A 71518-nucleotide genomic window follows, 5' to 3' on the forward strand; every position below is an offset into this window, starting at 1 on the left:
CACGCCATGCTGTGGTAGGCGTCCCACATATGAAGTAGAGGAAGATGGGCATGGATGTTAGCTCAGGGCCAGTCTTCCTCAGCGAAAAGAGGAGGATTGGCAGCTGTTAGCTCAGAGCTAATCTTCCTCAAAAAAAAAAAAAAAAAAAAAAATGGTAGCAGTAGAAGCCAAGATAAACAGACAAAGAATTGTTGTATAGGGAACATGATGGAATGTGGAATGAGTGATGCTACTTAGCTGCAATCAAATGTCAGAGGTCAGAGGAAAGAGACTTCATGAACTTCTTGTGGTCCAAGAATGATGGCAGAAGGACAGAAAGGGAAAATCCAGGTGACGTGTCAGGTCATGTTGAAAGCCTTCACACCGGTTAGTTCTTCCTATCCTCTATGTAATAAAGGTATTATTTTTCTCAATTTGACAGATGAGGAAGTGGATTCTCTGGGAGGTGATGTAATATGTTCAAGGTCACATAGCTAGTAAATGGCATGGCTAGAATCAGAATCTATATTTATCTCTCGAGCCTGAGCCCTTAACCACTATGCTTTCTCTTACATGCTGTCTATTGTGTGATCTTGCTTTTTGGTTGTGTAGGAGTCACAGAGGCGGAGATAAGTGGAAAAGGCAAAGATGAAAGGGTATAAGAAGATAACACATAAGCAAAAGCACTGAGGTATATCCAAGGAAAAGGAAGCAGACCTGCTTGATCAGGGCTAAAGATTCATTCGTTTTGGGAAGGAGCCTGTTGTTCACATAACTTTTATGACTATACAGACCATATAAATGTCTGTTTCTGCTATTATAATGGGAGATATTAAAGACAGGGATTGTATCTTAGCTATTGCTGTAACCGAGAGCCCAGCACAGTGTTTAGATTGTAGTTCCAGCACACAGGTTGGAAAAATAGGGAGTACTCACATTGCATAGATCTCTGGATGGGGCAATTAAGGTAGTCCACAGTGCAAATATCCTAAGCAAAATAATAGGTACTCAGGGCTGGCAGGTGGCCCAGTGGTTTAGTTTTCTTGCTCTGCTTGAGTGGCCTGGGATTCACCAGCCCGGATCCCGGGTGTGGACCTACACACCGCTTATCAAGCCATGCTGTGGCAGGCGTCCCACATATAAAGTAGAGGAAGATGGGCACGGATGTTAGCTCAGGGCCAATCTTCCTTAGCAAAAAGAGGAGGATTGGCAGCGGATGTTAGCTCAGGGTTAATCTTCCTCAAAAAATAAAAAAACAATAGGTACTCAAATCCAACAGTGTATTTAAAAGATAATATCATGATGCCTAGGAGTTATCCCAGGAGTACAAGGATGGCCCGATAACAGAAAATGTATCAATATAATTCATCACATTAATGGAGCAAAGGGTAAAAATCACGATTTTTTTTTTACACTTAATAGAGAAACTTGATACAATAGCATTAAGATCAGGACTAAGTTGTGGATGCTCATTATTACCACTGGACTAGTGTTCCTAGAGTACTGGAGAGTCTGTCCAATTCTAGACAAGAAAAAGGTGGGAGAGGTATGTACTCTTTCTGCTTGGCACGCTTGCCAATGATTTCACAGTCTGTATGAAAAACACAACATAATCAGCAGGCAAACCATCAGAACTATAAAAGACTTATTAATCAAGTTTGTAGGAATAGAAGCCATCTTACAAAAATCAGTAGTGTTCTTCTATAATCACCTTAAAAATGTAGTAAAAAATATAACACCATCTACAATAGCAACTGAAATATAATCTATAGCAAGAATCAGCAAACTTTTTCTGTAAAGGGCCTGACAGTAAATAGTTTCAGCTTCGCAGGCCACGTAGCCTCTGTTGAAGCCACTGAACTTCGTCACTGTAGTACAAAAGCAGCCATAGACAATATTTCGATGAATGAATGTGGATGTTCCAGTAGAACAGACAGCAGGCTGATGTGCATGGGTGTAATTTGCGGACTCCTGGCCTATAGAATTTGGCCTAAAAGCAATGCCTAAGAAGTTTATCAAGAAAAAATTTAAACTCTTTACAGGGACATAAGAAAACCTGAATAAAGGTCATAATTGGGATAACCCCAGTAGTGTAAAGATTGTATTCACTTTTTTAACAAATATTCAGAGTGACTACCATAGGCCAGGTATTGTTTTGGGTGCTGGGGATACGACAGAGAACAAAACAAAGCAGCTGTCCTCATGAATCTTACATTCTAGTAGAGAGGCAGTGAATAAATAACCTAAAGTCAGATAGTAATAAATCCACGAAAAAGATTAAATAAGGTAAAGAGAATGATGGAAAGTGAGTGTGTTACTTCATTTGGGATGGTCAGGGAAGGCCTCTCTGACATTTTAGCAGAGACCTCCAAGAGTGAAGGAAGGCTGCCACACTGAATTCTGGGGAGGGAGTTCCATGCAAAGATATCAGGTCTCCCCCAAATTAATCTATACCTATTCAATGAAATTCCAATAAAAATTCCATTAGTAATGTTGAGAAACTAAAACTTACTCCAAAGTGAATATGAAAGACTAAAGGTCTATGAAAGCTAAGTCTGTTTTGAGGGGGAAATAAAAGTGGGGATACCTGCCCTGCTGGTAGAACTGGCTCTACCACAAGACACAGTAATAAAGATACTGTGTCGCTGCCACTGAAACAAGGAAAAAAACCAGTGAGATAGAATGGAGAGCTCAAAGATAAAGGATGTACGTGGGAACCTCGTGATAAAGGTGGCATCACAAAGCACTGGAAAGATCGTTTTTCAGATGGTGATAGAAAAACAAATTCACCATATGGAGAAAAAAGCTGGATTTTTACTGGAGACTGTTAAAGGTGGACTCCAGATGGATTAAAGACCTAAATGTGAAAGTTAAAACTATAAGACCAATATTAGAAAATTTAGGAAAATCTATGTCACCTAGGGGTAAAGAGTTCCTAATCAAGACTCCAAATCATAAGGTCAAAATTTAAGACACCTGCTTAATTAATGACATCACAGACAAAGTTAAGAGGAAGGTGACATACCAGGAGAAGGTATTTGAAATTTTTAAAACAAACAATGAATCATGTCTAGAATATACACATAATTCTTAAAAACTAATACAACAGGAAATCAAGTAGAAAAAATAGGCAAAGGATATAAGTGGATACTGGGAGAAGGTATTTGCAGTGTTTAAAACAAACAAAGGATTAATGTCTAGAATATATGAAGAATTCCTACAAATCAACAAGACAAGAAATCAAATAGAAAAATAGGCGAAGGATATAGAGGCCTTAGTTTCATATATTAAGACATCTATACAACTTCTTATACAAAAAAGCACATTAGAAAAAGGCTCAAGGGGCCAGCCCTGCGGCCAAGTGGTTATGTTCTCGCACTCCGCTGCAGGCGGCCCAGTGTTTCGTTGGTTGGAATCCTGGGCGCGGACATGGCACTACTCACCAAACCACGCTGAGGCAGCGTCCCACATACCACAACTAGAAGGACCCACAACGAAGAATATACAACTATGTACTGGTGGGCTTTGGGGAGAAAAAGGAAACAAATAAAATCTTAAAAAAAAAAAAAAAAAAAGAAATGAGGGGGTCGGCCGGGTGGTGTAGTGGTTAAGTTCACATGCTCTGCTTCCTTGGCCCATGGTTCACGGGTTCAGATCCTGGGCACGGACCTACACGCAGCTCACCAAGCCACAGGGTGGTGGCATCCCATGTACAAAATAGAGGAAGACTGGCACAGATGTTAGCTCAGGGACAATCTTCCTCAAGAGAAAAGAGGAAAATTGGCAACAGATGTTAGCTGAAGGCCAATCTTCCTCACCAAACCCCCCCCCACAAAACTCTACAACTATTAAAATGATCAATGTTTATCCCACTAACAACTGCTATTTTTTAAAAATCCATTAAAAGTCAAACGATAAATGGGAAAAATTATATAAAAGCGGATCAATGAAGAAATTCACATAAAAATGTCAATATATAAAAAACTTAAACCTCACTATTTTTTTTGAGATTGGCACCTGAGCTAACAACTGTTGCCAATCTTTTTTTTCCTGCTTTTTCTCCCCAAATACCCCCAGCACATAGTTGTAGATCCTTCTAGTTGTGGCATGTGGGACATTGCCTCAGCATGGCTTGATAAGTGGTGCCATGTCTGCACCCAGGATCTGAACCAGGATCCCCTGCGCCGCCGAAGGAGAGCACACAAACTTACCCACTCAGCCAGGGGGCCGGCCCCCGCAATGAATATTTTGTAAATGAAAATTAAAACGTCACCATTTATCATCAAATGGGAAAAAAAATGTTTTCATCATACCTAGTTTTGGCAACAATGTTGGAAATCTCATTTACAGCTGGTGGGAGTGAAAACTGGGACATTTCTGGAAGGCATTTGGCAATGCATGGCGGAAGTCTTAAAACAGTGCACACTCTTTGACTCAGCAGTTCCCTAGAATTTATCCTAAAGAATAATCATAGATGTCAACAAAGATTTAATTAAAAGCACTAGCATTACAGATCGTCTATAAAAGCAAAAAGTTGGGATCAAATTAAAAATCTAAAAGCAGGGGTATCAATTAAGTTATGGAAAATCCATATGATGGGATACAAATAGCAATTATAATTACCAATATTTAAATAACAGGTCTGCTGATTAGTAGCTGAAAAGCCTAGAGAAAGCTAATTAATCTCTCTGGACCTCAGTTTCCCTATTTATGAAAGGGGTCTGTTGTGAAGATTAAATTAATTGACATGCCTAAAGCACTTAGGATAGCCCTGACACATAATAAGAACTCAATAAATGGGTTTTTTTGTTTGTTTTCGTTTTTTTACTGAAGGACACTGTAGGCTAATGTCTTGGAAAGATGTTAATGATAACAAAAAAGGAGTTTACAAACCAGTATATACAGAATATTTTTATAAAATAAATATAGCTCATTAATATATAAATTTACAAAACTAACAACTAGAAGGATATATACCAAAATAGAAATAGTAGGGGCTGGCCCTGTGGCCCAGTGGTTAAGTTCGAGCGCTCCACTTCCATGGCCCAGGGTTTCGCCAGTTCAGATCCTGGTTGCGGACCTAGCACCACTCATCAAGCCATGCTGAGACGGCGTCCCCCATGCCACAACTAGAAGGACTCACAACTAAAACATACAACTATGTACTAGGGGGCTTTGGGGAGAAGGAAAAAAATAAAAATAAAAAAATAAATAAAATCTTAAAAGAAGAATAGCACACAGATACAAGAGAAAAAGGTTATGAACAAAGTTTAAAAAAAACAAAACAAAAACAAAATAGAAATAGTACATCTCTTTGAATAATAGGATTACAGAGTTTTTTTATTTTTGTATTTAAAAATTTTTCAATAACAGATGTGCTACTTTGATGTAAGATAAAAACTATCATCTTTATCAAAATTAAAACTAAAAACTCATTTTTTTGCTCCAACTGGTAGTGAATTCACCCCAAATTAGCAGGTAATACAGAATCAGTTACAGACATTTCTCTTCATAGCCTTTATTACCACACAATACAAGCTCCCAGTCTCTATTTCACAAACCTTATACGCAAACGGCTAAACAATTAAGAGATTTTTCTTTCCAAAAACTAATTTATTCCAGTTTCCCCTCTTAATGCACAGGGATCAGACACATTCTCCATGTTATCCCGAGCCTTTAATTTAGAAAGGCTGTCACAAAAGTGAACCTGCCACATGAGTAAAACAGCGCAAGGAACCAACCAAGTTCTCACTGTCCTCCTTCCTGAGGGAAGAATGCCTGGCTGGCAGTGGTGAAATGGGGCATTTATAACATCTTACTTTTTGTAACAAGTGAGGACAGGCCCCAATGGTGGACAGACTGTCTTAGTCACATAAGCCTTTTGGGGTCTATTTTCTCTAGGTGAACCAGAGGTTTCAGCTGCTCGGCAAAGTTCCTCATGTCATCAGAGACCATGTCCTGCCCAGCTGGTGCAACAACACTTAGTTCCACAAGATAGGAGAGTGACAAGGCTTCAGTGCTCTCTGTGTTCCCTGGCACCAGGATGCGGAAGATCTTGTACACCATAATCTTCATGATGCCCTTCCGGAACAAGTGTCCCTTGGCGACAAACTCATGGTCCATGCGGAAGCCCATTTCCATCAGGAAGTCTGTGAGGTTCTCAGATGTTGCAATGTCCACACAGTTTCGCACCAGGGCATGACGATTCTTGTCTCCCATTTCTGGCTGTCCCAGGTAGCGCAAATGCCAGGGTGCCCCTGCCCTATCCATAGAGCGCCGGGCCCTCAGAACAAATGGACTGGCCTGCTGGCCCTTAAGGAGGAACACCATCTCATGGTCAAGGAAGGTCTCAGGTTCCATGTTGTCACACAAACCACGAAGGCGGTGGATAAGGCTTTCCAAGCTGTGATCTAAAACACTTCCTGAAGAACGAAAAAGCACTATTGAGTCTCATCTTTCACTTTGGGTAATGGAATTAGTAAAAGATAGAAAAAACTTAAACGAAAAACCAAAACATTTTAGTGCAGTGTTTTATAAAGCCTAATGTGTGAGATTTTAGAGGGGTCATCCTGCCAGGGTACTGAATAACATTATGAGAAAATTAATCCCTTTTCAATGTTTTGCATTGCCTTATTTGGTACTACGAAGTCTTTAGGCCTTCTCTAACAATGCCAATCTCCAGCAGGCTTTGGGCTCAGAGCCTTTAACAGGCCACAGTATCTATCTAGAATAATAATACTGTTTTATTGTCATTTATTTTAAAAATTATCTCCTAGGGCCAGCCCTGGTGGCCTAGTGATTAAGTTCAGCATGCTCCGCTTTGGTGGCTCGGGTTTGGTTTCCAGGCGCAGACCTACGCCACTCGTCAGTGGCCATGCTGTGGCAGTGGCTCAAATGCGAAAAAAAAAAAGAGGAAGATTTGCAACAGATGTTAGTTTAGGGTGAATCTTCCTCAACAAAAAAGAGGAAGATTGGCAACAGATGTTAGCTCAGGGCGAATCTTCCTCAGGAAAAAAAAATTATCTTCTATTTCCAGCAAACAAAAGTTTTCCATTTATAAAGGAAATATAACATTTCATTTTTTTTTTTTTTTGAGGAAGATTAGCCCTGAGCTAACATCTACTGCCAATCCTCCTCTTTTTGCTGAGGAAGATTAGCCCTGAGCTAACATCTGTGCCCATCTTACTCTACTTTATATGTGGGACGCCTGCCACAGCATGGCTTGATAAGCGGTGCATAGGTCCGTGCCTGGGATACAAACCAGCAAACCCGAGGCTGCCACAGCAGAGTGCGCAAACTTCACCACTGGACCTCCATGCCAGCCCCATAACATTTCATTTTTATGTAATATATTTAAGTAAAAGAGAATGAACTGCTTCATAGAAATATACTAATATTTCATAGAAATATACTAATCTTTGTTCTCACCTTATTCAACCTCCCGGCAGCATTTGACATTATTATAGATTATGCCCACTTTGAAATCTATTCTTCCTTTGGCCTCTCGGACACAACTCTCAGTTCTTCACCTAACTCGCTGACCAGTCCTTTTATGTCTTCTTTGCTGGTTCTTGCTCATCTTCTCTAAATAGTGGAACACCCTAGGACTCAGTCCTGGTCCTCTTCTCTATCAACCATCTCTTCCTCTCTAGGTGACCTAATTCAGTCCTATGGCTTTAATATCATTTATGCCCTGAGGACTCCCACATTTATATCTCATGAACCACAGATGCATACATCCAACTGTCTACTCAACTTCTCCACTTGGATGCCTAACAGACATCTTCATCTTAACGTGTTCGGTTTCAAACTGTTGATTTTTCTGCCACAATCTTATTCCTCCTGCAGTCTTCCCCATCACAGTAAACGACAACTCTCTGCTTCCAGTTTCCCACACCAAAAACTATGGAATCATCCTCGACTCCCTTCTTTCTCTCACATCCTACATACAATCCATATTTTTAAAATATATGCAGAATCCAACCACTTCTCACTCCCTCAATCGCTTCCAACGAGTCCAAGTTTCCTTCATTTCAATACCTGCTTCTACCCTTGCCTTCCTCTCTTCTCCACGCAACAGCCAAGTGGTCTTTTCAGAATATAAGGCAGATAATGACACTCCTCTGCTTGGAATCCTCCAATGGCTTCCCATGTCATTCAGGCCCCAAACTGTCTACAAGGCTCCAAATATTGTGATCTCTGCTACCCATCCAACATCATTTCCTTCCACTATCCCTCTAGATCACTCTCTTCAGCCACAGTGATCTTCTTGCTATTTCCAGAAAATGTCAATTATCTGACAAGTTATTTCTCTTCAGAGCCCCTTCCCTCAGTCCCCTCTCTCAGATATCTACATGTCTCACCCTATCGCCTTCTTCAGATCTTTGCTCAAGTGTCACTTTATCATAGAGGTCTTGTCTGATCACCCTAAATAAAATAGCGTATCTCCGTCCAATCTCTTTCCACTTTCCTGCTTTATTATTCTTTAGCATTATCACCTTGATTTTTTAGTCATCTTTCAATATATCAATTATGTATTGATTTTTTTTGTCATCTTTTTTCCTCCACTGCTAGGAACATATTCAAATATTTATTGAATAAATCTGTTAAAGTAAATAAGAGTATATCATTGTCACTATGGCAAAAATTGATAGTGGGACTTAAATGACTAAATTTTTGGTAAGGGGTAGCACTGCAGGAAAAGCAACAGCTCAGGTCCCAGTAATCACAGGATAGAAGATCAGGGGAGCGAGGAACAGCTCACTATTGTATCCTGCGTTCAGGGCAGTGGCAGACATGTGTTTATTCATTCCTCAAACACTTGAGGAGCTTTGTAAGTGTTGGTTCATTCAACATATATTTACTGCGTGCTGTGCCAGGCACTCTGCTACAAAGCAGGGGGCCCTGCTCTCATGGAGATTACAGTTTAGTAGAGGAAACAAAAATAAATAAGTAAAGAGACAGAAATACAAGACAATAAAAGGGAGATGGGACAGAAAGCAATTGGTGGGGGTGGAGAAGAGGAGGCCTCTTGGAGGGGTTGTAGGAGTCACAGAAGGTCTCTTGAGAGGGATGACAACTAAGCTGAGACCTGAAGGAGGAAAACCAGAGAGTTATGTGAAGAGCTGGAAAAAAGTGCTGAGGCAGAGAGATCATCAAGTGCAAAAGCACGGAGGCAGGAAAAGGGCCTGGGGAATTCAAGGAAATGAAAGGCTATCAGTGTGGCTGAAGGGTAGTGAGCACAATGGAAGATGGGAACGCAAGGAGGATTTGACATGGGCCAAAGCATGCAGGCCTTGTATAGTCTGTGGTAAAGGTTATATTTTATTCTAAGGTCATCGGGCAGCTATTAGCTCCACACTTTATTCTCCAAGCAACGGGGAAAGACAGGACTGGATTTACATTTTTAAAAAGATCATTCCAGAAAAACTGGTATGGACTCTTCAATAAGACATGGTCATGGGGAGAGGAAAAAAAGCAGAGACGAGGGGAGACTGGTCCAATTTAAAACAGACTTCAGGAAAAAAAAAAAGAGACTTAAGAGATACAATTATCAAATGTAACATATGAAGCTTGATTGGATCCTAGTTACAAAGCATTTTTGCAACAACTGGGAGGAAACTTTTGAATATGGACTAGATATTAGATGATATTAAAAATGTAAGGGCCGGCCCCATGGCCAACTGGTTAAGTTCGCATGCTCCGCTTCAGGGCCCAGGGTTTCACCGGTTCGGATCCTGGGCGCGGACATGGCACCGCTCATCAGGCCATGCTGAGGCAGCGTCCCACATGCCACAACTAGAAGGACCCACAACTAGAATACACAACTATGTACTGGGGGACTTTGGGGATAAGAAGGAAAAAAAAAAGTGCTATTGGGGCCGGTCTGGTGGTATAGTGGTTAAGTTCGTGTGCTCTGTTTCGTCGGCCGGGGGTTTGCAAGTTCAGATCATAGGCACAGACCTAGCACCGCTCTTCAAGCTGTGGCAGCATCCCACATGAAATAGACGAAGATCGGCACAGATGTTAGCTCAGCGACAATCTTCCTCAAGCAAAAAGAGAAAGACTGGCAATAGATGTTAGCTCAGGGCCAATCTTCCTCACAGACACACACACACACAAAGTATTATTCATTTTTTTAGATAATAATGAAGCATTGGGGTTATGAAGGAAAATATCCTTTTTTTAAGAGATGTATCCTGAAGTGTTTAGGGATAAAATGTTCTGAGGTCTGAAATTTTCTTCAAAACAACAAAAGAAAAAAGATGAAGCAGATATGGCAAAATGATAGAAATTGGTAAGTCTAGATGATGGATATGGAGTGTTCACTATATTAGTCTCTATTTTAAGTTTAAATTTTTTAATAATAAAACAATTTTTTAAAAAGATGACTAGCTGTTGTGTGAGAAGAGACAGATGATCAAAAATGGAAGCAATGTCATGAGTAACAGATTAGTAAAGTAATTCAGGCAAGGGATGATAAACCAAGGTGTGGTACTGCAGGTGGAGAAAAGACGTTGAAAATATATTTTGGGAGTAAAATGAATGGTACTTAGAGAGGGACTGGATCTGGGAGTAAAGTAAAAAATGGAGTCTGACTCCTGAATGCTTGGCTCAAGCAACTGGTGAATGACAGTGGCACTTTCATTTCATTTCATTTCATTCTGAGATGGGAAAGACGAGGACAGGCAGCTTGAGGAGTGAAAATTAATAACCCTATTTTGTTCATACTGAGTTCCTGAATGAATAATCTGAATTAAAGTCTAAACTCTTCCACTAAACATTATATGACCTTTTGAAAATCATTGTCCTCTCTGGGTTTCGAGTTTTTTCATCTAGGCAAGTTACTTTACCTCTTCCTGATCTATACGTTGGAGCTAATAATAATATCACAGAATTACCACATGATCCAGTAACTCACTTTTGGGTATATGTCCAAAAGAGTCCAAGGCGGGATCTTGAAGAGATATTTGCACACCCATGTTCACTGTAGCACTATTCCCAATAACCAAGAGGTAGAATCAACCCACTGCCCACTGACAGATGAATACATAACGAAAATGTGGTATGCACATACAACGGAATGTTATTCAGCCTTTCAAAAGGGGAGCCTGCTACATGCTACAATATGGATGAACCTTGAGGACATTATGCTAAGTGATATAAGCCAGCCATAAAAAGACAAATACTGTACGATTCCACTCACATAAGGTATCTAAAATAGTCAAAATCAGAAACAGAAAGTGGCAAAGTGGTTGCCAAGGGCTGGGGGGAGGGGTTGGGGGTATTCGTGTTTAATGGTTAAGTTGTTGTCTGTTGGGTGCTAGAAGCTATGCAGGCTGCCTTTGTATAACTGCCTCTCATCTCCACAGAAGCTGAATAGAAAAGACGAAAAACAGGTAATCCAAGCCCCTTGGTTCACTTACCCTGAAGCAGGTACTCCATCATGTTAATGGTGCCCCCGGTGACAGGCATCATGGTGACTGGAGGTGCCTCCATGGTGTCTGATTAAGTTGAAGACAGTACAACTGGATTCAGAGTCCTCAGTCAAGTAAAGCAGAGGATCTACCTGAAGAAGAGTTACACTTGTTAATACAACAAAGTGAAGAGACATCAGATGTGCTTGTGTCATTGGCCTTAACATCAAAAGATTTACTCATCCATTCAAAACTTTCTGTGTAACTGCTATATGGCCAGTTTCAGGAACTGATCATACCGAAATATACAAAGGAGAACTGGTCATGGAGTTACAGCATAACCTGCTAATCTCAAGGTCTGAAACTTCTAAAAGTTCTCTTGAAAAAAGTGCAATCTTGAGAAAGTCATCAAATCTCTCACTATCTTCCATATAAGATGGGGTCAACGATATTTAACTCCCACGGCTTTGTGGCTCAGGTGACACAATCGACATGCAATAACATTCAGAGGAACTGAAAGGTGACTGAAGGGACTTTGTCTACCCTTCAAATTTATCGATGAGGATATCGAGACTCGGGGAGGGGCCCAAGGACACACAGCAAGTCGGTGGCAGAGCTTGGACCAGACTAAAAGCTAGGCGTTCCGCCTCTCTGAAAATGCCTTTTAAAGCGAGCTAGACGGAAGCGCCAAATTCTTTTAAGATGTTTTAGGTCTTCCTAAGCCAGGATCGAGGACACGTGCCCACCACTTACATGAGAAACACACCTCCGCGCGCGCTCTAGTCTCTTCTCGCAAAATGGAGAATTATATCCACCCAAGCACCTCGGAGCTTTTGAGCTTCAATAAGCTCCCAGTCCTAAAATTAATGCCCCCTGGGAAACACAAGCACACCGCCTTCTCCTCTTCCCACTTCCGGCAAGAAGCCGACGTCGCGCAAACTTCTACACCGCCGCCCCGCAACGTAAGGGTGCCGAGAGGGCATGAAATCGCCCTCTTTGGCGCTGGCAACCAGAAGCGCGTGCGCAAGAGGCGTTGCCGCAGTGTGCAGGAGGGCGGCTTCGTTTGCAGCGTCTTTCTGCGAGCAACGGGGCCGACAGACGCTTGACGTCATGGGCCGTACTCCAGGAAAACATTTTATTTTTTTTCAAGTTCGACGACCTGGAGATGTTTTTTTTTTTTTAGGAAATCTCTTGGGCTGGCAGGGGAAAAGAGAGCCTGGGAATGGGAACTGCAGAAAAAAAAGAGGAGAGACTGTTAGAAAAGACTTCTTTTTTTGGGTCCCTGAGGGTTAAAAGGAAAGACCCTTTAGTGCTTAGCATAATATTCTGAACAGTTACGGAACTCAGTAATACACTTAATATTTGTCCACTTTACTGAGTATATTTTACTCCAATTAAAAAATATAGGGAGACAAGTGAATACAACAAATATTTGTTAAACTCTCTTCTTGTGTCAGGCATATAAGGTGCAGACTAAGTGGGAACAAGAGTGAGGTGAATGAGGCACTCTCCTGGAGCGAAAAATATGGCGACATAAAAAAATCTCAGTGACTGAAATGAGTAATATTTTAATGCAATATTTTACAAATTTAGTGCAAAAAATCCTTCATCAACAAAATATTAAATTTTAAAATTTGATTCCCACAGCAGCCCTATGAGCCACGTACACTTGTTACTGTAGTTTTACAGATGGGGAAATTTAGGCAATGAGATGTTAAATAATATTCAAGGGAGTGGAGAGGCTGGGATACCAATCTAAGCGGCTGACTTCAGCACCCACCCTCTTAATTATACTGTGTTTTCAAGTTATAGTTTCCCTGCTATAACCTACACTGCCTCCCGTTCTTCTTTTTTTTTAATTGAACATTTCTTGAAAGTCTTTGTGTTCTAGACATTCTGTAAGCTGTTGACTTGATTCTGTTTGTGCCCTCAGAAGAGTTTATAGGCAAGTTGTGGGAATCAGAGAGTAAATTAAGGAGATAGTACCCTGTGATTTGATTCAATAGGATAATGAGATATAAACTGCTCAACTGCTCGGGAAGTGAGCAGGATACTTATCCATCATGGGGGCATCAGAGGAGTCCTGGAAAAAGTTATTAATGCCACAAATAACTTGAAGGATCAGCAGATGTTAGCCAGATAAAGAAGGAAGGAAAGGGAATCCCAGGTATTGAGAACAGCATGTACAAAAGGACATTGAGTTTCGTAGAATTAGGATATAGAATCTGAGGTTAGGAAGGGTAAGAAATGAGTACAGAGAAGGGATAAGACCCAGATCCTGCAGGACTTTGTGTGCCAGACCCAAGAACAGATGTGCACTTTAAAAAGAGCACTGGTGGGGCCAGCCCTGTGGCTGAGAGGTTACGTTTGTGTGCTCTGCTTCAGTAGCCTGGGGTTCACTGGTTTGGATCCTGGGTGCAGACCACACACTGCTCATCAGGCCTTGCTGTAGCAGTGTCCCACACAGAAGAACTAGAATGACTTATAACTAGGATGTACAACTATGTACTGGGGCTTTGGGGAGAAAAAAAAAAAAGGGGAAGATTGGCAACAGATGTTAGCTAAGGGTCGGTCTTCCTCACCACAAAAAAAAGCACTGGTAGGGCTGGCCTGGTGGTATAGTGATTAGGTTCGCACACTTGGCTTTGGCAGCCCAGGGTTTGCAGGTTTGGATCCCAGTGCAGACCTCCAAGCTGCTCATCAAACCATGCTGTGGTGGAGTCCCATATACACAATAGAAGAAGATGGGAATAAGGAAGATGGGCACAGATGTTAGCTCAGGGCCAATCTTCCTCACAAAATAAATAAATAAATAAATACAAAGAGCACTGGTTACAATGTGGAGAAAAGCTTGGGGAAGGAGGGCCTGGAGAAAGAAGACCAGTTAGGAGCTTTGGCATGACTCCAGCTGAGAGAGAATTTTTGGAGAAAAAACAGATTTAAAAAATATTAAAGAGAATGCTTTGATGATTAGCCAGAGGTAAAGACAGAGAGAGGGAGTCACGATTGTCTAGATTTTTACCTTAGGTGACCATGGTAGTGCGTTTTTCCGAGCTAGGAAATACAAAGCAGTGTGGGGGAAGCAGGAAAGATGAGTTCATGTGTACTAAATATATTGAGCATGAGGTGTTTATGAAACACCCAAGTGACGGTGCCGAGCCAGGGTTCAGGGGAGAGAGAGCTAGGCTGGAGGTAGAAATTTCAGAGTCAGAGCCTCCTAGATGGTAGCTGAAAGCATGAGAGTAAATAAGATCACCCTGAAAGAGTGTATAGCATGGGAAGAGAAGATGGCTAAGGACTGGAGTTTGCACAGGACTCTGACAGTTATTAGAGCTGCATATACCCCGGGGCTTAGGATGTGTCTCCTGATCAGCCTGGTGATTCACAATTTTGGGCAGAGTGACAAGCTTTTAGTGCTGTAATGATTGGAGGAGGTTGTCAAATTGCTGGGCTTCTCTTTTCCTATACAGACACTAACTTCAGAATGGAAAGTCCAGTGAATTATCGGTCTTTTGAGGTACCATATTATTTACCCAAATTTTAGCTGGCATTTTGAAGTAAGATTAAATTTTTTTAAAAAAAGGAAGACAGGAAATGAGTGAACAATATGGTAAAACTTGGACAAGGCCTAGGAGTTATAGGGGTGGGTTTCTCTGATAAGGATGGGAGGCCTGGAGCTTAGAATGGGGCTCACTTCTGTCCTCTGCCACTACCCAGCTGTGCAACCTTGGGCAATTCACTTCCCCTCTCTCAGCCTCAGCTTCCTTTTTTGTAAAATAGAGATAAAAACAGTACTTTCTAAAACAGAGGTTGCAAAAATAAAATGAGCTGTTTATGAAACACTTAGCATAGTGCCTGGCTTATTGTAAGCAATCAATACACGGTAGGTATTATTATTATATTTTAAATCTCTCATTTGAGCAAGCACATTCGGTCTTACTGAATATATTTTATGCATGTCTCATCTCCTTGGATAGACTGTAAACATCTGGAAGGGAAGAATCATGTATTTTCTTTATGTATAGATGTGTCTTAGTCAGCTCGAGCTGCCAGAACAAAATACCATAAACTGGGTGGCTTATAAACCACAGAAGTTTCTTTTTCACAGTGCTGGAGGCTGGCAGTCTGGGATCAGGGTGCTGGTGTGGTTGGGTTCTGCTGAGAGCCGTCTTTTGAGCTGCAGATTGCCGATTTCTTGTATCCTCACACAGTGAAGAGCAGAGCAAAGCAAACTCTCTCAGGATTCTTATAAGAACACTGATCCATTCATGAGGGCACCTCCCTCGTGACCTCATCTAATCCTAATCACTTCCCAAAGGCCCTGCCTCCTACTGGCATCACACTGGGGAGCAGGGTTTCAGCATATGAATTTCGGGGCGGGGCAGGGGGGGGACACCAACATTCGGTCCATAACAATGTGCTTTACGTGTAGTGGGTGTTCAGAAATTTTGTTGAACGCATTGCAATAGCTACCAATTATTGGACAGTTGCTACATACCAACAACTTTACACTGTATGTGTGTAAATATGCCAAATACTGCTAAAAGGTAGATATTACCATCTCCACTTTACAGAGGAAGAAAAAGAGGCTCAGAGAGGTAAAGTGACTTGCCCAAAGCCAAATGGCCAGCAAATGGCAGAAGCAGATTCGAATTCAGTTCCTTCTGACACCACACCTGTCTTTTTGCCATATTTCCTTCTGAATTCCTGGACTCTTTCTCTGCGGTGAATTTCCCAAATTATTACAATTAGTGGTAGCAAAGGAGGAGAAAAGTTCATACGTTGATGCTTCCCAGACAGTCACTAGATTGGGCTCAAAGAAGTAGGACCAGTTCTTGGCCAGTTTTCATCAGAACAGAAGACCATAAGCATGGACTGCAAATCACACGTACCTACACACAATTCCCTCTTCAGCTTTCTAGAATGACCTGGTGGGAATTAAGATGGATCTTCCCCCCGTTATATGCAATGCTAGGCTCTCAACCTTAGTGTTACGAGCTAGTATTTCCCCAGGAATGAGCTGACGTTTATTGGCTGCTTCCTATATGCATAGCCCTGTGGAAAAGGTATAACCATTGCATTTCAGCTGACTTATCTCCAGCGTTGTCATCAGTTCGGGGCTTGCATCTACTCAGAGTAAAAGCCAAAGTCCTCATTATGCCTACATGATCTGCCCTCATCACCTCTTACCTCTCTGACCATATTCCAACCATCACCATCTGTGTCTGCCCCCATCCCATCTGCTCAGCTCCAGCCACACTGTTCTCATTGCCCTTACTTGAACATGTCAAGGATGCTCCTATCTTAAGTCTCTTGTAATTGTTGTACAGTCTACCCGGAACTCTCCTTTTCTGTTGCACTGCAGGCTTCACCTCCTTGCTTCCTTCTGATCTCTGCTTAAACCTTTGTTAGAGAGGTCTTCACTGACCGCTTCTTTCAAACTGCCATCCCCCACCTGCCCTGCCCACCCCCACCCCCCACCCCCTGCTGTATTTTTCTTCCTAGCACATTTGACTAGGTGACACCCTGCCTATTTACCGATTTGTTTATCTCCTCCCTCCTCCCAAAAAAATCATAAGCTCCATGAGAGCAGGGACTTTGTTTTATTCACTACAGTACCCCCAGCCCTTGGAATGATGCCTGACAGTGCAGACACTTGCTGAATATTGTTTTTGTTGAGAGAATGATTGGTAGAGAACAGAGGTTAGCAGAAGGGTGATTAAGTGATTTTCTTGGTCTCCTATATTTAGTCATCCTATGTCCCTAAAGTCCTTAAATTCCAAGCTGAGGACACTGAAACTTTTCTCTAGGTATGTGCAGCCCAATATGGCAGCCATGAGCTACATGTTGTTATTAACCACTTGAAATGTGGGCTAGGTCAAATTGAGATATGCTATAAGTGTAAGACACATGCTGGATTTTGAGGACATACTTCAAAAAAAGAATATGAAATATCTCCGTAATTTTTTATATTGATTACATGTTGAAATGATATTTTGGGTATTTGGAGTTTAATAAAATATTATTAAGTTCAATTTCACCTGTTTCTTGTTACTTTTTTTCATTGTCACTACTAGAATATTTAAAATTACGTATGTGGCTCACATTTTTTTTTTTTTTTGAGGAAGATTAGCCCTGAGCTAACATCTACTGCCAATCCTCCTCTTTTTGCTGAGGAAGACCTGCCCTAAGCCAACATCTGTGCCCATCTTCCTCTACTTTATATGTGGGACACCTACCACAGCATGGCCCATCGAGCCATGCCATGTCTGCACCCCGGATCTGAACTGGCGAACCCCAGGCCGCCGAATCGGACCGTGTGAATTTAACTGCTGTGTCACTGGGCTGGCCCCCTCACATTGTATTTCTATTGGACAGCACTGCTGTAGGATCTAGATTGGAAGGTGGTGCTTTAGAGCCAGACAGATCGAGGTTTGAATCCCGGCCACTGCTTATGTGGCCCTAGGCAAGTTATTTAACTTAGGCCTTCGGCAGTGCCTGGCGCATGCTGTATGTTGTAGGTATGCATGAATCAGAGTTATTATTAGGAGAAGGGTTTAGGAAGTGGGGAATGTTTAATTTGGAAAAGTCTTGAGAAGGGTGGAACATAACATGTACCTGCAAGTCTATAAAATTATGACAAAGCCAGCAAGGAGAGAGAGGAAGAGGAGGGCAGTATCTTACATCTGTTGAGAATCAGGTGCCAGATACTTTACACATATGTATCTCATTTAAATCTCACAACAATGGGTACTTTAATCCACTTAATAGACGAGAGAACAAAAGTTAAGTTACTTGCTAATAATTGGTAGAGTCGAGATTTCCGTATCTGTCTGCCTCCAGAGACTTTGCTTACTGTCTTAAGTCACGCTGTTTCCTAAGGAAAATTTGAGTTATTTTGTGTAGTTCCAGGGGACAGGACTAGAAATGCTGCGTGGAAATTACAGGGAGACAGGTTTCAGCTTCATATAAGGGACTGCTGATCGCAGTGACAGAGATGGAAAGGACTGCCTGGATGAGAAGAAAACTCTCTTCCAGTGAAAATATTGAAGCAGAGATTATGGTAGGAAGGATTCTTGCCTGGAGTGGAAGATTGAGCTATGATGTTGCCTTGATTCCTAGACGCTATCTCCTTTAAGTCAGAGCATTTACTTAATAAGAGTTTCGGGCAGTTGAGAAACACCTCCACGTACATGCACATGTGTATTATAAGACAAAGCTTGATAAAAATGGACACAAAGTACATCTTAGAGTTGAAAAACTATGGTCATTGAAGCTTATGATTTCATAATTTGTCAAGAAAGCTAGCCTTAGTAATTCTTCACCTTTGGATTTTTTTTCCTGTTGTGAAAACAACAGCATCATTGTTAATAATGACCACCAACAGCAAACACCCGATGACAAATGATAAATGAGACGATTCTTGCTCTTAAGGAGTTTGGTTTACTGACAGACAGGTAAAACACCCCAGGTTATTTTGGGCCTTGTAGTCTTCATTGGCTGCTGACTCAAGAGTTCACCTCCCTACCCCACCCCTTGTAGACAGGCAGCACCAGCCACTTCACCCTCTTAATCTCAAGACAGGGGCCTGAGAAAGTCTGCTGCAGAAGGGTAATTGGCCTATTGGTTTGCCTCTTTCTACTTAGCCCCGCTAACCCAACCCCAGCCTCTGGTTGACCAGGTGTACCTCGAGGGGACAGGCTATAATAGTTAATGTATTACACATATCCATAAAAGATTAAAGATTAGCTCTGTTTTAGCTGAACTGTAACTGTCTGTTTGGGTTTCTTCCCTCCTGGGTCTGTCTGGGGAAGTCAGTGTTGTTTTCAATCTGATGATAATTAACCCACTGGGTCTCGAATTTCCTAGATGGAGGCCCTTTGACAGCTCCTCTTTAGTGCATGCTTACTGGGTACTGTACCAAGCCCTGGAGTAAGCACTTTCTGCGAATCTGGATCACTCATTTAATCCTCATCCCAGCCTTCTGATGCAGGTGGTGTTCTTCCAGTCTCAGAGCTGCAAGAATCATGTGTCTGCCATATAGTATCTTTGGAAGTAAAAGGGTTTGTTTCTTGTTCCCTAAGATTTCATCATCATTAACCCCTTCCTTGGCTCAGAGGATCATATGCCATCATCTACACTATCAATTCAAACATTTCCTGAGAGAGCCTCTGTGTACAGCCCAGAGGAGATAAAGAAGCCCAAGGAGACCGCATGGAGAAGCAGAAGGGTGCGGGTTAACATAACACACTAGTGCTTAGAGTTTAAGATGGGCCCTGGAGTCAGGCTGTTTGAGTTAAAATTCGATCACTGTCTGGCCGTGTAAGCTTGGGCAAGTTACTTTGCCTGTGAACTTCATGTCCTCATCTCTCCAGTGAGAATGCTAGTACTTTCCTCTAAGGTTGTTATGAGGATTAACTGATGCACTTGGCGCATAATGAGTATGAATAAAAATTTTGACTATTCCCAATATTATTTGGGATTTGAACTCTATTAAACATGGGTTAAAAACAAACAAACATGGTTCACATCTGGACTTGGCTACATACTGGTGTGTGGCCTTGAGCTAGTCACTTAATTTCTCTGAATCTGCTTCTTAATCTGTAAATGAGGGAGATTATCTACTTGACAGGACTGCTGTGAAGAGTATAGATGACACATACAAAGTGCTTAGCATGTGATGAGTGTTTTCAGACGCTGCCTTCAAGTAGGTTGGTTGAGAAGGCAGGACATAAACATTAAAAACAGAACTAAGGAAAAGAAAACTTTAAGGAGAACTGGCATGTCCTTATAGACATAGCAAGGCAAACTGTGGCATATAATTGAGTCAACACTTATTGTGTGCCTGCTGTAGGCCAGACATTGTTCTGGGCTCTTGGAATATAAGAATAAGCAAGACAACCTAAATCTCTCCCCTGACAGAGCCTACATTTTAGTAATAAAATATTATGTGCCATTAAAAATGGTTACAAAGGGGCCGCCCAGTGGTGCAGCGGTTAAGTGCGCACGTTCTGCTTTGGCGGCCCGGGGTTCGCCGGTTCGGATCCCGGGTGCGGACGTGGCACCACTTGGCAAGCCATGCTGTGGTAGGCATCCCGCAAAGAAAGTAGAGGAAGATGGGCACGATGTTAGCTCAGGGCCAGTCTTCCTCAGCAAAAAGAGGAGGGTTGGCAGCAGTTAGCTCAGGGCTAATCTTCCTCAAAAAAAAAAAAAGGTTACAAAAGAAGTAGTGTGAGAAATACTTATAATATCAACTAAGAAAGCTAGTTAGAAAGTCATATGTGCAATATGATTCTAACTATATAGTCTCCAAAACATCTGTGCACAGAGGAAAAAACTAAAACTTTTTAATGCTAGCAATAACTTTTTGGTTAATGAGACTGGAGATTATTTTTCCTCCACTTGTGTCTGTTTTCTAAATTTTTGATGAGTGTGTGTTACTTAAAGAGAAAAAAAGAAAAACTTAAACAAACCAAATGTCCATCAACAAGTAAATGGACAAAAAAACTGTGATATGTACAATGGAATACTACTCATCAATAAAAAAGAACAAACTACTAATATATGCCACAAGATAGATGAATCTAAAAATATTCTAGGTGAAAGAAGCCAGACACAAAAGAATACATAATGCATGATTCCGTTTATATGATATTCTAGAACAGACAAAACTAATCTCACTTGAAAGAAATCAAATTTCTGCTTGGCTGGAGTGAGGAATGAGAAGGATTGATTGCAAAGAGATACAGGGGAACTTTTGGGAAAACAGAAATATTCTAAATCTCGATTGTGGCAATAGTTACTCAGGTGTATCTATTTGTCAAAACTCATCAAGCTGTACATTTAAATGGCTGCATTTTAATTGTATGTAAATGTATGTTGATAAAATTGATTAAAATAATGCAAAATACTTTATAAGTTTTTTCTGGTTACAAGAACATTATATGCTCATTGGAAGAAATTCTAATGTTTTACAAAAAATTCTAATATTTAGGAAAAATTGCTTTCTCCATTTTGAAACATTGGAAAGTCACTGCAATTCTAAGCACAGGATTTGATACACGATAAATATTGATAAATCAAAAAACAGAGTCAGAGAGAGAATTAACCCCGTTAGGAAGCAGAGAAGAGTGAATAGATTGGAGCACCCGCAAGAACTACAGAAATCTAGGAGAAACCCTGCTGGAGGATGAAGCTGTCAGGGGTGACAGGACAGGTGTATGGCCTCTGTGAGACTCCAGCAGGTGGGAAAAAAGTGAAAATGGAGGTCAGGATAGGTGAACTGACAAGGAGTTGTGTTTGGCTTTTCTGCTTGCTTTTCTTTTCCTTGGAGAAAGAGTGAGAATGTGGCAATGACAAAAATCATAATGGCAGAGAAAAACCAAGAATAAACGAAGGTGAAAGCGGGCACAGGGTCCTCAGTAATGACCAAGTCAAACAGGGAGCTAATTCCCGACGTTGTTGTCCTTCCTGCTTGGCCAAGGTATTGTTGACTGATCCTACTTGCTTTTCTTTAGTGAATAGAATTAGATCAGTTGGCAATTATGTACCAAGAACCCATGGAAATTCCCACCTTGGCGTTATTTGTGGGTGCAAAAATGGTTGAAGACTCAGGTCCTGGCTCCCACTCCAGTGGGAAAAAGAGTGCTAGTAATAACTCCTGATAGTTCACATGTGCACAGCAATCTACAGTTCACCAAGTGCTTTTCATTGGTTTCAGTCCATTCTCCCACCATCAGGAATGAGAGATAAGAGGAGAGAGGACAGGCAGTGCGGCAAAGGACAAAGAAGCAGGCACACCTCACCCAGGCTGAGATGCCAACTCCACATCCTATAAGCTGGATGACCTCAAGCAGTGACATCCGCTCCTATGGCCATTATGAAGATAAAAGGAAATGTCTATGACACACGTAGCGCAGTGCTATGTGCTGTGACTGGGTTGCAGCTATAATGGTCATCCCCATTTTATGGATGTGGACACGGCTCAATGGAAGTCATGAAAAAGTTGTAAATAAGAGCTGAGACTTTTTGACAAATCTCCAAGTTGGACGAATTCTTCATCACTGTTGTCCGTTCTTCCCCCAGAAGAGGCAAGAACGGGCTGTGCAGGAAATAGAAACCATGACTAAGGGAAAGACCTTCTCACATGAAATCAGAGGATCATAGACTTAAAAGTGAGCTTTTTGATTTATTAGTCCAGGTCCTTCTCCTCTACCCCACAGAACAGATGACGAAACCAAGACCCAAGGAGCAGAAGAGACTTTCCCAAATGACTCAGAATAGAATGGCAAGCGCTGAACAGTGGCCAGACTTTTCTCTTGCTATTCCTTTCTGAACCCAAACCCTTAAGTCATACAGACTCGGGGTCGATTCTTGACCCTGCCCTAACTAGCTGTGTGATATAACATCTCTGATGCTCAGTATCTGCATTTGTAATATGAAATAATAGCTCTACCTCACTGGTTTGCTGTAAATATTAAATTATATAGTGCATGTAAAGTGCACAATCATTTAAATAGGTATACATTTCCCATTTTACAGATGAGGAACTGAGGCTTGTTGAAACTTCACTTGGTTCAGGATTGTACCTAAGGTCAAAGAAAGAGCCTAGAAGAAATTGAAGAAACCTCTGGGTGAGAACTGGGTGGGTACGAGGTGAGCCAAGCTCTCCTTGCACCTGTCACTGGGAGCCACCTTTCTGTCCGGGAGCTCAAGAAGACACTAGCCACGCAGAGTGACCTTCCTTGCCTCTGCCACCTTAATGCACAAACAGGTTGTGAAACAACATAGGCAGTGACTCAGCCTGGGGGCCTGTTCTGCTGGTCAGAGCAGGCAGGCTGGGGCTGTTTGATTGAGGCTTGAAAGGACATTGTGTCTTACAAACACATTGCTTGTCAAAGCCCTGACGGAGGTGCCAAGCACAGTCTGTAAACTCTGGTCCCTGAGGCATCATGGATGACTAAACTGGGGTGCCTAAGTTGTATACAACATCTCCTGATTGTTATTCTGGTCTAACAACCATCCAGGGCCAATGTCAGGAAGAGAGGGAATGTCTTAGAGGCTGGGAAGCTCCTATTTCTCAAGAGGCAACTTGATGTGGCAACCAGGGCCTGCGCTTCTGGAGTCCACATTATGCAGACTTTAGTTCAGATCCTGGCTCTGCTGCTTATTGTCCTTGTGACCTGGGGCAGGTGGCTTACCCTTGCTAGGGTTCAATTTCCTTATTCTATAAAACGCCCACTTTGCAAAATTGTCTTTTAGAGATAAAAGATGTAAATTTCCTGGAACATAGAAAACTCTCCATAAATTATTATTAGGATGCTGTGCCAAAGTCTGCCTCTTCCTCCCTTCCAAACCAGAATCGCCCCTCCTGAGCTAAGGGTTTATCACTCAGCCAGAAATGGTGAAAAGCAACCAGTACCACTGTCACAGCCACGTGCCCCAGGCCCGTTGTATCATTGCTATTCTACTGATTACTGGATTCATTTCCTAATATTAGAAGAGAAAAAGATATTTTTAATCAAGGGTGTGGTAGGCCAAAAATTGGTCCCCAAAGATGTCCAGTTCCTAATCTCTGGAACCTATGAATGTTGCCTCATCTGGCAAAAGAGACTCTGTAGATGTGATTAAGTTAAAGATATTGAGATGGAGACGTTATCCAAGCGTGCTATAAATGTAATCATCAGCATCCTTATAAGACGGAGATAGAGGAAGATTTGATGACAAAAGAGGAGTAGGCAATGTGATGACAAAAGCAGAGATTGGGGTGATGTGATTCCAAGCCAGGGAATGAGAGCAGCTGCCAGAAGCTGGAGGAGACAAGGAATGAATTCTCCCCTGGAGACTCCAGAAGAAACCAGCTCTGCCAACACCTTGATTTTAGCCCCATTTTTTAAGACTCACTTCTGACTTCTGGCCTTCAGAACTGTAAGAGAATACAGTTCTGTTGTCTTAAGCCACTAAATTTGCGGTAATTTGTTACAGCAATAGAAACTAATCCAGGGCTGTGGTTCTTAAACTTCTCAATGAGAAGTTTAAGTGCCTTCTGGAATAATAATAATGTGATCACAACTAACCGTAGCGCTTGCTGCATGTCAGGCACCATTTTAAAGCATCTTACATATATTAATTCCTTTAATCCCCATATCAACCCTATAATGTAGATACTACTATTACCTATTTTAAGGTAAGAGAACTCAGGTACTGAGAGGTCTCTCCAGAGCCTATGCAGAACTCCCTAGAATGACATTTGAGACCCCTCATAATTATATTAGAACTCTTCTAGTTCCAAATGATTAAAAAGCCAACCTCTTGTAATTGAAGAGGATGGGTAAAGACTTCAGGCACATCTGGATCTAGAGACTCAAAAAAGAATCATAAAGAAATTGGTCTCTCTCTCTCTAACTCTGTCTCGTCTCTGTCTGTCTCTCTGTCTCTCTCTTTAATCTCTAAACTTGACTTTCCTTTCTCTTAGCTTCCCTGGTGACACAGAGCTGCTTTTTTCCCAAGAGTCCCAACAAATGTGCTGGAGAGGATTCTCACTGGCCCAGCTTGGGTTCTATGTCCGTCTTTGTATCCAGCACTGTTGTATTCTAATTGGCTAGACCAGACTCAATCACGTGCCCACATCGGGAGATATAAAGGTGGGGTCAGGCCCACCAGAACTATACAGAATGAGAGTAGGATAAGTGGATCTCTAAAGCAAAATAGGAGCATGCTGTTTCCAAAAGGTGTAAAGGAGGCTGGGTGGGTATTGACATCCTTTCCAGAATGTTCAGCCTGGTATTCAGTTTGTCCCCAACTTCATGACCATGGAGGTTGTTTATAACTCAGTATCCATTCTGATCAGTTGGTGCCTATGCCCTTCCGGTGTTTAACTATTTTGAACATTACCCCTGCCCATTTCCACCAAACAAATAGTCTTGCCCCAATTTATTAACTTTTTCAGCCAAATCGTCTGTTCCTGCCCCCATAGGCACAGATCCTATGGCCCAACCCAGTGGTCTACTTCTCAGGACCTCACTCTCAAGGAAGAGTCTCACTGTCTACTTTCAAGCCTACCCAGCTTCAAAGACCACCAGTTCAACTGCCATTTCTTCCATGAAGCCTTCCTGATTGCCCCCATCTGGAATTGACCTCCTAACGCCCTGCTCCACTTGAATGCTCTTTATTGGCACCTCTCTCATTGTCTCTTTGCTTGGAATTAGATTTTTACCTGTCTTTATCTCCCCTATGAGACTAAGCTTGTTGAAGACAAGGACTGCATCTTATTCGCCTTCTATTTCCCAAAAGTCTGTCACAGTGATCCTCTGCCACTTAATTTGACATTGAACAAAGCCTTTCACCTCTTTGAGCCTTGGTTTCTTCTATTGTAAAATAGGGATGATAATAGCCCTTACCTCACAATTTTTTGTGAAGACTGAAACACACACATACGTAATTTATTGAGCATATACTATGTGTGTCAGAGATGTGACATGCCTTTCAAAGGGCAAATACCTAGTGCTGGCAGACCTGGACTCAAATATCGTCTTCTAAATAGACTATGCTCCTAACCAGTGTTCCACACTGCCTCCCACATAAGAGAGGGACACAGCCAGACAGCGCCCAGCACACAGTAGGAGCACAGTGACTGTTGCGAAATGCTTGACTCTGTTGAACTGAATCAAACACCTCTTTGACTTCACTTTCCACTGGACTGTAGTTTGCCCGTCTCCAGTTTATCCTGCCTGTGTCATCAGACCACGTGACACACACACCCCCTGGGGGCCCACTTAATTCTTGCTGACTTGGAATGTGTCTTCCCAGCACTCCTGTAAACTGGGAGGAGCCTTTGGGCTGTAAATCTTGGATCTGGGACAGCCCAAAGGTCTTTGTTTGCACTAACCCAGACAACAGCTGGAACTCCAACCAAAGGAGAAGCTGCCTGGTGGGGGAGGGGGAATGTGTGAGCCTTCCCTCCTCCCCACACAGAGGAGGCCAAGGTCCAAGGCTGCAGGTCTCCTGTGTTGAACATACTCCTCACCCTTTGGTTGCGAAGGAATTTGTGGTGATAAAACCAGTTCTTAATTGTGAGCCCCCTCACCTCATAACAGCCTTACGGCTGGATATTTGGGAAAAGGACCATGGGGATCTGGATGCATCAAACCCATATTCCCGCTCCTGGAAACATTTTTCTCCAAAGTTATTTGTTTTCCATTTACCAAGAAGTTGATATGTGCCAAGTGTTCTACTGAACACATTATATGCATTATTTAATTCAGGATTTCTCAACCTCGGGACTATTAACTTTTTGGACTGGATAATTCTTTGCAGTAAGGTACTGTCCTGTGCACTGTAGGATGTTTAGCAGCATCCCTGGCCTCTACCCACTAGATGCCAGTAGCACCCTCCCATTTGTGACAACCAAAAAATGTCTCCAGACTTTGCCAAGTGTCCTGTGGCATAAAGTCATCCTAGAGTGAGAACCGCTGATTTAATTGAATATACTCCACAATATACTGTGGAGGCAGAAAACAGATTGTAAGATAGACTGTAGTTGACAGTCTAATATGTTGCCATTTTTTAGCATATTTAAGCATAGAAGGAAGATCTAGAAGATAAATTCTACAAAAAAAAAAGCAGTACTTTCTTTTTTTTTTTTTTTTTTGAGGAAGATTAGCCCTGAGCTAACATCTGCTGCCAATCCTCCTCTTTTTGCTGAGGAAGACTGGCCCTGAGCTAACATCCGTGCCCATCTTCCTCTAATTTATATGTGGAACGCCTGCCACAGCACGGCTTGGTGAGTGGTGCATAGGTCTGCACCCAGGATCTGAACCAGTGAACCCCAGGCTGCTGAAGTGGAATGTGGGAATGTAATCGCTGTGCCACAGGGCTGGCCCAGCAATACTTTCTAGGGTTGAATTATTAGCAATTTTTATTTTCTTATTTATGCTTATCTGTATTTTCTGATTTTTCTGTAGTGAATAGAAAATATCTCTTTATTTTTTCCTGTCTGGTTCCACAAAAGAGTGGAGTTTATTTACAGGAAATACATGTAATAAAATAGTGAAAAATACATTAAAAATTTAAATATCAGGGCCAGGATAGACATATAAATCAATGGAACAGATTAAAGAAATCAGAACTAGACTCACCTGTGTTCAGTCAATTGATTTTCAACAAACGTAATAAAATAATTAAATGGAGAAAGGATAATCTTTTCAACAGATGGTGCTGGAACAACTAGATATTTGAAGGAAAAAAATGAACCTCTACCATTACCTCACACTATAAACAAAAATAAACATGAAATGAATCATAGATCTAAATGTTAAAGATAAAATTTCTGGGGAAAAAACCCACAAGAGAACATATCTGTGATCTTGGGTTTGGCAAAGATTCCTTAGGTAGATCACAAAAAACCCAAGTCATAAAAGAAAAAAAATTGGTATATTGAACTCTATCACAATTAAATTCTGTTCTTCTAAAGAATGGAAAGGTAAGCCACAGTCTGGTAGAAAACATTTGCAATTCATATATCTAACAAAGAACTAATCTAGAATATCAAGAATATATAAAGAACTCTTACTACTTAATCATAAAGAAACAAATAACCCAATAAAGGAAATCAGCAAAAGATTTAAAAAGACACTTCAACAGATATATAAAATATACAAATGGCCAATAAGTACAAGAAAAGATGCTCAACATCATTAGTGATCACAGAAATACAAATTAAAAATCATGAGATACCACACACATCTGTGAAAATGGCTGAAGTTTAAAAGCCTGACAATACCAAGTGTCAACAAGGATGCAGAGCAAGTGGAACTCTTATATGTTGCTGGTGGGACTACAAAATGATACAGCCACTTTGGAAAATGATTTGGAAATTTCTTATAAAATTGAGTATATGCTTACTATGTGTCCCAAAAATTTCAGTCCTATGTTTTTACCCAAGAGAAATGAAAACCTATGCCCACACTAATAGCAGCTTTATGTGTAAGAGCCAAAATTGCAAACTCAAATGTCCCTCAACTGTTGAATGGCTAAACAAATTGTGATACATCCATACAATAGTATTCTACTCGGTGACAAAGAGGAATGAACTACTGATATACACAACAACATGGTGAATCTCAAAAGCATTAGGCTAACTGAAAGAAGCCAGCCACAAAAGATTACACAATGAATACTTCCATTTATATGAAATACTAGAAAAGTCATAACTATAGTGACAAAGCAGATCTGTGGTTGCTATGGGTTGGGGTTGGGGGATAGGACAGATAGTAAAGGAACCCAAGGAAATTTTGAGGGGAGATTAAAATATCTCATATGGTCATGTGGTGATGGTTACATGACTATAGACATTGGTCAAAATTCAATGAACTGTACACTTAAAATGGGTAAATTTTGCTAATGCACAAAATGAGGTTCTTTTGCCCAATGCACATAAATAAGCCAATTAATTACAGCATGAGCCTTTGGGAAAGAAAACAGCTTTATTCTGCCAGATCAATCTTCAGGGAGACAGGGGGCATATGCCCTCAGATCTGTCTCCCCAATTCAGGATTTGGGGTGTAATTTAAGAGGTTAGGGAGAACAGGCCAGCATGTAGAAATGCTAGTGGGAGAGGTTTTGATTGGTGGGTTTCAAGCATTTATGGTAAGCTTCTAAACTTTCAAGATAAGGTCGGGAAGGATTTTGACACAGATCTTCCTGAATGATGGACCCCTTGCTTCTGATAAGAGTCTGACTTTTTAAGTTCCAGTCATGTCCTGGTCCTTTTGTTCCATTTGGGGGGAGAATCCTTGGTTCTGTGGTCATTTCAGGTCAAGATTTCTTCTTCCATCCATGCTCTGGCTTTGTGACATTGCAAATTTTCTGAAAGACAATTTCTTAATCACTCTTTTGATAAAATAGCATCAGTGAAACTGGTCCTGGAGGACCAGCAGTTATAATTTTATTGTATGCAAATTATACCTCAATTAGGCTCACTTTAAAAATTTTGAGGCCATGACCTATTCAAATGGCTAAAATGAAAAAGACCGACTATACCAAGTGTTGAAGAGGCTGTGGAGCAACTGATAGTCTTGAACATTGTTGGTAAGTGTGTAAAATGGTACAACCAGTTTAGAAAACGTATTGGTAGTTTTTGTGAAGTTAAACATATATTTGCCATATAAACCAGCAATTCTACCCCTGTTTACCCAAGAGAAAGCAAATATGTGTCCACAAAATGACTTATGACTGAATATTCATAGCAGCTTAATTTAAATAGTTCCAAACTGGAAACAAGCCAAATGTTCACTAACTGGTGAAAAGAGGAATGACTTGTGATATATTCATACACTGAAATAGCACCCAGCTATAAAAAAGGAATGACCTACTGATATAGGAAACTCATGAATAAACCTTAAAAACATCATGCTAAGCCAAAGAAACCATATACACTGTATAATTCCATTTATGTGAAACTATGTAAACCAGTACATACTGTATAATTCCATTTATGTGAAATTATAGAACAGGCAAAACTAATCTGTACTTGAATGCAAAACTAAAAAGATGTCAAAATGGATCCATCGAAGATATTTATGCAGGAGAGTTACATATATAAGGCTGTTTTTCAGGAGATGACTACAAACTTGTTTGACATGGTTAGAACAATGAGAAGATAATTTTGTTTTCTTTTTCTTTTTAAATTTATTTATTTTTTAATTTTTATTTTTTTCGGTTGTACCTCATATTTCAAATTCTGGATACATTACATCATGTTCACCACCCGAACACTAATTATAGTGCATCCCCTCACATGTGACCCTAATCACCCCTTTTGCCTTCCCCCCTTCCCCCAATTTTGTTTTCCTTCTCATATAATTTGTTGATTTTTCACATTTTAAAAAGTAATAAAAAAAAGAGTTGCTATAATTTAACCAAATAACATGGTCCAGGTATTAAGTTTCACCATTAACTATCTTAAGTTTAGATTAAACACTTCTCTTACTTATTTACTGTTTCTCTGTTTGACATAATGATTGTCTGCCTAGTCAGCAAGAGATCCCAAAATAGAACTTTACCATTTCTTTCCATTTCTTCCTTAAGTCGACATCTCTTTGAAATTTCAGAATCATTCTTAATTTCTGTATTACAGAATAAAAGGAAGAAATCAGAAAAATTGTATAATGACTATTGATCCGTCATTCTTTTAAAATGCCTTTTTCAAAGAAATATTTAAATTAAATTTCAAATATTGCCTTATAGGTAAGCCATCATCTCTCAAGAAGCAATCGGGTTATCCACATACCTTTTTTAGCTGTAGTATAGTTTTTATCAGCGGTTAAACTGTCTTCACTGAATGGACAAACTATGATTATTATTAATCCCTTTCTCCCATTAGTTATTGTCAGTTCATCTAATGACTGCTAAATCCATTAGCAAATGCCCTAGAATGAAAATATTGTCTTAAGCCGAGTGAAATAATACATTTTGTTGCATTTATATTTTTGTTCTAATTTTTGAATGCAAAACTTTGTGATTTGCTAATAACAAAATGAGTGATTAAGAACAACAAACCTGTAGTGACAGAAAGCAGAAGGTGGTTGTCTGAGGGACACAAGAAAGGGGGTTTGGGGATTCACCGCAAAGGGCCACAAGGGAATTTCATTTGGGTGGTGGTTGTACGAGTGTGTACTTTCGTCAAAACTCATGGAACTGTGTGCATTTAAAACGTGTGCATTTTATTGGATGCAAATTATACTTCCATAAGTTTGATTTGAAAGGAAAAACAAATCAGGGTAGGGAAATGCAAATTAGAGGAGAATATCAACCTCTGAGGGGAAAAGTAAAACTCAGAGGCTGGAGGGTCTTGCTTTGGTTGGTCTGTGACTTTGGCACTGAGTTTTGTTTCCCCAAAATCTTACCTATCTTCAAGGCCTAGCTGAAATGCCATGGCTTCTAGGAAATTTCCATGGTTTCCCCAGCCCACAGCGATTTGTCTTTGAAGTCAATGTTGATTCTGTATATTAGTATAAAAAGATCCTCCATAAACACGTATAGTGCTTTTATTTTATTAAATGCTTCCAGCCCAATATGTCAGCTGATTCTCGCTTTAACTACTAGTCAGGGCAAGGATTATTCTGGCCATTTTAGAGATAGGCTAAGGCTCAGGGAAGTACCTTACAAGCCACAAGTTGGAACAGAGCCTGGACTAGTACTTGGGCCTCCGGTGCTCCTTTCCTTGGAAGGCGGTAGAGTGATGGGTGGAAAGAGCATTGGCCAAGGAATCTAGAACTCTGGCTAATTTGTTTGGGAAGTCCCTGGGCAATATTAATATTGCTAGACCTCAGCTTCCACAGCTGTAAGATGGGTAAAATCCCTGCTCCGCCTGTGTCCCAGGGTTGTGATTAGGGTGGTGTAGAGCAGTCCCTGATGATAAATAAGTGATCAGTAAATATTTATGCAATTAACAAACATTTACTGAACACTTACTCTAGCACTATGGTAGACATTGGGGATGCAACAGTGAACAGGGAGACAGGCAAGAAACAACAAAGATTATGAAAGGTTCAAAGGGAAAAGAAATGAGAGGAGTGGAGTGAGGCTGAGAAAAAGAAATGAGAGAGAGTGAGTTAGGAATCAGATCAGAACTCTGATGAAATGATATTGAAGGTGAGAACTGAAGGTTTAGGAGCTAGACCCACACAGGTCTGGGAGAAGGGCACTCTAGGTCGTGGGAACTCTATATTACCTTGCATCTCACAGCTCCATTTCACAGATGAGGAAACTGAGGCTATGAGTTTAAGAAAATGACATTGGCCCAATCTCTGACTTTCACTGAAGGGAGGAATGAAATTACACAGGCATTCTATAAACATTTTCTCATTTGATCCTGACAACAATAAACTTTTGATGGTAACGTTCTCATTTACAGACGAGGAAATTAAAGAAAGTTATCAAAGGTCATAGAGGTACTTCGGTCTGTTTATTTATACTCTGCCTCATTCCAGATGAACTTGCACTCAGATTTGAGCCTCATCTGTCTGGTTCCAAAGTCCAAGCTCTTTGCCCGCCACACTAGACTGATGCTGAACGTCTGAGAGCTGGCGATGTAACAGCCAGCCAGACAGACAGAGACACCCAGAGCAGAGGCCGAGTCTGAAGCGTGGGGAGGCTATTATTTCTGGAACACCCCCTCCTGGGCCTAGCACCAGACCAGGATCCTCATGGATACAAACATACATTCCACATCTATTTTATTTTATTTATTCAGCTCTGGAGATAGAGCAGTGAGCTTGCAGACAAAAGCCTCTTCCTGCACGGGGCTTGCAATTAAATGGGGAATTGAGTGAGCCACACAAATGATTATAATAGTAGACAGAAAACAAAATGGAAAAATAGAAGCTCTTGGTAAGCTTGGGTCAAAGAAGGAAGATGTGTACTTGGGGTGGGGATGGGAGCCAGAAAAACCTTTTCACATGAGGGAACTTTTGAGTCTAGTTTCAGTTGTGCCCATCTGTAAAATGGAGATAATGATAGGCTCTACTATATAGGGCTGTTGTGAGGATTAAATGAGGTCATGCCTGTGAACTACTTAGGGGAGTACCTGGTACCTAGGAAGTCCTAAATAAGTCTTACTACCTTCTCCACGCCTTCTTGTAATAAATATTATCTAGTGTCTTAGTTTGGGCTGCTATAATAAAAAGATCTTAGACGGAGTGGCTTAAACAGTGGACATTTCTTTCTCACAGTTCTGGAGGCTGGGAAGTCCAAGATCGTTACCAGCCAGTTGGGTTCCTGATGAGAGCCTCGTCCTGGTTGTCTCACATGGTGGGGAGAGAGAGAGAGGAAGCAAGCTGTCCCGTCTCTTCTTATAAGGGCACTAATCCCAACATGAGGGATCCACACTCCTGACCTAATCACCTCCCAAAGGCCCCACCTCCAAACACCAAGACACTGGGGATTAGGCTTTCAACATATGAATTTGAGGAAGACACAAACATTCAGTCCATAGCATATAGTTTGTAATAAACAACAAAATCTCCTTTGAAGACTTCCCATTGCCCATGGTATAAAGTCCAAAATTCTCAACATGCCCTGTAAGGCCATGCCAGACCTCCCCTGGGCTTCCTTCTTGGCCTCACCCTTCCTCACATTCTCTCCGCTCCCTCTGGCCCTACCAGGCTGCCTTCCCTGTCCTGCTTCAAAGCTTCTCCCATGCTGTCTCCTTTGCCGGAAATCTTTGTTCACACTCCTTTCTCCCCTCCCATCCTTGGCCAGTCCTTTCTCATCCTTCAGGTCCAGGGTGTTCCTCTGGGAACTCCCACATTGAGAGGGAGGACTGTCTGAGTCCTGGACTGTCTGTCTCATTCATTGCTGCAGTGCCAGCATCCAACAGTGTCTGGGACAGAGTAAGCACTTGATAATGTTGACACAGACAGAAAAAAAGAGGTTCCTCCTTGAAATGTGAGTTTAGATCCCCAGAATTGGGACAGAAGCTCAAGGCTCCCCGCAACAGGAACCACTAGTGAGGTCAGAGGTGATTCAGACATGAGGGGAAAGAATTTCTGCTGCTATAACCAGCTGCGACATGGTTTTTCTCAGGACAGGGGCATCACACACAAGCAGACTTGAGAAAAGATAGAGCACTCAGGCAGTGAACTTACTCTTCTCCCCAGAGAGGTGGAGTGACTTGCCCAAGGTCTCCAGCCACGGGAGAGGGGATGGGAGTGAGAACCTCTTCTGCTCCTTCCAGCATGGCAGCTGTTGCCTCCCACCTCAGGAAGAGAAAGTCGGGACAGGAAATTGTAAGACTGACACAGGATGGTGACAGACTATGAAGAGGACCTAAAGGTTCAGGCTTGTGAGACCTCAAGCAAGTCATTTCCCATCTCTGGTCTTTATTTTCACCATCTGTGATAAGAGAGTGTCTTGGGTCACATACCTTCGCAAGCAGACTCTGGGATGGAAATTTGAATACAGGAGGTTTAGTGGGGATCAATATCATAGGAGAGTGAGAAGCAGCAGGACTGGGCAGAAGAAATTGGGCTGCAGTGCTGGCCTCGGGTGATCCTAAAGGGAGCGCTATATGAGATAATCCTTCAGAGTTGTTTCCAATGGAGGCAAAGGGGCCAGGCCTTTGTATGCTCCTCTCCCATTAACCAGTTGTTGGAGGCAGACTGCCTGGAGGGGGCATAACCGTGAGCTAGGTAACTCCCTTCCACCCAGGGCCATTCCCAGAGAGGGACTCAGTTGAGATCCCTCCCAGTGGAGTGGGGTGTGTGGCAGGAATGCATGCCACAGTCTGGGTTGCACGCCACAACATCCGTTATAGAGGAATGTAGATTAGCAGTTTTCTAACTCCGTTCCACGGCTTCCTCAAGTTCCAAGAAGGTGCTTCAGTGGGTGAGAAACTGCTTGTCTTGGATGTGTTTTAGCTTCTGCAAAAGTCCGACATATTCCTTGGAAGAATAAGCTTTGCTGCTAGGTTATAAATGCTCTTATAGCCCTTCATGTTTCTCCTTTGAGGTGCCAATCACAATTATAATTTAAATAATTAGTTGTGTAACGATCTAATGTTGTCTCCTCCATTAGACAATAAACTCCAAGAGGACAGGAACCAGGCCTGTCTTGTTCACTGCCCTGCGTCCAGGGCATGTTACATATGAGGTGCACAACACCTGTGGAATGAATGATCTTGCCATCAGAACACCAGAGAAGCTGCAAAAGACGCAAATTTCTCACCTCTACCTCCAACCACTGGTCCTCTAGGCACAAAAAGTTCATGAACCACTTCTCCATTCCACCTGTCCTAGGGCTTGAGTGAATGTTTGAAACCTGCTGGAGAGGACTCACTCAGCCCGTTTCTACCCACTCAAACCAAGCATGTCCTCAAAGCGTGGCTTCAAAAGCCAAAGAAAAGAATCAAGCCACCAGCAACCTTCTGTAAACTCCTGCCCGGGTCCTGGAATGCAGGCTGCAGACATCTAGAAAATAGATTCGCCAGACTCTGTCTCGAGCCAAGAGTTTTCAATTCCACATACAAATGGACTTGAACATGATGAGAGAAAAAAAAACCAGACTGAGGGCAAAGGGACTTTGGAGACAAAAGTAATGTGATACAAGAGCTCTAGAATCAGACTGACAAGATTCAAGTCCTACCTCAGTTGCGTGGCCTTGGGCAGGTATCTTAGTACTGAACGGCTCCCTAGTGCTAGGTGCAGGTACCTGAACGGTGCTAGGTGGTTGTCATGCATTATTTAATCCACACAACCCTCCTGTGGCCCATTGCATTATGAATTATTGTTTTAATTCCACTGCATGGATAAGGAAGTTGAGGAGGGAGAACTGAAATAACTTCCTGGTGGTCAGACATTAAACGTCAAAGCTGGAATTTGATCCCACGTCTGTCCAACTGTTAAGTTGGTGGTCCCTCAACTCTCACTTTAAGTTCCTTTTCCACGACTGTAAAATGGGAACACCACTCCTTTCTCACGGGGTTGTTGTAAATATAGATAAAATTTGAAAACATCTGGCAGCGGTCACTCAGTGCTACCTGGGAAAGAAATGAGAATGTTTTGCTCCCGTTTTTATGGCAGAGGAAACTTGAGGCACCGTGAAATTAATCACAGCCACTGCCCTGGGATAATGAGTGACTAAGTCAGAACCAGAATCCAAGCTCTATACTCCAAGTCTGATTTGCTTCCTCTCACGCTCTCTCAAAGGACTCTAGTGAAGATCAAGTGGATAGGACACTGCAAAAATGAAGAGGGTAAAGGGAAAAGAGGACATGGAGTCAATCAAGGGAGGCTTCCTGGAAGAGACAGATTTCACTTAATGACGGCAATGTTTAGAGGAAGTGGGAAGCCAGCAAGAGAGATCTTAGCTCTTAGTCACGATGTGGTTTTTCTGATAAGCTTGCTCGAGTTCCTGTGCCCAGAGAAGCTAAGAAGCTTGACCAAGGTCACACAGCTACTAAATGGCCCTGGCACAACTTGGGGGTCACAGCTAATTCCTTATGCCTTGTTCTGTCTCCTTGGTACTGGAGAGGGAAGGATAAGAAGCAGGTAAGCATAACGTCGTGGGGCAGGGGACACAAGGGATCCACCCAGAGATTCTCAGCCTCCCTCTGCCACAGGGGGAGCACTGTAATGCGAAAAACAGTAAGGTGAAAAGCCAAGGCCTCAGGGTCAGACAGACCCTGCTTGGAATCTTGGCTTCCCCGCTGACCACCTATGTGGCCTCAGCAATGTCACTTTACCTCTGAGTCTCACCTCTCTCCCAGGATTGTTGCAGATTCAGAGAAATGGCCTCCCAGAACCCAGCCTAGGGCCCGGCTTAGTGAGAAAAATAACATGGGTATTATTATTCCACAATGCCAGGCCAGCCACAGATGGGTTGGCAAGGCTGGACCCCCAAGGGACAGAAGTAGACTTTCAGTGCCAGCCACTCCCAACCCTGCAGTCACCGGGCGCAGGTGCCCAGCAGGGGAGGGACTAGCAGGTCAGGTCCATGATGCAATCATAGCTCCCTGCTTTTGCTAAGTGGTGAACCATGACCCTTAGGAAATGGAAAAACAGACCACGAACGAGAAGTACAAAACCAAACCTCGGTGAACTTTTATTTCTCATCATACGGAACTGGGAGCAAAGCCAAGATTTCTGTCCTTGAACACTGGATACCCCCCCACCCACAGGGGGACACTTACAGAGTCATCATGTCCCCTCTCGAATCTAAACCCCAGTGCTGGGGCCTCTCCAGTCCCACCCAGCATCACTGCAGGGAGGGCTGAGGCCCGCAGGGGCCAGGCGCTTCCCCATGCCTGCACGGGCGTGAAATGTGGTGCACTGACTCGGCTCCTTTCCTGGCCGCTCCGCAGAGCAGGGTCAGAAGCAGCAGCATCCTAGCCCTTGCCCTTCTTCAGTCACCTCCGAACTGGTCAGAGAGGAGGCACGTCCTGCCAGAGGAAGGGCAAGGGAAGTCATAATTCACAGCTTATTTGCTACAGAAAGTGCCTGGGATCAGTCCTTGGCTGCTTCTGCCTCCAAGCAATCCACCGAAAATTGAGGTGAGGGGAGAGAAAGTGGGATGGGAGGGAGGGGTCCTTGGAAGGTCACAAGGGCAGACTGGCTGCAGGAGTGGGGGTCCCCAGAGGCCTCAGCGGTCCTGCAAAATTCGCAGTTTGTTGCTGGCAGGATGGCCTGGGAATCCCAGAGTGAAGACTCAGACGTCATAGAAACGTAGTCCTGCCCTCAGTCTGCGACTGTGGAAACGGAGATCAAAGAGGTTTGGCAACATAGCCGTGGTCACTTGGCCAGTGGCAGGGCCCAAACAAGAACCCTGGGCTCTCCTGCCTCTCTTCCTGGGCCACGTGCCACCAACAGAGGCTCAACTTTTTGGCAAACATCTGCGGCAGAGCCACAGGAGACAGGAGAGCCTGGGCCAGCCTCGGCAGGGCAGGCACAGCTCTGGGGAGAGCACGTTTCTCCCTGTCCTCTTCCTCTCAGGCATTGACTGTGGCTCCAGGGGTGGGGCCCTGAAGAACCTTCCCCATAAAGAAGCAAAATACAGAGAATTTATAATATAATACTCGCTCCTCTTCCGAAGGCAAAGTGACCAACAGAGACCAAACTCTAGAGAGAATCTGTCTTTTTGATGTGCTTGGTCTCTCTCCTGGGGCCTCGCACCACCAGGTGCAGGAGAAAAGGGTGAGAGGGCAAAGGAGGTCAAAGGAACTGAACTACGACTGGGGTAACCAGGGAACAAAGGGCCTCAGGCTGCCTGACAACAGACTTTTGGGGAGCCGGACGCACAGACCAGCTGTGACCCCGACTTTCACATTGACAGGTGAATGGCAGGTGGGAGGTAATGCAATCTGGGAATGAGGGAGGAGGAGGAAAGGCAAAACTGATTGGAGTGTCAGTCCCTGGAGCTGTTTGCCCCTCTCCCTTGGGGGCCAGCCAGGGACTTCCCAGTCTAGGAAGGCCACAGTGCTTGTGGTGCCTGGTCACACAAGCCCAAGCCTGCTGGCACACAAGTCCAAGCTCAGCCCATTTTTCCTTCCTGTGCTCTCTGTCTCTGTGGTCAGGGGCAGGAAGAAGGGCATGCCCCCTGGGGATCTGCTAGTCCTCTTCCAGCTCCCAGGGGCAGAGCTGAGATCCCAGAGTCAGTACAATGATCCTGTCCATCCCAGTGAGAAAAAGTGGGTATGGCTTGGGGGCTGCACATCACACACAAGCCAAGCCCCAGAGAGGGGTGGGGAGCATGGAACAGAAAGGGATCGGGGTCTGTTTCCAGACAGAAGTCCTTGCAGGGAGGAGGATGCGCCCAGGGTCAGCGGCTCTGGACCCAGGCCCTGGTGGGAGTCAGGTCATGTAGCGAGTGATGGCACGGAGGGCGTAGAGCAGGGCAGCTTGCATGCGGGCCTCCAGGAGCAGCAAGTTCACGTGGACCTGGGGCACAGAGGAGGGCTTGTGGGTAACTGATGTCACTCCTTGCCATCCCCATCCCTCCCCGATTGCCACTATCCCTGACCACTCACTGCAACCTGCCCTTTACTAGAGAGATGCCCTGACCTTTCCCAAGGTTCTGAGCGGTTCAGTGCAATGACTGCTGAAGAATTTCAAGCACATTCATCCCTATCATGACTCATCTCTTTATCCCCCCAAGCTAAAAACGAGAGCTACCACTGAGTACCTATTTGGGACCAGAGGTTTACATTCATTTTCTCATTTCATCCTCCCAGGAACCTTGAAATGCAGGCAGTGTTTATTCCCATTGTAAAGATAAAAAGCTCAGAGAGGCAAAGTGAGTTGTCCAAGGTCACACTGCTACCAAGCGGTAGTGTTATGATTTGAACCCAGGTCTTCCTCACTGCCACTGAGGACCCTGTGAAGCACATTCCCATTTTACAGGTGAGTAAATGGAGTCTGAAATCACACAGTGGAGTAGGTCTTGAGCCTAGAACAATACACCCAGGTGTCCCACCTGGCAGGACAGACTCAGTCTGGGGTACCTCATTGGGTCCTGACCCCTTGCACCCTCCACAGGCCGGGCTTGTCTACTTCCACTCTGCTCCTCCCCCACGGGCTGTACCTTCTCTGAGTGGCGGAAGTGCCTCCAGAAGAGGTTGTACATTCTCCGGGTGGTCTTCTCTGGATAGCAGGCCACCGTCTTGATGTAGACCTTGAGGTTCCGCTCCAGGAGCTGGTTCACCTCCCCATAGTCATAGTCATCGTATCTGGATGGAAAGCCCCCAGAGCATCACTCAACCTCCGCTCCCAAAAGTGGCTCCTCTCCCTACCCCCACCCTACAGAAGGAGGAACAGAGAGAGGCAAGAAAAGGCAGAAGGTAGGAGGCAACTAGAAGCTTGGTTCCTCTTAGAAAAACAGCTGACGTCATATATCACAGGCCACCAGACTCGCAAGGGACCATCCCAAGCAATGCACAGAGAATGAGCATGTACTGAGTACCAACTACATGCCATGTGAACACGTGCTCATGGAATCCTCAAAACTGTACACTACTGTGTACAAAACTATTGTATAGTATTGTATAGTATTCATCGGGCTCATTTTATAGATCAAAGTGAGACTCAGAGAACTGAAGTCACTTGCCCTAGGTCACACAGCTGGGAATGGGATTCAAACCCAGCTCTCCTTGGCTCCAAGGTCATTTTCACTACTTTATAGTAAAGACCACGGAAGAGGGGGCAGGGGGTGAGTGCAAATATTTACCCTGGAGAAGGAAAAGAGAAAGAGCAAAAAGGAGCTGGTGCTCATTTTACGGATGAGCAAACTAAGGCCTGGAGAAGGCAATTAACTTGTTCAAAGTCAAAGAGCAAGTCAGTGATGACAAGTCTAGAAGCCACTTTGTCATTCCCCAGTCCAGTGAGCCAGTGAGTCATCACAGATCAGTGTGGATGGGAGAGAGAGGTTGAAAACCGGAGGACAGATTTGGTAGATGAAGATACAGGAGCAAGGACCGTGACAGAGAGTGGAGGAGGCTGGACTTGAGAGCTGGGCAAGAACTAGCCTGTGCCACACTTTGAGATGCCCATCCATCCTTGGCCTCCTCTGGGTTAGAAACCTACCAATGACCAGCAAGAGGCTGGCCAATTAAGTGCAGCTCAACCCCCTGAGTGAAATATGATTTACAGCTAGTAACATACAGAAATACACATTTTCTACAGGGAACATGTACCTTTTTAAAAATTGGGGGATGTTTTTTGATGCTTCGAATAGATGAGAAAAGCAAGAAGAAAAATCATGTGTTCATTAAAATATGTTCACATTTGATTAAATGAGTAAAATAAGTGAAATAAGTAGGCAAGAAAATTTTTTTTTTTTGTAAAATTATCTATGTTCTAGTTATTTGTGTATGGAAAAAAGACAGGAAGAAAAAACAATAATAATAGCAGGTGGGATGATGGATAATTTTTATTTTCTTAACTTTTTGTTATCTATTTTCTAAACTTACTAAAAACCTGTCTCTTTTTACAAACATCAAATATATATAGGGGCCGGCCCGATGGCGCAGGGGTTAAGTGTACATGTTCCGCTTTGGCGGCTCGGGGTTGGCTGGTTTGGATCCCGGGTGTGGACGTGGCACCACTTGGCAAGCCATGCTGTGGCAGGCATCCCACATATAAAGTAGAGGAAGATGGGCACAGATGTTAGCTCAGGGCCAGTCTTCCTCAGCAAAAAGAGGAGAGTTGGCAGCAGATGTTAGCTCAAGGCTAATCTTCCTCAAATAAATAAATAAATAAATAATATATATATATATATATAAATAACCATTATAATTTCAACTATACAAAAGCAACTATGTAAGAAAGAAAAAATGCAATAGAGAAAAATATCACAGGATGTGGACGTGGTTGTGGAGTAGTAGAATTTTAGGAAATCGTTTTTTTCCTTGATTCTTCGAATTTCCCACAATGTTATCAGAGTGAGATTTTTTAAAATAAAAAAATAATTGTTCTGTGTATATCCTTGACAAGAAATTTCACATCTAGGATTTATCTACAAGGACTTGGGTGTAACACTATTCAGTGTGCGTGGTGTTCGTTAATAGTGAAAAAACTGCAAACGACCTAAATATCCAACAATAGCGAAATGGTTGAATAATTATGCTTCATCCATACAGACACCATGCAGTGCTTCAAAAGCATAAAAGGTCTATTCATACTGACAAGGAAGGTGATTCACAAGAGACTGTTAGGTGAACAAAGCAAGTTGCGGAATATATTGAGTATGATCTCATCACTGAAAAAGAAAAACCTACTCAAAAAAAATCAGAAAATACTTCGGTAACAAGATGAAAATGTAATTCATCCCAGTCTACACAGAGACAACCATTATTAAATAACATCTTAGTGTACAGCCTTCCACACATTTTCCATGAATGCATCCGCTTTTTTGTTTCCTTAGGAAAATTAGCCCTGAGCTAACATCTGCTGCCAATCCTCCTCTTTTTGCTGAGGAAGACTGGCCCTGAGCTAACATCCATGCCCATCTTCCTCTACTTTATATGTGGGACACCTTCCACAGCATGGTGTGCCAAGCGGTGCCATGTCCGCACCCGGGATCCGAACCAGCGAACCCCGGGCCGCTGAAGCGGAACAAGTGAACTTAACTGCTGTACCACCAGGCCAGGCCCAAATACATCTGCTTTTAGAAAAGAAAAAAAAAAGGGAACAAAAAGAAGATCCTAGTTGGTAACCAGCTTTCTTGTCTCTCAATACATTTTGAACACTTTCCCAAAGCAATATAAAGAGATCACTATTATAATTTTTAATAGCTGCATAATATTTCACTGAATGGATACATCATTATTTAAAGCTCCCTATGGACAGGCATTTATGTTGTCCTTATTTACTGTGAGAGAAGAACTGCTATTTAGAATGGAAATACAAATATAACTATATCTATATCTATATAGTTATATATCTCCTTAGTTATCTTTAGGGAGTGGAATTAAAGGGTTTCATTTACAAAGTTCAAATAGTCAGCACGTCTATTATTTTTTATAACCAGCAAAGAAATATATTTGCTTTGAAAAACAGTATAGGTAGGAAGAAAGGGAAAGAAAAACAAAGAGAAAAACAAACAACTGTGAGCTCAGACTGAGAACTTACAGGGCACACACACCCTGGATAAGGGGACAGGTGCTCACCTGATGCCAAAGACACAGTGGATGTAATTCCAGATGGCCCTGCGGAGCATGGAGGTGTCCACTCCAGTGTGCATGGCCATGGTGTTGTAGGTGAGGCTGTAGGCTGCCTGGAACTTCTCATCCAGCAGCTGCCCACCCTCGGGGTAGAGCCGCTGGATCAGTGAATAGCCATGGTCTTCCCAGGTATAATCCTGAGAAGCATGAGAAGGGGTCAGTGAGTAGAATCTTTGGGGCCTGAGGCTGGCCAGAGAGACTCTCTCCTCTGGAGCACGACCTGGCTCTCCATAATGCTGCCTCCCTACTGCAAATCTAAGCCGCTGCTTGGCCTGGGCCTGAGAGGCCGAGGAAGATGCACCTTGTTGATGACCTTCTCCCTGTGATCAGGATCCCCTGAGCTTAGGGCGCAGATAGGACCCTTCATGATCCAGGGTTCCCCATTTCCCTCCTGGAATCTTCAGGGAGAGAAGGTGCCCACCCCTGCTTGTTTGTAAACCCGGAGCAATGCCAAGACTAGCAGGGAGAGCCTACCTGGGCGCGGAAGGTGGGGGGTGCCTCAGCCCCTCGCCGGGTGAAGTCCTCATACCCAAAAGTGGGGTCTTCCACAAAGCACAGCATGTCTGGGTGTGGAGAGGGCTCCAGAATGTCAGCTGAGGACGTCAGAGAGAGATCACAGTGAGGCCAAGGCATGGAGCACAGAGGCCTCCACTCCTGATTAATCATCAATAGGGTGCCAGGGAATGCAGAGCAGAGGGCCAGAGCAGGCAAAGCCCCTTGGGACACTGAGTGGAACCAGGACTTCAGCTGGAGCCAGGCCTGGGGGAGAAGGTAGACCAGGCCCACGCACCTGGGGATAAGGCCCCCAGTGATAACAACAGCAATCACAGCAGTAGTAATTTATGGAGCTGCCTACCCTGAGCCAGGCTCCATGCTAAGAGCTTTGTTTCACTGTCCCATTTACCCTACACACCAATCTTTCATGTGGGAGCAGACTGAGGCCCTGAGATAGGAAGTGACATGTCAGTGATCACACTGCCAGAAAAGTCAACAGGCCAGGACTCAAACCCAGGTCTGACCCCAAAGCTCATGCTCAGAACCTCTTGGAAGGGGTGGTTGAGACATGGCTGCCTCCAAAATACAAGAGGTGCAGTGCATGGCGGTGCCTACTCCCCAGCACAGACGGTGTAGGAAGAGGACAGTCCCTGGAACCGGGACACCTGTGATCCTGTACCTGAGGGGGTCACCAGCAGGCTCTCTGACTTCTCCAGCTCAAAGCGGCTCTCCATCTCCTCCTGGGATGCTCCCTCGTCCCGCAGCAGGCTTTCCTGCAGCTGCCTCATGCGTTCCATCAGAGCTTCCACATCCCGGGCCGCCTCAAAGCCCTGGAGCAGGGACCCAGTAGTGACCATCTACTCTTCCCTCGGCTCCAGGAAACCACACATCTTTCCCACACGCCAGGCCTTGCCGAATGATCATAAAGGCCTAGTGTCTCCTCTGAGCCAGCCACTGTGCTGGGCAGCTCACATGGTCTGTGTTCCCCAGAGTGAAGTTTAAAAAGCTACAGAATAGACATGTTTTCTCTGTGCATCCACTTCCCTCACAGGGAATCCCCTCAAAGGGATTTTTAAAGTATCTATGTTATTATATTAAAATAAGCAAGGCCACCTTATAGAATAAGAGGCAAACTTTGTATTTTTAAAGGTGCCAAAAACCTGGAGACTTTAAGCCTATGGGGCTACATGCCGAGAAGCCAGTCACATAGTTATTTCATTTAATCCTCACAACCTGCTATGAAGTAGAGGTCTTTCTCCTCATTTCACAGATGAGGAAATCGAGCTTCAAAGTCAAATAACTTTTCTAAGGCCTCCCCCTGTGAGATAAGGAAGCAGTGGCTTCTACCGAAGGACCAGAGGCCACACCAGCTTCCTCTCCCACCAAGACCCAACCCATGACTTACCCCAGAGTTGTTCAATGGGTCCCTGCTGGGGGGGCTGCTCTGCTCACTGGGGGGTGAAGGTGCCTGGGGGGCAGGGCTGCCCTCCGGGTCCCCCTCAGGTAGGATGCCACAGCCAAACACGAAGGAGGCCAGCGAGTGGCAGTGGGTGAGCAGGACCAGAGCCTGGATGAGCTCCGCCAGGGACCAGCTGTGCTCGCCCGTCTTCAGCAAGGCCTGGAGAGGAAAGAAGGCCAGACTTGCTCAGTGCCTGCCCCTGGGCTGCCTGCCAGGCCCCAGCCCAGCCCCTGTGCTCCCTCGGGGACCTGCCTCTCTGCCCACTGCACCTGGATGTGCTCCTTGGTGATGAGCCATGGCCGATGTGCCAGCAACTTGTTGATCTCACTGAGCTTGCGCAGCTTCTCAGGAGCACGGTGGAGCCCAAGCAGCCACTCAGGGTCACCTCCGGTCTGCAGAAACTCGGCCATGTGGGAGCCCACCAGGTAGGAACACTGGTGGCGGGCGGCAGCCTGTGGAGGTGGTAGACAGAGCCTAGGTCACCGTCTTCTTTCTGTGCCCTGCTCGGGGTGGGCACCCCATGGAGGGAGACATCCCAGGACTCACTGTTGCCTGAGAGGCAGGAAACTTAGGTTCTAACCCCAGCTCTGACACTGATTTGTTGTCCTACCTTGGCAGGTCACCCGACTCCGTTATGCCTCAGTTTCCCAATCTGTAAAGCAGGCACTGAAGAGGCCTCTCTTCAAAATCTAAGGTTCTAGGGATGATCAGGTAAAGCCTGGGCTTTCTCCTGCTCTATGCGGCCTCTCTTCCTCATCTATGGATCAATTCAGCAGGCCCACAGCAAAGAGATCTGAGGATAGAACCCCCACCATGTGGTCACCCCTCTAAGAGCCAGGCTCAGACAGGCTCACCATTATGGCAATGTAGTGGCGCCAGGAGCTGGCCAGGGGCCCATCTGTGTGTAGCAGCAGGTAGTGCAGGCGCCAAAAGCTGCTAAGGTAGTCGGGGTGCAGGCCCATCACCACTGCCAGGTTGTCCGCCCGCCCCGAGGACATCAGCGCCTCCAGCCGCAGGTGCTGCTCCAGGCTTTCAGCTCCCTCCTGAAGGACCTGCCAAGCAAAGGTGAGGAGAGCACGTGTCCCCCTCCTACCCACCCCACCAGAGACCAACATAGTCATTGCAGTGGGATTATAATAGCAAGGAGCCGAAAACAACCACCATGTCCAAAAAAAGGAGAAGAGGGGAGGAAAAGATATTTCATTAAGTGACTGAATAAATAGATTATATTAGTATATAGTATAGATAGTATATTAAAGTACAGTTTCTGCTGCCTTCCTGAAGCTTCTCTTCTAACAGTACAAATCCATGCAACCATGGGAGGGGGGTAGAAAATAGTTCACGTTTCCTGAGGGCTTTCTCCGTACCAGGTCCGAGCTTGGAGCTTTCCTTGCATTAGCTCATTGAATCTTCCCAGTTCTCCTGTGAGGCGAATACTATTATTTTCCCCCACTGACAGCTGAGGAAATTGAGGCCCAGAGAGGTTTCATTCTTTGCTCAAGGTTACAGATCTAGTAAATGCCAGAACCAGGATTCAAATCCAGATTAACCCCAAAGCCTCTTTCTTTCCTTTATTATAAAAGAGGAGTGGTTATTTATAAGTGATAAAATATAAGAACACTACTTGAGCTTCAAATTCTGGGCTCCAGACATAAAAAACCAGGTGGTTGTTTGCTTTGCATTTACAAAGGGTGGAGGGAGCGAGGGGGTTTAGACATTTGTTAACAGCTCATTAACTACTTGGCCGACACGTTTAGGAAAGGAAAGAGGACAAGGAAACAAAACATTTGTCTTTGTTCATTGAAGGCCAAAGAAAAAGAAGGAAACTGTTGTTTTTTAATTTTTCTCTGCATGTGTTTTGAAGGTATCCCCCCACTTTAGAATGTCAGCTGCATGGTGGCAAGGATTTTTGTCTTGTTCTCTGTTGCATGCTCAGCACCTAGGACAGTGCCTGACACAGCTTAATCCTTCAAAAGGTTATCTGCTAAATAAATGAATGGATGATCTGATTCAACAGATGAAAGATGTCTCTGTTGTATTAAGTGAAAAAACAAAACGAAACATAAAAACAACCAAAAAGAAAAATATGTTGTAAACTATGACCTTGGTTCTGTATGGAAAAAAGTCTGGAAAACAGTAGCAAATAGTTAACTAGCAGTGATTATCTCTGTAGGAGGTGGGATTACAAGAGACTAGAGCTTTCTGAAACATTGGAAATTTTTTAAATAATCAACATATATTACTTTTGAAGTCGAAAAAAACTTTAATATATATGCACAAAGAAGAGAAGATAAACATAGATAGTTCTATCTTCTTAAGGAAAAACAGGCCTTGTTCTGGGAATCAAAAGTTTGTTCAGGGGCTGGCCCCATGGCCGAGTGGTTAAGTTCATGAGCTCTGCTTCAGTGGCCCAGAGTTTTGCTGGTTTGGATCCTGGGCGTGGACATGGCACTGTTCATCAGGCTACATTGAGGTGGCATCCCACATGCCACAGCTAGAAGGACCCACAACTAAAATATACAACTATGTACCAGGGAGCTTTGGGGAGAAAAAGGAAAAATAGAATCTTTAAAAAAAAAAAAGTTTGTTCAATACCTAGCTGTGTTACTAACACTTCATCTCTTTGAGCCTGTTTCTTCCCAGCAAAATGAGGCTAATACTCCTGCTTTGCAGAGCTGTTTTGCAGATTAAATGAGTCAGGAATCTGAAGGGGTGGTTTCACAGCCTCTATTTCAAGAGATAGGGAAAGACCCTCACCCACCCAATGCCCCATGTCCTTTCTTCCCAGGGACCAATTCCTAACCCCTTCCAAGCTTACCTCCTCCACTGGGATGAAGGCGCTGGGCCCTCGGGGGCCTCGCCGAGCCCGGCTCTCCCTCTGCTCCTAGAAGGAAGCACATCACAGTTCGTTGAAGGTAAAGGGGAGGACTAAGAGGATATTTATCTCTCCAGTTTTCTCCTCCTATGTGAGAGGCCATACTGAGCTTTCAAAACCACCTTTCTGGTGCACCCTGCATGGAGGAGTCAGGTGGGAGATATATGCCTGTTTGGTGGGTGGAGAAAGGGTAAGCAAGAAAGAGGGCTCACCCTACAGGCTGAGTTCTTCAGGAACTGGGCAGGGACCCAGGAGCCCCAGTATTGGGTGGGAGGGGCCCAGAGAAGGGAAATATATAGTCACCATGTTGTACATCTCTAGGAGGCCACCTTCTTGGCAGGCCTGGAGAACCCATACAAGAACCCCCCTCATTTGTATCCCAAAGCCAGGTCACCCAGTACCCTAGATTCCTATGATGAGGCTTCAGTCTCTCTCAAATTGTCATCTCTTCTTCCCTCCCACCATCACCACCTCATAGACTACCACTGTCTTTTTTTGTGTGTGAGGAAGATTTGCCCTAAGCTAACATCAGCACCAGTCTTCCTCTATTTTATGTGTGGGATGTCTCCACAGCATGGCTGATGAGTAGAGTAGGTCCGCGCCCAGGATCCGAACCTGCAAACCTGGGCCGCCGACGTGGAACATGCAGAACTTGAACCACTCAGCCACGGGTCCGGCCCCATACCACCATCTCTTGTCTGGACCACTACCCACAGCCTCACCAATGGTCTCCCTGCCTCCATAGCCCTACCCTCTCCTATCTATCCTTTACTAAATTAACAAAACAAATGAGTACATAAAACATCCTCCCTGAACCCCACCTCTAGGACCAGGAGCAGATTTAGTGAGTACATGACCCTGGTGGTATCTAAAGGGGGCAAACGTTCTGTAGCCAGAGTAAACTTTCTCAAGAGCAAATCTGATCAACTGGCTTAAAACCCTGCTTCTACCCCCTTAGCCTTCCAGATAAATTAGTGTCTCAGGCCCATCGCCCTCCCACCGGCCACTCCTCTTGCAGACCTAACTCTTATACTCTTCCAGGTCCGGGAACCTTCTTCTGACCCTCATCTGTGACCCCACAATTCCCAGTGCTTTTGCTTCTGAAAACATTGTCTTCCGCCTGACTTAGGGCTCCCTACTAGCAGATCACATTTCGTGGAGAGCAGGGCCAGGTCATTCATACTAGTCTGTGAATGAAGAAAACAGAAAGCAGAGAGGCGTGGAGGGAGCCAGGGCCGGGCGTGCCATGCTGACGCGAGCAGCTCTTCTGACGCGCACGTCCTGGAGCCTCTTTGGAAGCCACCAGTCACGTACTCACTGAATCTGCTGCTAGTCCTCGAGGTGGGGTTCAGGGAGGATGTTTTATTTACTCATTTGTTTTGATAACTGGGAGGGGGCTCTCAGCACTGGCCTCAGAAAGAGTTCACTGAAACCAGAGCCATGCCCTCCCTGGACAGAGACAGTGTCCCCCTAACTCTCCCCTTCTCATTCAAATCCAGACCTAGTACCAACCGCCACATGTCCGGGGACTACAGATGGAACCTTCCTTCTCAGATGGCCAAACCCCTGAGGGAGGCAGAGCTCGGGGACTCTGAAAGACCACAAAGGAAAGAATAATGGGACCTGGAAGTCAGTGAGTACCAATTCTGCCACTAACTTGCTGTGTGACCCTGGAGAAAGTAATCTAGACTCTCTAGGCTTTAATCTTTGGCAACGAGAGTAGTTGGCTGACGGCTCCGGCCCCTTTTGGCCCACACTCCTGGGAGCTACCAGGCCAGGCTGGTCCAAGTCCAGCATAGAAACCACGACCATCCCCATCACTCCCGCTTCGGCTTCCCTCCTCCCTCACCAAAGAGAAAGAGCCTAACAGCTCTGTCTGCGAGATAAGGATTGCTGACTCCACAAACTGGGCCGCCGCCGCCGCCGCCGCCGCCCAGGGGACCTGAGGACAGACAGAAAACCGCAGCGGGGTGGGGTGGGGACAGGCAGGGCGAGACTGGGTTTGGGGAGCGGGGACTAGGGGCAGGGGAGGAATAGGAAACAGCCTTGGGAGTCTCTTCTCCCTCTAATATCTGCCCCAGGAGCTGTGAAGGGAAGGAACTGATACCTGTGGTTCTTTAAGTGATAGGTCTGGATCCACCAACATTTTCAGCCCTAATAATGATGGTAACAATAATAATAAAGTAGAGTCGAGTTAAAAGATAAGGGCTCTTGACCCAAACTGCTTTGGCTCAAATGACAACTCCACCACCTCCTATCCGGTAGCTATGGAAGCCTCAGTTTCCTTGCAAATAATGGGGATACCCACTTCCCCCTGGGTAGTCAGGAGGATTTAATGAGATCGTGCCCTGCAGCCCTGACCTCAGTACCTCCATCACAGTGAGCACTTAATAAAAGTCATCTATCATTAACCTCATCGTTATTTCAAACAAAGCCTATGAATCCAAGCAGTACTTTAGAATCCCTTTGAGAAGCTTTTAAAGAAATACCAATGTCGAGGTCCCACCTCCAGCAATTCTAATTTAATTGGGCGGGGCCCGGCATAATTTAGAGCCAGGGGGGAGGGCCATTGTTTTGCACCATTTATTGATCACTTTCTCAAGTATCAGGCACTGTGCTAAACGCTTTCCAGGCGGAACCAGAATTAATCTGTTCACTCGACAGACGTTTTTGATGACTCCATTGCAGGCAGCCAGAATACAGGAGTAAAAAGACAGAGTCAGCCTTCACAGGATTTACGATTTCATGGAGAAAGACAAACAAATGATGAATAGGATTTCAAATCATAGATTATATAAAGTAAACAACACAGAGCAATGAGAGTGTCTGATGGAGTGGTGGGGTGTGCAATATTTTAGTCTGAATAGACAGGGAGAGCCACTGAGGAGGTACCCTTTGAGCTGATGTCTAAATATCAAATATCAAAATGAGTTGATGAGAAGGCAGCAGGGCCTGTAAAGATCTAGGGGACCAGCAGTCCAGCCAGAGGGAACAGAAAGTGTAAAGCCTCGAAGGCAAGAAGAACTAGATTCTAATCCAGAGCTCCAATACCCCCAATGCTTCCCTGACCTTGACACACACAACTTCACGGGAAGGGGACAGGGCAGGGTCCCACTGCCAAGAGATGACACCTCCAAATCAGCCCTCCCCTATCCCCTGGGGTAGCGAGTCAATAATAACAAAGGTAGGGAACAACACTGATTACTGCTGGCTAAGCATTTATTTCATGTGCACTTTAAGGTAGGAGCTACGCGCATGTTTGCCTAGGTGGTCCAGCATTTGCTGGTTTGCATCTGGGGTGTGGACCTACACACCTCTTGTCAAGCCACGCTGTGGCAGGTGTCCCACATATAAAAAATAGAGGAAGATGGGCACAGATGTTAGCTCAGGGCCAGTCTTCCTCAGCAAAAAGAGGAGGGTTGGTGGTGAATGTTAGCTCTGGCCTAATCTTCCTCAAAAAAAAAACCAGATAGGAACTCCTACTAGTAGGGCCCCCATTTTGCAGATGTGATCAAGACTCCAAGAGGTCAAGTCACTTGTGGTCATCAGCCAGGAAGGAGGTGGCAGAGCTGGGATACAAACCAGGTTTCTGCAAGCGCAGAAACTATTCCCATCCTCTAAACTTCTCAAGGTCTCAACAGCCCCATGGCTTTGTACCTGGGGTTCACCAGGAGAGAGAAGCCCCTTCTCCCTGCCACAGCCCCAGGGATCCGCTGCCCCCAGTCACGGCACCTGGCACACTGTGTTATTTCTCACCTTGAGGGCACACACTGGATCGAGTTCCCTGTTGTTACCCCGGTGTCTAGCATAGCACAGTACAATAGAACTTTCTGCAATGATGGACTATTCTAAACCTGCATTGTCCAATAAAGACAGAAGCTTCTAGCCATGGTGGCTGAGCATTTGAAATGTGACTAGGGCAACTAAAAAACTGAATTTTTTTTCCATTTTTTATAAAGATTGGCACCTGAGCTAACAACTGTTGCCAATCTTTTTTTTTTCTGCTTTTTCTCCCCAAATCCCCCCGGTACATAGTTGCATACTTTAGTTGTAGGTCCCTCTAGTTGTGGCACGTGGGACGCCACCTCAGCATGGCCTGATGAGTGATGCCATGTCTGTGCCCAGGATCCAAACCGGCAAAACCCTGGGCTGCCGAGGCGGAGTGCGCAAACAACCACTTGGCCATGGGGCTGGCCCCTAAAAAACTGAATTTTTAACTTAAAAAATTTAATTTACCTAAGTTTATGTGGCTAAGGTCTACAATATTGAACAGTGTAGGTTCAGCACACCTGATAAAGGCAAGATCCCCACCCCCAGTTTACAGATGAAGGAAGGGAAACCAGAGGGGGCAGGTAACGTAACCAAGGTAACACAGCTAGTATGGGGCAGAGGGGAGAGATCAATGGTGGCTGTTGGTATAGTTCCAGCTGAGGGGATCACCCAGAGCAGCAGGAACACTGACGACACACAGCCCTCTGGGTAGCCACTCAACAAGGAGGGCTTCAGGCAAGTTGTAAAAAGAGGATAGTTCCCTCAGAGCTCAGTGTCTGGTTTCTAATTTAAGCGTTCACTAAATGTTTATTTTTATATTAGGTTAGGCACTTGCACACAGGTTCCATCTAATCTTCATCACTTTCAGGCTGGGACTGGGGTCTCTATTTTGCACACAAGGAAAGATTAAGAGTAAGGTTCCAACAGTTAAGCACTGACAAGTGGCCACTCTGAGATTTGAACTCAGCTCAGTCTGGCTTCCAAGGGTTCTGTCCACCCACATCTGCCTCTTGGAGTAGCCCCAGCCTTTATTCTTGGTATCTTATCCAGAGCCTGCCATCCCCAGGACTTAGCTACAGACACCTGTGAAGTCACTCTGCCAGCTAGGAAGGGACAGAGACTCCCCTGTCCCACCCCATGGACAGCTGTGGTCTGAACCCAGATACTTGTCTGGGTTCACACCTGAGAGGGAGACACAGCCCAAGCAGACTCTGACCTCCAGCCTGGTGGGGAAGAGGGTGTGAGTGGTGCCATAAACTCGTATGCCCACCATGGGCTGGGCACTAGGCTAAGCGCTTTACACATCTGATCTGGCTGATTTCTCACAACAACCCGGGGGGAAATAGGTCTGATTACCCTTTCTTCAGAGACAGCTCAGCGAGGCTCTTTCTGAGTCCTGTTCCAGACGGCACAGCTCAGATCTGACTTCAAAGCCTGCACAGTTCACAAGGGTCAGCTAAGCCACAAGGGGCAAATGGTTAGGAGCCATTATTAGGTGCTAAGAACAGTGCTGGGGATGTGATCTACAGAGTGTTCCTAGTCTAGCAAGGGAGATAGGCAAGAAACGGCTGATTACACAACTGTTACACCATAAGTGGGATAAAAGCTCCTACAACGGAGAAGGGGGAGTGGAAGAAGGTATGCAGAGGGGCCTTATCTGGCAGGGGAGGAAAGGCTTCCTCAAGGAAGTGATATTTGAGGAAGTGATTCTAGAGCTAACAGGGCTCTGAAAACATACTACCAGTACCAGAGTGACGCATCTGAAGGCCTTGACCCCTTGAAAGGGCATGTGGTAAGTGAGGGGAGTTGAGGGGGCTGAACCTTTGGGTCTTCCCTTGGGCCTTGGGCTTCAGGCTCTGTAAGTTCAGCACCCTGTGGTCTCCTAAGGATTCCACTTAAAGCAGACATCTTCCCAAGGTCCTCTTTTCTTGAGAGAGAAGAATATTTAGGGCGAGTCCAGACATCACCAGCTTTTCCCTCTGCTGACAGGTGGCTTCCATCGAAAAGCCGCTCCCTCAGGGTCTGCCCAGACCACCTGGGGCACCCCCTTCTCCCCAGACTGCTTCCCAGGCACTGGCCCCCAGAGCGATGGACCAACTCTCACCTCAGGCAGAAGGGATGGGCTCTGGCAACCCCTGTGAGACACTCTGGGGGAAGGGAAATGTGCGCTATGGCCGCATGCTAACAAGAGCCAGCATGTCTGATGCAGTTACAGTGTTCCAGGCTCTTCGCTTGGCCTTTGCTTGTCTTCTCAGTCAATTCTCCCAACCATCCCTCGGAGATACTATCAAATCTCCATGGGAGGAAGTTGCGGATCAGAGAAGTAATCACTTGGCCAAGGTCACATGGCAAGTGAGTGGGAGGGCTGGGACGGGAACCAGGAGCTCTGCTCCGCGGCTCCAGTGCCCAGGTGCTCTCAATAAAGACCATTTCCATTTTTTAACAAAGACAGGAAACAGAGAGTAAAGTGACTTGGTCAAAGTCACGCAGTTGAGAAGCGGCAGGAGCAGGTTTTGTTCCTCCACGTGGGGCTCCTAAACCGCGGTGGGGAAGGATAAACAAGCTAACAGATAACACAGGACAGGGGCCGCCCGGTGACACAGCGGTTAAGTTCGCATGTTCTGCTTCAGCGGCCTCCGGTTTGCTGGTTTGGATCCCGGGTGCGGACCTACGTGCCGCTTGTCAAGCCATGCTGTGATAGGCGTCCCACGTATAAAGTAGAGGAAGATGGGCACGATGTTAGCTCAGGGCCAGGCTTCCTCAACAGAAAAAGTAAACGCAGGACACAAACCATCCACGGCTGGAGGTAGGACCGCCAGAAACCATGCAGTTCAGAGAAGGGCAGAGAATTTTCCCAGGGTCACAGTTTAGGACTAGCACTTTGGCTCCCAGCCCCAGTAATACACTTGGCACCACTTGCACCATGCTCCAGGTCTGGAAACTAAAGAAACAAGAGAAACTCCCTGTGGTGCCAAGGACACTGGGAAATCCTAGAGACACAGGCCAAAGAATGAGCTACTCTGTGGGGTTAGTGAAGGAAGCCTCTTCATAGCTGTTCCTGGGCCTCGATTTTCGCATCCTGTAAAATGGGGCTATAGTGTAGCTCACAGTTTGCTAGTTTAGTCCTGAGGACTCAGAGAAAAGGCAAAACCCGGAGCCTGGCCTCTAGTTAAGTGCTTAATGATAAGATGTCTATTACCGGGGCGGCCCCCATCGCGGAGTGGTTAAGTTCTCGGGCTCTCCTTCGGTGGCCCAGGGTTTCGCTGGTTGGAATCCTGGGCACTGACACGGCACCACTCATCAAGCCATGCTGAGGCGGCATCACACATGCCACAACTAAAAAAATACACAGCTATGTACCTGGGGGCTTTGGGAGAAAAAGGAAAAATAAAATCTTCGGGGGAAAAAAAAAAGATGTCCATTACTGATGGTGGTGGTGATGGGGGGCGAGGGGGGGGGGGGGGGGGTGTCGGATCAGGCCCAGCCTTATTCCCAGCCTCACTGCAAAGGGAGTCCCTGCGAAACAAACTTCTGGGACCTCAGATCATTTAGTAGGGCGCAGCTTAATCGGCGCCCGGCTTCGGGAGCCGCGGCCAGGGTTTCCCCCTCTTTCGCCAGCTTTGCCGCCGCCTCCCCTCGCCGTGGACCCAACAGCCTGCCAAAGCCCCGGAGCGCCCGCGCCCCCACCTCCAAAGCAGGGGTGCAGGTGAGGGCGGGGGACGAGGTCGACCTTCGCTGATCTCTCTCAGGTGCCCCATTCCCGGCCCTGCGGGATTGGAGCAGGCACGTATCCTACCGAGAAACAGTCCCTCGGCCCGCCAGCCCCCGCCTAGAGGAAGGGACTCTGCGGAAGGGGGCGGGGAGGAGGAGTGGTCGGGCCGCTGCGGCTGGGATTTGCCTGGACTTGAAGACACTCTCGACAAGAGCCCAAACCCAAGATAACCTCCGAAGGCTCCGCTCTCATTGGCCAGGAGTCCGAGGGAGGGTTGGAGGGCTCCACAGCCCCAGGGGTAGGGGCCGGAGAGGGCCGAGGCTGCCAGTTGATGCAACCCCATTCCTGGCTTACGCGTTCCACTCCCCCTTCCCGAGCCCGGGGGGCGGAGGCGGGGGCGGGGGGGCTCACGGACTCAGCGGGGACAGCCAGAAGCTCGGACGAGGCTCAAGGGAAGAGTGGCGTCGCTCGGCCGTCGCTTACCTCCTCGGCCCCGGGGCCGCCGCCGCCGCCGCCCCGGGCGAACGGCAGGTAGCCTTTCAGCTCCGTGCGGCACTCGGAGTCCGCAACGATCATGGTGTGCTCCAGGTCCCACCGCGGCTCGCCGACGGCCAGTGCACCCCTGGCGGGTTTGGACGGATGCACGCAGGAAGCCGGGACTGGGGCCGCTGGGGAGGTTCTAGAGCCCGGGCGTCTCTCGGGGTTCCAGAACGCTCCGAAAGCCTCGAATCCGGGCACGGCCGCTGCTGCGCTGGACTCTCCTTTCCTCCGGCTTCTGGAGCGGTGAATGCCCTCGGGAGCCCGGGACTGGTCGCGGCGCAGGGGTTCTCACGGCCCGGAGTGCCCCTGGAGTCCGCAGTGGCCGGGGCTGCTTGCAGACCCAGCGCTCCTCAGCATCCCCGCCGCGGAACTGCCAGCGCTCGCCGGGCTCTGACACCAGCAGCGCCGCTCAGCCGGCTGCGGTCCCCGGGCGAGGGCGGGGACACAAAAGCCCCGCGCCGCAGCCAATCAGATGCCTGTTTCCCGGGGAGGCGGGGGCCACACCTCCCTCTGGAGCCGACAGCTGGGCCAATCGGCACCAGGAAGCGCCCGGGAACTCTGGGAGCTGTAGTCAGCCTCGGGCGAATGTTGCAAACTTTTGCAAAAGGATTTAGTCAGATTGTTGGCAATACCCGACGAGAGTGACAGCCCGGAGAGTCATTAGAGCTGTGTGATGAAACGGGACTTCACCAGGCTGGACCGGAGAGCCGGGTGTGGAAATCCCTCGCAAGTGTGTTCCTCAGCTTTTCAGGTCCTGGAGGGACTGGCTAGGGTTAGGAGAGGTGGTGCTAATTATAGAGCTGAACGCCAAATCTTTGGAGATCTGAAGGCAGAGCCCGTTCCTCTGGCCTCCGGGAGGGCTCCACTTTCAAATGTACCAGACACAGGGAATCCACCTTATTTGTGGAGTCTCAGGAAAGGCCTCATTCATTGAAATGTCCTTGGCAACCTCATGTCTAACCTCAATCCCTGTTGCTGCGGTTTACCCACTTCTGCTCCCTTGAGCCCTCCGCTCCTGTCTTCCCTCCCTGCCACCCCCCACCCGCTTCTAGACAGAAACTTTATGACAAGATGTTCCACTGGGTCTTTTCTCAGCTCTCTGTCTGGCCACTCCTTCTCTGACTCCTCTTTCTCCTCTCACCTCCTGGAAGGTGGGTGTTCCCCTAGTTTCTGTTTTTATCCCTCCTGTCTCCAGACATACTCATCCCTGATCTCATCCATTTCCTGGCCTTCAGCTCTCCATTTGGGAGTAAGTAGCCTCAGCCAGCACCTTAAAGCTGACTTCGTCTTCTCCTGTCCTCTTCCCACAGCCTCTTCCTCAACAGTTTTTCTTCAGAGCTGTACTCTTTGTTTCCATTTTAAAGTCACTGTTTACTCTGGATAGAGAATACTGGTAGGAACAGGGGTGAACTGGATGACCTCCGAGGTTCCCTCTGAGACTTTCTGAGTTTAGGCTTCCAATTTCAAAGACGGCCCTCAGACTTGCTCTCCGGCCTCCAGACTTTTGGGTGAAGGAAGTTAATCTCACCCTCTGCTGAGCACCCAAGGCAGTGGGCAGGGGCTCTATTATAACACTTCTCGCACTCTACCTTGTATTGCAATTTTCTGTGTACATGTCTTATCTGACTCTTTTGATTATAAGCCCTTCGAGGGCAGGGTCCATATCTTGACATCTTTGTCTTCTGCCATATGCCACCTAGCACCATGTCCTGCCAATAATGTGCCCTTGGTGACTGAATCCTCCTTTGAATTGAATTCCCCTCTAAATCACCCTATGTCAGATTCAGATTTCATTTTAAAAATCTACTCTGTAATGTCAATGTTTAGATCAAAAAACTTTACTGGTATTTTATCAGCTACAGAATAAAGTGGAAACCCCTCGGTTGACATTCAATATCTGCCAAGATCTGCCTCAACTATCTGTTCCAGTCTTATCACCTGCCACATCCATGTTCCTTGTTTGGCCTCTAACCCTTTCTTCCAGTAATTGTCTCTGCAAATCTCTGCCCACTGAAATCCTACCCAGCATTCAATGACTTCAAAATGCCACTTCCTATGGAAAGTGTCGCTTCTTCAGCTCAGCTGAAAATAATCTCTCCCACTCAACTCCTTATCACATTGTTTCTACGTCTTTATACCGCTGGTCTTCAAATTTGATGCAGCCTTGTTATCACGTCTGCATGACTTAGGCCTTCCCTCCAACTAACAATGAAATATGTTTTCTACCACTTTTGCAAAGTGAGCAAACTTGAGCTTAGAAAGGTAAAACTTCCTGTTGAGGTCATCTAATATCTCCTTTTGACTGCACCAGGCTGTGTCAGAGCTCCTTGAAGGCAGGAACTGTGTCTAATTGTCTCTGTATTCCCCTCTGGCACGTAGTGAGTCCTCAGGAAATATTTTTGAATAAATTAATATGTTACTCTCCTCCATAGAATAACCCTTTAGAATCTTCAAGGAAGCAATTAAATCATTCTCAAGGCCTCACTTACAAAGTTAGTATTTTGTGAAAAGGAAAAGCAAGACATATTGTAAATTGAATGAACTTTTGTGACCTTAATCTCCAAGGAAGGAAAAGCTCGAAAGAGACATAGTTATTACTGTTTACTGAACGCCAACAATAGTCTAGGACACTTCTGTTACTCATGTAACTCTCACCACAACGTCTCCAGGTAGGCATTGTGCCCCATTTGACAGATGAGGAAACTGAGGTTTAAGAGGTGTGTTGGCCAAGGTCAGACAACCTAGTAATATACTGAGTAAGGATTCAAACCCAGGCAGGCATCACTCCAAAGCAGAAACTCCAGTGCACCACTGAGGAGAGAAGGACCTGAATATGTAAGAAGCAGGCTGGCACAAGACACTGATGTGTACAGAATTCCAATATATTAATTGGGAGTGAGAAATATAATTGTCAAGTGGCCCATAATTGATGGGTCAGCACATCCCTCTTTATAAGGGAGCCTCCATTAAAAAGCCAAGTTACCATCTGAAGGTGGCCAGGGCAGCTGGAATCTGAGTAAAAGGAACCAGTGAAAAGATGAATCATTGAACTGGCTCCCCTGAGAGCAAAGCTGCTGGTCAGGACTCCAGCTCCCTCCCTCTCTCTTTCACTCTGTAAACATTTATTGACCATCTAGTGTGTACCAAGCACTATGCTGGGTTCTGGAAATCCAGCTTCGGTGAAGCTTCCAGATGGCCCTGTGACACTGGCTGGGCTTATTCCTCCCCTCCCCACCTCCCCCACGCCTTGTATTTTTGGTTCAGCGAAGATCTCCACCTCCTGTTGCCATACTCTCTCAACTCTTGCATCAGCTAGGCTGAAGCCACTGATTGGCCAATGCTTTTCTCACTCCTCAATGACGTTCCAGTCCTGAAGATACCTCTAGATTGGATTTGAAACGTTGTTGTGGTTTCCTCAGCTTCAGACCCTTTCACAGATTTTAACCCTAATGGGATTCTTATCTGTTCTGTATTTGTTCTTCCTGAATTCACTTTCTAATCTCAAATTCTAGGATGCCATTACTGTAATAGCTTAGTACCCCAACTATACTTGGGGCTGTGATTTTATCACCTCAGATGTAATTTTCTGAGCTCTCATTGTTCTCTCCACACTGCCCCCTCCCATCTCAGAATACAATTCCTGCCTTGGGGGAGCTTTCAGGAAAGCAGCCCAACTCCCACTGGTTTGATTAAGCCAAAGCCGACTCACTCTCCGTGGTCATTCACACATGCATTCTTTTAATTACTACTCATTAAGCAGGCATTGTGCTAGATGCTGAGGGAGGTCCTCAGGCTCCCGTGCTGTCAAGTCACACAATCAAAATTGAAATCGTCCCCTGGAGTTGTGCGTTAGGGGGCAAGACAACCACAGACTCTCGGAAACAGAGCCAACTGTCTGGTCAGAGCACTGCCCAGGAGTCAGGCAACTAGGTTGCTAGTTTTTAGGTATGTGACCCAAAGTGAATTTTTTTTTTCCAGCTCTTAGAAGCCAAATAGAAATTAGCTCTAACCCACCAGAGACACTGTGGAGAGGACTGGTGTGGGCAAGGCATATAATTCGGTCTCATCGATTGTGTTCTGAGGACAGAAATCTTCAGGTTTCATACAGCTCACTTCTCTTAATAAATAAAATACGAAAACGGACGAGCTGGGAGCTTTTAGATGATTCGCTAAGAATTCCAGTTTGGTTTTGTCGGCTAAGCGAGGCCTCAGCGCCCCCTGCAGGCAGGACCCTGCTACAGCTCAGGACGGACCGGGAAAAAAGGTGGATTGAAGGCGACCCCAAACCGTTTTCAGTTTATGGGAGTGTCAGGTTCCATGTTCCCGCCTGAAGGTCCAGAAAAGAGGCCAGGCAACAGCTAAGTAAAGATCCTGTGGTTGCTGAGGATTCCCCTGCCGCCAGCAGGGACCAGACTCCCAAAAAAACCTCCCAGCCTGGATGCACGTCCCGTTGTTCTGGCTTACTCCCTCATCTTACAGGCAGGAAGCCTGAGGTCAGAGAGAGAAAGGCGTTTGCCCAAGGCCCCCCAGAAAGTTGGCCACAGAGTGGAGACTAGGACTTCGGATCCAGGCCCCCAGTCTAGGGTCACTTGCACGTTAAAAGGTTGCCCAAGGAGCGTTACACTTCCAGAAAGAACAACTCTCTTTGCTCTGGTGTTCTCCTCTCCCTCTTTCCCTCTCTCCTCCGCTCCTAGAGGCCCCATACATCCCATTCTCAGAAAACCACCCTGAGACCTGGCCCTGGAGCAACGCCCCGGGCCCTTGCCACCACGCTGTCCCGCCTCTTCCTACCCGCCCAAAGACTTCCTTTCTCTTCCCCAGTCCCCCAAAAAGCTGGACTTGCAATCAGACTATCGGAGTTTAAGGTCACAGTTCTAACCCTTTTCTTAGCTGTGTGAGCCTGGGCAAGTCACTTCACCTCTCTGAACCTCAGTTTCCTGCTGTGTAAAATTCGGCGATAAATTTGACCACAGAGCTGTTGTGACGACGAGAGCTAATGCATGCAAATCCCTCAGTAAGGCTTGATGCAGATTAAGTGCTCAATAAGCTGTAATTACCATTTATATGGTTACTGTTGTTCTTATTTTAAAGTGTCTAGCTCAGTGACTGGCAGATGAAGAAAGGTGGTTATAACCATTAATATTTAAAAGTTTGGAGGCCGGAGCCCGGCATTTAGCAGGAACTGAATAAACGGTGGTTAGTATTGTTGCTTTTTCGACCCAAGGGCGCCCAGCACACTTGCAGTCCAAAAGTCTCCCCGAGCGAAAGCCGCAGCGCTCACTTCTTTTTGCTCAGCAACAGGCTCCTCATACGTAAGCCGCGGCCAATGAGCAGGGAGATGGGCGGGGCTACCTGACAGCCAATAGCAGCCCGCAGCGGCGCGCAGGATAGGCCCAGACCGGTTTCCAGGCCGGTTAGGGAAGCTAAATGCGGAGGCTGTTTCCCGGGCAGGGAGTGTCTCCAAATTCCCCTGGCTCTGCCTACCAGCCGGGCTCTGATTGGTGCGGACCCTGGAGGCCCGCCCCTCCCTCCTCCCGGCCCCGCCTTCGCGGGAGAGGGCCAAGAAGACACCGTCTGGTTTCCGTTTCCCTTTTTCGTCTTTGCTTTTCTTCTTTTTAAAATGTTCGGTTTTAGTTTCTGTTTTTCCTTTGCAAATTATAAGTGAGATATATTATTGCAGGAAATTTGGAAAATACAGAAAAGTATAAAGGTAAAAAAGAACCTGAAGTTATAGTTTCCCCTTTTGTGTTTTTAAAATGTTTTTCAGCCTTTCTGCCCTAAGCTGGTAGTATTCCTGTTCGTTGTTCTGTTGTTGTAAAAGCAGAAAACTGGAAGCGACCAAAATGCCCGTGAAGGGAGACTGGTTAAAATAATAAACAGATTCGTCCACACCATGAAACATCACGCAGTAAAGAAACAGAAGGAGGGAGCTCTGCGTGCTCTACGTGAAACGAAAAGATGTGCAGGATTTAATACTAGGTCAAAACGAAAAAACAAGTTGCACAATGATACATATAGAATGATCTCATAGGTGTGTACGTGATTACACAGAGGCAACGAAAGTCTGGGAAAACGTGCAGTTTGCAACAAACTGTTAGCATCCGGTTACCTCTGAGGTGGAGGGGGAATAGAAAAACTATGACTCTTTCTACACTTCTTTAATAATTGTTTAAAAGCCAAGATGCATTACGTTTGTAACAAAAAAATATCCTTTTAGGGGGTCGGCCGGTGGCCAAGTGGTTAAGTTGGCTGGCCCAGCTGCGGCAGCCCAGGGTTTCGCCAGTTTGCGTGCACACGCTCGTCAGGCCACGCTGAGGTGGTGTCCAACGTGCCACAACTACAAGGACCCACAACTAAAAATACAACTATGTACAGGGGGGATTTGGGGAGAAAAAGCAGAAAAGAGAAAAAAAAGGGAGTAGGGGGAAAAAACCTTCAAAACTCCTAATCCCACTACCAAGAGAGAACCAATGTTAACGTGTGGGTTATTTTTTGCATACATTTATTTATTATATGTTATATATTACTATTATATATTTATTCGGTTTTTAACATGCTTATGTTTATGGTATATGAAAATATAGGGTTGTATAGCCTATTTTTTCCACTTACATTTCATGATAATTTTCATATTAAATATTCCTTAAACATAATTTTTTCTGGTTTTATTGAGAAATAATTGACATATTCATAATATTAAAGGTTGCAGAATGTTCATGTGTGATATAATTTGTTCATTAATTCCTATTGCTGGAAATTTAGGGTTTTCTTTTACTATTACACATTAAGATGAGCTAAAACTCTTACATAAAAAATACTGCATTATATCCCTGATTAGTTCCTTAGGTTAAATTTCTAGAAGCAAATTCATGAGTCAAAGGCTATGAACAAACAGATTGAAGACTCTTGTTCCTAATTGTAAAAACTTCTAAAAGTTTATTTCTGTGAGTATGATTGATGCCTATCTTAGTTAGCTTGGGGGGCCATGACAAAATACCGTAGACTGGGTAACTTAAACAGCAGAAATTGATTTTTTCACAGTTCTGGAGGCTGGAAGTCCAGGATCAGGGTGCCAGCATGGTCACGCGATGTGAGAGCTCTCTTCCTAGCTTGGAGACGGCTGCCTTCTTCCTGAGCTAGAAGCCAGCTCTCTGGAGTCTCTTTATATAAGGGCACTAATTCCATCACAAGGGCCCCACTCTCATGACCTCATCTAAACCTGGTTGCCTCCCAGAGGCCTCATCTCCAAATACCATCCCACTGGAGGTTAGGGCTTCAACATAGGAATGGGGGTGGGGGCACAATTCAGTCCATAGCGATGCCTGTGATGGGCCTGGTGCTGTGCTTTGGGCAGGGTACAGAGCTGAATAATGTCCAAAATCAAGCTGCCAGAGTTGAACAGGTGAGGAAGATGGAAGCAAATATATACACGTAGGTCAGATAAGCAAAGACATCTGAAAATAGTCTGACCAAGTCACAATGGACAGAAAACTCTTCATGGCTCCCATTGTCCAGGTTATGTTTGGATATGCAGTAGGTCATATTTGATTTGCTAGTAGATATTGCTCAGTCATCAAGGTTTGAGAAAAATGGAATAAGTTGTTAAGATTTAAAAATTACCAGGCCGACTCCATGGCATAGTGGTTAAGTTTGATACACTCTGCTTCAGCAGCCTGGCTTTGTGAGTTCAGATCCCAGGCATGGACCTACATGACTCATCAGCCATGCTGTGGCGGCGACTCACATACAAAATGGAGGAAGGTTGGCACAGGTGTTAGCTCAGGGCTAATCTTCCTCAAGCAAAAAAAGACGAAGATTGGCAATAGATGTTAGTTCAGGGTGAATCTTCCTCAGCAAAAAAAAAAAAAAAAAAAAGAGGAGATTTCACATAAAATCCCGAGTTTGTGAATTCTCTTAGAAAAGAGGAAGATGTGTTAACACTGGGTCTGCATTCCTAGGGCCATTGATGGGAATAAGTAGCTGAGTTTTCTTCTCAAGTTCTCAGTTCCCATAACAATAATACACAGAGCACTTGACTTATTTACATTGCCTACCTGGCCTCTGTAGGAACCTGAGTTTGAAACCTCTGATCAGGGTCAAGATTCCTTAACCTGGCATTCAAAGCCCTATGATGGTCCTGTGCCTTCCCTTTCATCTTTGCTTCCTTCTACTCTTGCTCATTCTTGCTCAAACATGCCCTTGCTCAAGTTCAAAGTGTAAGGCAGTGGCAGAATGGGGATTAGAACCAGGGTTTCTCATCTCATTACCCAGGGTCTTTTAACCGTATTTGGCTTTTCACTCATTAACTTGAGGTGTTTGTTTTTCTTCATAAGACTAGGCCAAAGTCAGCCAATTAGCATACAACCAGATGGAATGTAATATGCAGAGATGGAAATTTTGCTCCCAGTTGTGCGCTCTCACCAGCTCTCGCTCCGCTCGCTCACTCTGCTCCCGCTATCCTGGCTACTTCTGCAGTTCTTTGACCGTGTAAGCCACTCGCATCTCGGGGTCTTTGCCTTTGCTGTTAGACTTCAGCTTGACATGCTCAGTGTCTTCATAGCTCACGTTAGTATATTCTTTAGGCCTATGCTGTGTCAGCTCACTCTGTAAGGTGACAACCTTGTCAGATCACACTATATAGAATAGCTCACCTCCAGCCCCTTTTTGTCCCCTTCCCCTGCTTTATTTCTTCCACCTAACATATCTACTTGTTTATTTTTTGCCTCCTTCACATTATGGAAGCTCCATGAAGGCAAGATTTTGTTTGGTTTTCTATTGTATTACGCGGCACATAGTGTGTTGTTGATAGTGCCACCGAGTCAATTGCAACTCCTAGCGGCTCTGTGTCCAGCAGAACGGAACCCTGCCTGGTGTTTTTGTGCCATCCTCTCATCTTCCTGTGCTATAGCAGACAAGGCTTCGCTGCTACTCATAGGGTTTTCATGGTCAATTTTTTCTGAAGTGAGTGGCCAGGTCCTTCCTCCTAGTCTGTTTTAGTCTGGAAGCTCTGCTGAAACCTGTCCACCATGGGACCCTGCCAGTATTTGACATACCAGTGGCGTAGCTTTCAGGCTCTCAGCAACATGCAGCCGCCGTAATATAACAACTGACAGACGAGTGGTGTTGTTCACTAATGGGGAAGAGAACCCAAGTCACAGCAGTGAGAGCACTGGATCTTAACCACTAGACCACGAGGGTTGGCCTTGGCACATAGTAGGCATTTAATAAATTAATGAATAAATAAATGAATTATATACTCCTGAGGAGTCCTGCCTCTTTTGCAGACCATGTGATTTTCAGTTCATTGCATCTTTCTCTCAAGAGTTAACTAGCTTTAGGTTTCTTGGGCTATAGATATAGAGAATGGGATGAGAAACTTAGAGGCACCAACTAAAGGAAAATGTCCAACAACTTCAGAAAACTGATGGCAATGCCAGAATCTTCTGGCCTCAGTCCATTTGGGAAGATAGAAGAAGAGACACTGGTCAAAGTAACCCTGTCATCTGTGGTAACAAGTCACTTTTGTCTCTATCAGAGATGAGACCATAGTGATTAGGGTTGATAAGAAACACTCAAAATAGATTTTATCAGGATCTTTGAGTTAATGGCCATGGTAGACAATTCTTGAGATGTCTGCCTGGCTCACAATCCCACCTATGGAAACTATTCCATATGTACAGGAGTGGGCCCCCAGAGCTGTGACTGTACTATAACCCTACTCTCCAGCCCCTGGCCCTTTAGACTAGATGGGATTGTCTGACCCAAGCTAGGCCTGAATCTTTCCCGAGAATTGGAAATTTGCAAAGTAAACTCTTGTTAAAGCTGAGTAACAGCTCAAAGAGGAGCTGTGTTAAAATGCAGATTTCTGGATCTTTCCTCAATATTCTGATTCATGAGGTCTGGGGTACCGGATGAAAATTTCCATTTTTAAAAATCACACCAATGTTCAAAAATGGTGGAATAGGGAGCTAGAGGAATTGCTCCCTTCATTGAAACAACCACTAAGTTGGCAAAAATGGTCAGAATAAACTTTTTTGGAATGCTGAAATCTGATCAAATATGTACAGCAACCGTGGGCCTGCTTAACAAAGAAAAAGGCTGCTAAATTTCAGAGTTTACGGAAATCTTTGTCAGATCACTGGCTGATTGCTGAGATAATGGAATTGAGACTTTAGTGACCACACATGACAAGGAATACAGTCTTTGCAAATAGTTTGGAAAAGTCACTAAAAAAGTACACAACTACAGGCTACAACAGGCAATTACAGCTTAGTAAGGGGGGCTGTGATGGTTAATTTTATGTCAACTTTTTTTTTTCTTTGGGGAAGACTAGCCCTGAGCCAACTGCTGCCAATCTCCCTCATTTTGCTGAGGAACACCAGCCCTGAGCCAACATCCGTGCCCATCTTCCTTTACTTTATATATGGGACGCCTGCCACAGCATGGCTTGCCAAGCAGTGCCATGTCTGCACCTGGGATCGAACTGGCGAACCCCGGGCTGCTGAAGCAGAACGCTCGCACTCAACCACCGCGCCACCAGGCTGGCCCCTATGTGTCAACTTGATTGGGCCATGATGTGCCCAAACATTTGATCAAACATTATTCCAGGTGTGTCTAGGAGGGTCTTTCTGGATGAGATTGACATTTGCCTGGGTAGACTAGGAAAGCAGATTGGCCTCCTTAATGTGAATGGACCCCATCTAATCCTTGAAGTCCTGAATAGAACAAAAAGGCTGACCATCCCACAAATGAGAGGAAATTTTCTCCTGCCTAACTGCCTTGAGCTGGAACATTGGTTTTTCCTGCCTTCAGACTGGGACTGAGACTATACCATCCTGGGTCTCCAGCTTTCCAACTGCAGATATTGGGACTTGTAAGCCTCCGTAATTGCATGAGCCAATTCCTTATAATGAAACTGTTTCTGTGTGTGTGTGTGTGTGTGTGTGTGTGTATACATCCTATTGGTTCTGTTTCTCTGGAGAACACTGACTAATGCAGATTTTGGTACTGAGAGTGATTCTAGAAGAGAAATTTAAGGATGAGTTTTCTGTATTGATTCTGGGGTTTCTGGAATTGGCTCTCTGATTAGATTTGATGCCGCTCATGACTCTGTTTCTAGTAGTAAAGAGAGCACTGATAGTCCATGGGGTGATCTGGCAATAGAGATATGCAAAATATCAGCACTAGATACTCTTTCTTTTAAAGATTTTTTTTCTCCTTTTTCTCCCCAAAACCCCCAGGTACGTAGTTGTATATTTTGAGTTGTGGGTCCTTTTGCTGTGGCATGTGGGAGGCCACCTCAGCAGGGCCTGATGAGCAGTGCCATGTCCGGGCCCAGGATCCGAACTGGTGAAACCCTGGGCTGTCAAAGCAGAGCGCGTGAACTTAACCACTCAGCCACGGGGCCAGCCCCAGCACTAGATACTCTTAAACAACTACTTATAAGAAGCAAAGATCTGGGTTACTGTGTATATGATACTTTGAACATTTTTGTCAAACTAAGAAATATAATGATGGACCGGCCCGGTGGTGCAGCAGTCAAGTGCTTACGTTCCACTTCAGCAGCCCGGGTTCGCTGGTTCGTATCCCAGGTGCAGACATGGCACCACTTGGCACACTGTGCTGTGGTAGGCGTCCCTCATATAAAGGAGAGGAGGATGGGCACGGATGTTAGCTCAGGGCCAGTCTTCCTCATCGAAAAGAGGAAGATTGGCAGCAGTTCGCTCAGGGCTAATCTTCCTCAAAAAAAAAAAAAAAAGAAATATAACGAGATTGGCTGGTTGCTCCTAATGTCACTGGACAAAGTGGAGAAAGAAAAGGATGAGCTCAGAAGGGATGGACTATAGTTAGTTTTTGGGTGGTGAACATGATATAATTTACACAGAATTTGAAATATATTACGATGTACATCTGAAAGCTATATATTGTTATAATCTAATGTTACCGCAATTAAAAAAATTAAAAAATTAAAATAAAATTTAAAAAAGAAAAGGATGAGCTCAGGGATGCAAATTAACACATGCCCTGGTACCTGGTATGTGGCTGTTGAGCTGGCAAATGCTTTTCTCTTGATACCTGTCAGTAAGGATCACCAGTAACAGTTTGTTTTCAGCTAGTGTGATGGCTAATTTTATGTGTCAACTGGACTGGACCATGGGATGCCCAGATATTTGACTCAACATTATTTCTAGGTGTGTCTGTAAAGTTGTTCCTGTAACCATGGGCCCTCCAGGACCAGTTCAACCGACCCCATCTCATGTCAACAGAGTGATTAAGAATTGCCTTTCAGAATGTGTGCAAAGTCACGTAGCCAGGGCATGCTCAGAAGAAGAAATTGTGACCTGAAACGACCTCAGAACCAAAGATCCTCCTCCCCACAGAACCCAGGGACCAGGATACATCCAGAGCTTGAAAGTCAGACTCTTATCAGAAGTGAGGGGTCCCTCATTCAGGAAGATCTGATGTTAAAATTCCTTCCCTACCTCATCATAAATATTTAGGATCCTATCATAAATGTTTAAAACCTTATCATAAATGCTCGAAGCCCACCAACACAAACCTGTCCTGCCAGCGTTTCCATGTGCCAGCCTGTTCTCCCTAACTTCTTAAATTTCGCCCCAAATCCTGAATCAGAGAGACAGATCTGAGGGCACACATTGCCTGTTCTCCTGCACATCGATCTCGGAGAATAAAGCTGATTTCTTTTCCCAAAGGCTGATGCTGTAATGAATTGGCTTGCTTTATGTGCATCGGGCAGAGAGCCCCAATTTTGTGCAGGAACATTCTCAGATGAGATGAGCATTTACTGCGTGGACTGAGTAAGGCAGATTGCCCTGCTCAATGCGGGTGGGCATCGTCTAAGCCACTGAGGTTCCAGATAAAACAAACAGGAGGAAGAAAGGAGAATTTGCTCTCTCTGCCGGAATACTTGAGTTGGGACATAGATCTTTTGCCCCTGGGCTAGAATTTACACCGTTGGATCTCCTGGTTCTCAGGCCTTTGAACTCAGACCAGAACTACACCACTAGCTTTTCTGGGTCTCCAGTTTGCAGATGGCAGATCCTGGGACTTCTTGGCCTCCATAATCACGTTAGCCAATTCCTTAGAGTCTCTCTCTGTTTCTCTGTCTCCTTCTGTCTCTCTCTGTGTCTCTCTTTCTTACTTTCTCTCCCTATATATATGTTCTGTTTCTCTGAAGAACCCTGATTAACACATACAGCTGGAAAGGTCAGTAATATACCTTCACTCTCCCACCTCAGGAATATATTAACTCTCAACTCTACGTCAAAATTCAGTTCACAGGGAACTCATCTTAGTCCATTTGCGTGGCTATAACAAAGCACTATAGACTGGGTGGCTTATAAACAGCAGAAGTTTATTTCTCACAGCTCTGAAGGCTAGAAGTCCAAAATCAGAGTGCCAGCACGATCACATTCTGGTGAGATCCCTCTTCTGGGGTGCAGGCTGCCAGACTTCTCATTGTATCCTCACGTGGTGGAAAGAGAGTGAGAGAGCTCTCGGGGGTAGCTTTTATAAGGGCTATAATCCCATTCATGAGGGCTTCACCCTCATGACCTAATTACATCCCAAAGACCCCGACTCCTAATACCATCATATTGAGGGGTAGGATTTCAACATATGATGTTTGAGGGGACACAAACATTTAGGCCACCGCAATCACCTTTCTCTTCCACAAGACATCACACTGGTCCATTGATGACATTATGCGGACCGGAGCTAGAGAGGAAGAAGTAGCAACTACCCCAGACTTATTGGCAAGACATTTGCATGTCAGGGGGTGGGAAACAAATCTGACAAAAATTCAAGGGCCTTCTGCCTCAGTGAAATTTCTAGGGCTCCAGTGATGTGGGGCACATAGAGACATCACTTCTACGCTGAAGGATGAGTCGTTGCATCTGTCCCTTCCTACAACCACGAAAGAGGTGCAATGCCTGGTGGGGCTCTGGGGTTTGAGGCAGCATGGTCCTCATTTGGGTGTATTAATCCAGCCCATTCATCGAGCAACCGGAAAGGCTGCTAGTTCTGAGTGGGGCTCAGAGCAAGAGAAGCCTCTGCAGCAGGTCCCGGCTGCTGTGCCACTGCTCTACCCTGGGGTCACTTGATCCGGCAGATCCAGTGGTGCCTGCAGTGTCCATGGCAGGTGGGGACGCTGTTTGGAGTCTTCGGCAGCCCCTAGAGGTGAATGTCAGTGCAGGCCCTTAGGATCTTGGAGCAGAGCCCTGCCATCCTCTGCGGACAGCTACTCTCCTTTGGAGAAACAGCTCTTCGCCTGCTACTGGGCCTTAGTAGAAGCTGAACGCTTAGCCATGGGCCACCAAGTTACCATGTGACCTGAGCTGCCCGTGATGAACAGATGTTTTCTGACTCATCAAGCTGTAAAGTCGGGCCTGCACAGCAGCACTCTATCACCAAATGGAAGTGGTGTGTACGTGACCGGGCCTGAACAGGCCCTGAAGGCACAAGTCAGTTCCATGAAGTGGCCCAAATGCCCATGGTCTTACTCCTGTTATGCTCCCTTCTCTCTCCCAGCTGCACCTGCGGCCTCATGGGGAGTTCCCTACAATCTGTTGACAGAGGAAGGAAAGACTCAGGTCTGGTTTACAGATGGTTCTGTGTGATACGCAGACAGCACCTGAAAGGGGACAGCTGCAGCACCATAGCCCCGTTCTCGGACATCCCTGAGGGACGGTGGCGAAGGGAAAGCCTCCCAGCGGGCAGGACTTCAAGTAGGTCCACTGGCTGTTCGTTTTGTTTGGAGGGAGAAGTGACCAGACATGAAATTATATAGCTGTGGCCGATGGTTTGGCTGGACGGCAAGGAATTCGGAAGGAACGTGGTTGGAAAATGGGTGACAAGAAAATCTGGAGAAGAGGTCTGTGGTTAGACCTCTCTAAATGGGCAAAAAATGTGAAGATATTTGTGTCCTATGAGAATGCTCACCAAAGAGTGACCTCAGCAGAAGCCATGTTAACGATCAAGTGGACAGGATGACCTATTATGTGGATCCCAGTCAGCCTCCTTCCCCAGCCACCTGTGTCATTGCCCAATGGGTTCATCAACAAAGTGGCCACAGTGGCAGGGATGGAGGTTACGCCTGGTCTCAGCAACATGGATTTCTACTTACCAGGGTCAACCTGGCTGTGGCTACTGCTGAATGCCCAATCTGCCGGCAGTAAAGACCAACACTGAGCCTCTGATATGGCACTATTCCCCAGGGTGATCAGCCAGCTACCTAGTGGTGGGTTGATTACATTGGACCCCTTCCATCATGGAAGGGACAGTTTTTGATTCTTCCTAGAATAGACACCCTGGATACAAATTTGCCTTCCTTGCATGCAATGCTTTTGCCAAAACACCATCCATGGGCTTACAGAATGTGTTATGCACCATTATAATATTCCACACAGCATTGCTTCTGATCAAGGAACTCACTTCACAGCAAATGAAGTGCAGCAATGGGCCCATGTTCATGGAGCTCACATGGAGTTCACCATGTTCCCTACCATCCTGAAGCAGCTGGCTTGATGCAGTGGTGAAATGGTTTTTTGAAGACTCAGTTGCAGTAGGTAGCAATACCTTGTAGGGCTGGGGCAGTGTTCTTCAGAAGGCTGTCTATGCTCTGAATCAGCATCTAATATACAGTGCTGTTTCTCCCATAGCCAAGATTCACAGGTCTGGAAATCAAGGAGTGGAAATAGGAATTATCCCTAATGGCCCACTAGCAAAATTTTGCTTCCTGTTTCTGTGAACTTATGCTCTGCTGGCCTAGAGGTCTAAGTTCCAAAGGGAGGAATGCTTCCACCAGGAGACAAAATAATGATTCCATTGAATTGGAAGCTAAGACTGCTGCCTGACCATGTTTGACTCTTCACACTGCTGAATCAACAGGCAAAGAAGGGAGTTATTGTGATGGCTTGGGTAATTGATCTTGACTACCAAGGGGAAATTGGACCACCACTCCACAGTGGAGATAAGGAAGAGTATGTCTTGAATACAGGAGATCCCTTAGGGTGTCTCTTAGTATCACCATGCCCTGTGT

At 45.1% G+C, this 71518-nt stretch overlaps 2 protein-coding genes and 1 long non-coding RNA gene across 4 annotated transcripts; all 3 read right to left on the reverse strand.

Annotated features, from left to right (window-relative positions):
• Positions 1–5301: 5301 nt before the first annotated feature.
• Positions 5302–12342, reverse strand: MED18 (mediator complex subunit 18). Of its 2 annotated transcripts, none has more exons than XM_046660187.1 (3): positions 12163–12342; positions 11406–11548; positions 5302–6401 (listed from the first exon to the last, which is right to left on the reverse strand). In XM_046660187.1, exons 2-3 carry the CDS (start codon positions 11476–11478, stop codon positions 5848–5850), a joined length of 627 nt encoding a protein of 208 aa, XP_046516143.1. In that variant the 5' UTR covers positions 11479–11548; positions 12163–12342; the 3' UTR covers positions 5302–5847. The 2 variants fall into 2 exon arrangements, with proteins under 2 accessions (XP_046516143.1, XP_046516142.1); XM_046660186.1 differs by having other exon boundaries at positions 12150–12341.
• Positions 12343–28883: 16541 nt separating this feature from the next.
• LOC124240285 (uncharacterized) lies at positions 28884–34302 on the reverse strand. The gene is made up of 3 exons (XR_006888824.1): positions 34043–34302; positions 30458–30520; positions 28884–29261 (listed from the first exon to the last, which is right to left on the reverse strand). It is a non-coding gene; the product is annotated as an uncharacterized LOC124240285 (long non-coding RNA).
• Positions 34303–36970: 2668 nt separating this feature from the next.
• SESN2 (sestrin 2) lies at positions 36971–55533 on the reverse strand. The gene is made up of 10 exons (XM_046662749.1): positions 55402–55533; positions 47379–47444; positions 45415–45612; positions 44830–45012; positions 44507–44719; positions 43781–43931; positions 43081–43199; positions 42553–42743; positions 39471–39615; positions 36971–38827 (listed from the first exon to the last, which is right to left on the reverse strand). Exons 1-10 carry the CDS (start codon positions 55492–55494, stop codon positions 38741–38743), a joined length of 1446 nt encoding a protein of 481 aa, XP_046518705.1. The 5' UTR covers positions 55495–55533; the 3' UTR covers positions 36971–38740.
• Between the last annotated feature and the right edge of the window lie 15985 nt (positions 55534–71518).

Source organism: Equus quagga, chromosome 5, assembly GCF_021613505.1.
Source record: "Equus quagga isolate Etosha38 chromosome 5, UCLA_HA_Equagga_1.0, whole genome shotgun sequence".
Taxonomy (NCBI): Eukaryota; Metazoa; Chordata; class Mammalia; order Perissodactyla; family Equidae; genus Equus; species Equus quagga.

Bases quoted from the DNA above. Each gene is read 5' to 3' on its own strand.
- MED18 (XM_046660187.1), bottom strand. From the start codon at position 11,478: ATGGAGGCACCTCCAGTCACCATGATGCCTGTCACCGGGGGCACCATT. The intron at 6,402-11,405 runs GTAAGTGAACCA...TTCGTTCTTCAG, and splicing joins GATGGAGTACCTGCTTCAGG to GAAGTGTTTTAGATCACAGC.
- SESN2 (XM_046662749.1), bottom strand. From the start codon at position 55,494: ATGATCGTTGCGGACTCCGAGTGCCGCACGGAGCTGAAAGGCTACCTG. The intron at 45,013-45,414 runs GTGAGCCTGTCT...CCACCTCCACAG, and splicing joins GCCACTACATTGCCATAATG to GCTGCCGCCCGCCACCAGTG. The intron at 43,200-43,780 runs GTACAGGATCAC...TGACGTCCTCAG, and splicing joins CCTGCTGGTGACCCCCTCAG to CTGACATTCTGGAGCCCTCT.